At 39.5% G+C, this 71624-nt stretch overlaps 5 protein-coding genes across 5 annotated transcripts; 2 read left to right on the forward strand and 3 right to left on the reverse strand.

Annotated features, from left to right (window-relative positions):
- Nucleotides 1–976: 976 nt before the first annotated feature.
- LOC140269519 (gastrotropin-like) lies at nt 977–2321 on the reverse strand. Its single transcript, XM_072364654.1, is given in 5 exon segments — nt 977–1061; nt 1648–1737; nt 1842–2017; nt 2122–2275; nt 2277–2321. Coding segments are annotated over 5 exon segments (516 nt in total). The 3' UTR covers nt 977–1010.
- Nucleotides 2322–20629: 18308 nt separating this feature from the next.
- elovl8a (ELOVL fatty acid elongase 8a) lies at nt 20630–34694 on the reverse strand. The gene is made up of 9 exons (XM_072362981.1): nt 34336–34694; nt 33015–33031; nt 25859–25925; nt 25523–25710; nt 24764–24844; nt 24373–24429; nt 23092–23206; nt 22871–22998; nt 20630–20797 (listed from the first exon to the last, which is right to left on the reverse strand). The coding sequence occupies exons 1-9, from the start codon at nt 34361–34363 to the stop codon at nt 20630–20632; spliced, it is 849 nt and encodes a 282-aa protein (XP_072219082.1). The 5' UTR covers nt 34364–34694.
- Nucleotides 34695–38740: 4046 nt separating this feature from the next.
- Nucleotides 38741–42086, reverse strand: LOC140269517 (THAP domain-containing protein 1). Its single transcript, XM_072364652.1, has 4 exons — nt 41736–42086; nt 41349–41508; nt 40733–40908; nt 38741–40500 (listed from the first exon to the last, which is right to left on the reverse strand). Exons 1-4 carry the CDS (start codon nt 41883–41885, stop codon nt 40117–40119), a joined length of 870 nt encoding a protein of 289 aa, XP_072220753.1. The 5' UTR covers nt 41886–42086; the 3' UTR covers nt 38741–40116.
- Nucleotides 42087–42129: 43 nt separating this feature from the next.
- toe1 (target of EGR1, exonuclease) lies at nt 42130–46581 on the forward strand. The gene is made up of 8 exons (XM_072364650.1): nt 42130–42727; nt 42823–42863; nt 42950–43046; nt 43207–43365; nt 43566–43679; nt 43948–44100; nt 44264–44422; nt 45209–46581. The coding sequence occupies exons 1-8, from the start codon at nt 42614–42616 to the stop codon at nt 45926–45928; spliced, it is 1557 nt and encodes a 518-aa protein (XP_072220751.1). The 5' UTR covers nt 42130–42613; the 3' UTR covers nt 45929–46581.
- A 462-nt stretch (nt 46582–47043) lies between these two features.
- tmem53 (transmembrane protein 53) lies at nt 47044–49128 on the forward strand. Its single transcript, XM_072364653.1, has 3 exons — nt 47044–47292; nt 47459–47562; nt 47712–49128. The coding sequence occupies exons 1-3, from the start codon at nt 47238–47240 to the stop codon at nt 48411–48413; spliced, it is 861 nt and encodes a 286-aa protein (XP_072220754.1). The 5' UTR covers nt 47044–47237; the 3' UTR covers nt 48414–49128.
- The last annotated feature ends 22496 nt before the right edge of the window (nt 49129–71624 follow it).

Below are 71624 nucleotides of genomic sequence, written 5' to 3' on the forward strand. Positions count from 1 at the left end.
CAGGATAAAAGCCGGATAAAAGATTGGATGAATGACCTTCTTCCGTAGGCCCTGTTTCAAAGTGTTTGCTTGATCGAATAATTTGGACGAAGACTACTATTTCCACATGATCTATTTTGGTGATAAGAATCAAATGACTCTTCTTCACTGAAAACTCTGACCTAATTTTGGTGCTGAATGAAAGTCGGGCTATCATTTAATTCATTTTGGTGAATCATCAGGAAACAATGAATGTAAGTATGAATGGCCATGACAATAACTGCTGAAAAATTTCATTGTGGACCACAGTGGTGAATGGAATGACCGATCATCTGTCCATCATAAAGTTGCCCCTGGTCTCATGTCTGGAAGATATTTAGTAATGAGTGATTGCTGCAATAAAGCTTCTATTCTACACCGGTCGAAAATGAATTTTCTCCAGCTGAGCAGCCCTCCAAGAGGCAATATTTCCATTTTTCTTGGCCTAAATTTGGGTCATGCTTTTGGCTTTTCATGATACAAACTCCTGTTTGCTTACAGCTGAAAAGGAAAAAAATAACTCACGTATTTTAAACAATACTGCCATGATGTGTTTTTGTCCAAAAAGACACATTATACAGAAGGTAATATCTGCATTTTTGGTATATCTTTATCAAAAAAGAAAAGAGGCCAGATATAATGCAACATACTAAACCCCTTTCCAAATTTTCTCCTACCATCTATTTTTGGATAATGTGTGTCGCCATTTAAACTCCCTTTGCTGTGCAAAGATTCATCAAGCCTAATGATATTAAATTCCTGCTTTACACCACAGTAAAGGGACTTTCCGTCACCTTTTAAGTCAACTCTTATGTTTCAAAAGAAGTTCAAGCTTAAACTTGTTTATTTTGAGAAATCATACATTATCCACACACACACACTGAAAATGACCGACCAAAGCACAGGTTCATGTTGGCATGAGTTTTAGTTTATTAAGTGTGACCCTGATTTCTTGTTTGTAACTGTGGAAGACGAGAAAGGTCAGTCAGCCATTAGATCTTCTTGCTGGTTCTTTTCATCACAAGAGAGCCGGCTTTGGAGGTCTACAGGGAAGACAGAAGAAGGTATGGATCATTAAAATGGGAAATATGTCTTCCATTTTCTGTGTATATTTAACAAATCCCTCCAAAAAATCCCACTGTTTTGGGTGAATAGCATAAGAAATTACAAATGATGATTGCCCCTTATTTGTAATAAGTTGATGCATGTCACCTCATGTCTGTCAACTAAATGAAATACAACTGTTTTGGCTCACTGAAATACACATTTATTCAGCTCATAATATGCATTTAATAAGTTAATCAAGTCACCAGGCAGTCATCATTTTCCAATTTGTGTTTTACTGTGTAAATATTTTCCATTTCTTTTTCCAAAGATTTCAAAGTTACTTCTTGAAAGCTTCTGAAAAAGCAGAAAACATTGTGGAAACAGAAATGAAGAGAAGTATCAAAACACAGGCGAAGTTTAACTGCGATGTTGCATTCAGTGGCGCTCAGTTTTCTCTTTAGTTGTAGATGTTCCCCAGCAGCAGGCATATAACTGTGATGACTCTAACGATCCCTGCTGGGTGTTGAGTGTAATAACCGCTTTCAATGCATGACTTCACAGCAGTGAAGTGAGAGCATTTACCTCAACGAGCTTGCCTCCGCAGATCTCATTGACTTGTTCGTAGTTGGGGAAGTTCACTTTCAGTTTACCTCCATCCAGGTGTACTGTGGCCTGTCAGAATCACATTGATAGTATTATCTGTCAGATAATCAGCTTTCTTATATGTCTCCTTTAATCTTCTCTGCACAGTTAAGAACTTATTCGTCCCTTCCTACCTTAAAATTCTTTCCTCCAACAGTCTGCATTTCGCACTCTTGGCCAACAGTGAACTTGTTGGCGACCTTGTGGTTGTTGGGGTAGAACTGGGTCCAGGTAAAATCATTCCCATTCTGGGTGATCTCTGTGACAATCTTCAAGTCACGGCCCTTCGCGATAGTGTCGTCAGGTACACCTAGAGTGGGGCAACAGGACAAGTGTGAGGTTACAAAAGCTCTAATATTTCCAGAGTGTGTGATGTTTCTAGAGAAAGGTTTTAGATTCAGTTTCTTTTCCCACCAAGAAGCTTGCAGAAGTCATCGTATCCCTCCTGGGTTTCTGTTTCCCATTTTCCAGCGAAGGCCATTTTGGTGGTGTTGGTTGCTTGAGAGGTGAGAGCAGAGATGCCGAGGCAAGATGAGGGAAGAGCAAGGTGCCGGGACCAGGACTGTTCCCCTTTTTATATACTGTACACCTCTCACTGCCGCCTTCATTTGCATATGATGACACAAGAGAGCAATAACAACTGAAGATGATGAGTACAACAGGCTTCGAGGGAGAGGTCAGTAAATCGCATAAACGGGCATTTATGGAGTTCACAGGCAGTGAGTAAAATGCTGACTGCAAATCAGGGTGAGTGACTAGTTCACCTCAAGGCCATTGAACTCTCCTGCAATGGCTTTATGGTCATAACCTCCATTTTTATTGCTGTGTTAATTCAAAAATCATATAAAGGGCTTTGTTTTAAAATATATCCATCTGTTTGAAGGAGTTGGTTATCTCCCGCTTGGAAATGGTGTGTAATAACCTACTCATATACTGGCATAGTCTGGCGTAGAAAAAGCATTTTATTTTAAAATGAGTCATTTTATTGGGCTTACATTTGTGTAAGGGGGGACCATAATTATCTTGTTGGTGTGAAAGGTGAGGGAAAGCACTTACAACCCAGCTTGATAATGAAGTGGGCTATTTCTTCTTGTCTCTTTCAACTTATTTATAAATCTATTTATTAGTTTTTTTATATTATCGCAGTGGATCAGTTATAATGTGATGCATTTTCAACGAAATATTGTGATTAAATTGTATTTATTCAAAAAGATTGCATTTAAAGGATGAGGCTGGATGTGTTTTTTATAACCTTATGCCCTATAAGCAGATTTAAAAAAAAAAAAAAAACTTTGTTTCTATGGCCATTTAAGCATCCTGTATTTTTTTCAAAAACATTTCTATAATAGCTGTGGCATTTATCCCCATGACCATGATTGCCTGCAGAAGATGTAAGAGTTTGGCACAATAGTCACTCAGACATGAGGCTGAATATGGGGAAGTTTTGGGCACCAAAGTGAAGCTGACTAGGGTACAATAGGGTAATTTGCTTGGTGGTCTGTCCAAAACCTGTCTTTGCAGCCAAAATCTGTTTCACACAGTCACTCAAATAAATGTATTATTTTTCATTGGTATGATTCTAGTAGTAGATTCACAGTAGATAAAGGAACATTTCACTGTGCACAATTCAGCACCTGCAAAATGTGGAGGCAAACCAGCCACCTTTGTTACATCATATTTAAAAGTGATGCTCCCCTACAAAACAACAAAAATAAAAGAAGTAGTACATTAAGAAGTGCAAGGTCAAGATTTTGCCATCACCGTCTAAGATTCATGACCAAATCCTTGGAAAGAAAATTCCCAGAAGCCGTTTACATAAGAAATATTGAAAATGACCCTGAAAAAGAATGTTTGCTTGAAGCCCTTTTCCTTTATTGTTGTTTGCTAAAAAGAAAACAACAAAAAGTTTTGCTCTGTTATATTCTCAGTGTGTTTGGCATGGGTCTGCTTCATTATTCATCCCCTCCACAACCTGCCCAAGCCTTTGTGTCCCTGTATGTGGTATAATGGATCTTTTCATTGTTGGTTTTGGTCTTTTTTCGTGGGACCAAGTGACACTTCCATAAAAGAGCCCCCCCATTTACCGTAAATTGTTGTTACATTTGGACAATATATCCTAGTTAAGTCCACCATAGACGAAAGATGAGAGGATATTAGAGTGGTAGCATCAGACTTAGGCTGAGATGACTGGTATGAACGATTTATTGAAATGTTCACTCCAAGGAGGCAAAGTTGTTTATTTCCACACATAAGATGTGTTTATATGGAGATGCACTACCGCTGGATTTATCTCATTAAACATGTATTTGAAATGCATGTTGATTTGCAGATTTGCCTATAAAATGTGCATGTGCTCTTATGTAATTACGGCAGACATATTTGTTTATTCGAGTAATATCATTCCATAAAGATAAGTGAAAGGCTTCATAGACAAATACAGCAAACTAGAGACAAACACAACAACTCTGTTTGCACAATTACAATAAAATGGTGTGTGCAGACATGGTGGCTGAAAATTGTCCATTAATAAGGTGACTGTACGACTGAAGTACCTCAGGCTTTCACTTCTGACAAACTGTAAATGGGTAAAAGCTTGTGATGCCGCACTTAACTTTGATATCACACAATGCTGCCATTTTGAAGTGCTGATAGCGTTTCCAAACCATGGAAAGTCAACATGGCCTTGGAGCTCTTTATGGATACATAAAACATCAGATTGGCCAACATCTCGTAAAAAACACCCACTATCTCTTTCTCTGCTTTTACTACGCCAATCCATCCATCCTCAAGCTGCACATATTCATTCAATGATCTGTATGTTTTAGTGCACATATGGAGTTCAATAAAGAGAAAAAAAATGCAGATTCTTTATCATTCTTATGCCATCACATGACATCGTGCCTTACATCTAACCTTCCAGAATATACCTGATGATGCAGTGTTGGACAGACAACCAGAGCACGTTGTTCAAGCTATGATGTGACTTCGTTGTCACTTTCCACATTACTCCATAAATCTTTTTTTTTTCTCTTCTTTTATTCTGTCATGTTCCGCAGTAAAAATCAGTTTAATCAATTTCTACATGAACACACTTGAGCTCTTGCTTCGATTTGTGTCTCAACTGTTACTGAACTGTTTAACTTGTAGCTTCTATGTTGTATTCATTTACAGTTTTCAGTTGCTTGTATTGTACTGAATCATATCGATTTTCCCAATACACTTTGGAGTTAAAATATTATGCCTGTTCCTTTTGACTCAGCCATTTGACAACCTCACAAACCTTGTACTCAGACTTGCTAGAATTGATAGATGATTATATCTTATTTTGGAAGAAGCCATCAAGTAGCTTTCACTGTATTATAATTAGCAACAGTTTGACACAATACATCAGTTATCATGGAATGGGTCATTCTGCACATGGCTCCTATGTTTCCATGCTAATATTGAATGTTATTATACTCTAAATTTCTGAAAGCATTACCCAAACTATCTCTGTGACCTCATAAAATATGTTATATGTATATATATATATATATATATATATAAAGGTTTTCACAGTGGTGCAGCAAACTATGATGAGAACACTGGCTCTGTGGGCTTCGGCTTTCCTGATGCCTGTGCCTCTGAATGAAGCAAAACATAGATGAAATAAAAATAAACTAGATATGCCAACGATGACAATATTCAACACAAATTACCATGAAAAAACAAGTAAGTCATTTCATGTCTAAACTATCAAAGGTTATCTTAAAAATGTTTTTCTGAACCTTATTCAACACCAAGTCTCAGGAGAAAAAGGGAGGACTGTGACCATGTTTTTCATTTGATCTGACACATTTTCTTTGTAGCATCTCAAAAGTAACAACTTTGTAATGTAGCTTTGTTAATGTCATGGACAGAACTTTGTGTTTTTGTGGCCACCTAGAAATGCACCAAGTACCTTTGATCGAATTCCTTCAAAAAGTTCACTCAGTACACAAAGTGACATTAGAACAAAATAAATACTCTCTGTGTTAATCTGACTAAAACTGGATTTATAAAATATACATAAATATCTCTGTAACAGAAATAGTACTGAATCAAGTGTTTCAAAGTTGCATTATGACACACCATGATAAGGCAGTTGGAAGGCCCTGAAAGTAACAGAAGAAGCCAGTACAAAGAAGAAGAAGGGGAAAATAATGTGTATAGCTTCTACGAAATGAAGATATCTGTCAATCAATTCTCTGCTCAACTCAACATGGCACCAATTTGCCACCAGCTCAACTGCCCAATACTAACAAGCAGGTAGAGTAATGTGGTACTAATGTGGTAGAGTCAGAAAAATCTTGATTCCCCTGCCATGCCTGTATTCTGGGACAAGGACAGAAATTTTGTAGAATGGCCTCGCTGAGCCATAACTGCATGGAAACATACTGACTATGTATGGGATGTGAGCCTGGACAGGCATAAGTGCAAACTGCAGCTGAATTGCTTGGCAGAAGAATACAACCCTGAGATAGTAATTCTGCATGCTATTGAAAGCAATGGTGATGAACCTAACCTCAAACCTTAGCCTTTTTCTCACAATCATAGTGGAGTGTCAATTCACACCAGCTCAGTTCATGCAGCTTCCACTAAAGACAGAGCACTTTGTGGCACACAAAGTGAATAAATGCAATATATGGATGTAGCACTAGATTTAGATCACACTTTATGTTACTGCGATGAGTCATCTCAACCCAGACCAGATAATCTACATAAAAGTAAGTAAGAACTGTAATCTTGTAAGAAAATGCATTTGTTATTAACGTGTTCATCCTACCAGCAGAACCTGATTTTATGTAGTTCATTCCCAATCCAACACCATTTAATCAGCTAAATTTTTTCCATGTAAAACGTAATCTCAGTTCTCTGTTGAGAGTGAGCAAAGTGCAGCTTTTCGTTGGGTTTATTATCAGTGTCTTGACCTTCTGGTTACACTTTAATTGTTGGGTGTAGTTTAAACCTTTCCTTAAGCCATTTCCCCAGATCTCATGAGAGTGAGTCCAGCTGGACAATAAGTAACCAGAATCACTGGCCATTACAGCACATCCAATCACATGTTGATGAGGTCATGCTTTACTTTTGATTCTCCTGTTGTTTTATGTCTTTCAATGTACACAAGAAAAAAAATAGAGAGCACTATGAGCTGATGATGAATACAAAAGGCAAAACAAAATGAAAAAAGGAATCTGAACAAATGAATAAGTGGATAAAGAAGAACAAGAGGAGCGAAGTGGGGGAAAGATTCTACAGAACGATACATATAGATAGATTCCTTTTATCTACAGATATAAAGAGGGGATTTGCGATGAATGAATTAAAAGAAGTAAGGCCTTGATATGCAAATGAAGCTGCTGCTAATCAAAGCAATAAGATTAGCCTTCCAAATTGAGATGAAGAAAGGCTCCATTATCTGGGCCGAGTGTCATGTTTAATAACGCGGAACGGCATGGTAATTCACTTTCGGTGCAACTGTAGCCTCTGTAAGAGAGTGCGTGCGCGTGTGCTATGTGAGAAAAATATGTGTCTGCGCAGTTATGTCTGAAAGGACAAAAAAAAAAAGACAAAAGTTATATAGGGAGAACGAAATATGTGAAAGACAAATTGTGACCTTGTCTGTGTGTCACCCGGCGTGAGTGTGTGTCAGAGAAAAAAGAAGAATGGATGGAGGAAGGGAAGGAGCTAAAGGCTGGTTCCCATGAGAAAAGTGTGTGCGTATGTGTGTGTGCATTAATATGCTTTTGATGCTTAAGTTTTGCACCATGCTGCTCAGAGAGATGCACTACAGACACTCCAATGGATTTTTACACATTAGGAAAGCATATTGCCTCACCTGCTTTGATTAGATACATAATTACTGAGAGAACAACTGTAAAACATTTTAACGAGCACACAATCCAACACGTGATTGACTCTGTCCTGGTCTTGTTAGAAACTTCCAGAGTTACATGCACAGTTGAGTTACAGTCATAGTTCGACAAGGTCATTTAACGCTGTCTTTGTTTGTCTGATGATGCCTCTGTTATAAAAATCAGGGTTTTATGAGACATTGGGTCGACACACAGTCTTCATGGGTTAATGTTCAATCACATTTCAATCTTTTGTTGTCTTTGTCTCCTTCCTCCAGGAGTTTGGGTACTAACATCTACTAGAAAGTGCCTTGATACAGATTTGACCTCCAACCCCATTATCTGGGTGTGTTGGTTGAGTTAGTTAGTTAGAATCTGTGCTGCCATTATGAATCATTGTTTTGATAATTAGTGACAACTTTCGCATTAATCGTGGCAAAATGACGAATAGAAATCATGTCACTCACGGTGGTAAGCCTGTAGAGTATTTTCCCTCAGTTCTGTAGTCCCCCTTAGCTTTAAGAAACATTTTAGTATCACTGAGCTCATTCTGATATTTGAACAGTAAAGCACACGGCTCAATTTATTCATGGTTTGATTTCAAAGATATAATCTGCTTTCAGTCGCAGCCAGAAGAGTTTTCTGGGTGAAAATAATCCAGTGAACCTGTTGTGAGCTTCACTACCCAACATAAAAACAAGCTAAAAGTTGATGAATATAGTGGAGTGTGAAGTAATTAAACATCAAGTCATGTCTCTCTACCCTGATGAACTGCATGTTTTGTTACACAGCACCATTGAGGAAGTCCTTTACAGAACCAGCTTGAGGAAAGGCAGGCTCTTTCAAAGGAATGTTCTTCAGGTTATTGGATGAGGTAAATGTCTATCGCCAGCAATCACAAGTGAACTTCAAATAATCCAGACTATTAGCTGATACGAGCGCGGTGGCTGTACTTCAGGCAGTAGAGTGGTTGTCAGTCTGTAAGAGGATTGCTGGTTCAATCCCCAACTTTTCAGTCTGCATGTCAAAGAATCCTTGGTCAAGATTCTGACGCCTTCCAACGTGTTCTTCGCGAAAAGTGACGTCAGTGTAAGTTGATTTAAATAAAACTGCTAAATAAACATAATGTAATTTGAAAAAAAAATATCAGGGTTTGCAAACATATCATGCAGGCAGCTTCTTTAAGCCTGTCAAGATGGATTCTCTGTGATCCCGACTATCTCCCATATCCAGCTGCCTCACATGGTAAAATTCTCTCTGGATCATAAAAGGCCTAAAAAGGAGCCAATTTGTTATCAACACTGCTCATTTCATAAAACTGTTCAAATGTTCTGCTGGGACAACCTGCATCCTGGCTTTTACATGGAAGCTACTCTGACTCTCGCCACCTAACTCCCCTTGAAACACAAGACTCCTGTAACAGTTCAGTTCAGTCTTTATCGAGAACCCATATGGACAATTTGGTTGCAGCACAACAGCCATGCAAGAGATGGCGTACATAAGGAAGGAAATGGGGTGAGGTCAATAAAAAAATTATGGACTTAATCGAAAACATTTCTGATGGTGCTGCGAAGGATATTTTCAGATTGTAGAGTAACATTTTGTGGAATTTGTGAAACCCTGCCATCAAGGTCTGAACTACATTAAATGATAATACTTTTCAAGAAAGTATCACTGGCATTGCCTTCATATTTCTTTTGGCACAACAATACTGGATGATGTAAACACAAATCTACAGATTTATAATACATAATTACTGAGAGAACAACTGTAAAACATTTTAACGAGCACACAATCCAACACGTGATTGACTCTGTCCCGGTCTTGTTAGAAACTTCCAGAGTTACAGGCACAGTTGAGTTACAGTCACAGTTCAACGAGGTCATTTAACTGGACTACTATCCTCGTCTCAGTATACGTTTACGGGAGTGGAATTTAGCTATTAATGAAAGTATGTCAGACACTGCAATGCTCTGGACTGTGTGAGAAAACATTCAAGACACTGTGGTGCTTCTAACTTTCTCTGAGAGGTCAATGTACCTGTAAAAACAGATTAACTCTCTTTACAAACGCCGTCTTCAAATTTGTCCGATGATGCCTCTGTTATAAAATATCTGGATTTTATGAGACATTGGGTTGACACACAGTCTTCATTGGTTAATTTTCAATCATATTATCTTTTGTTGTCTTTGTCTCCTTCATCCAGTAGTCTTGCGTTAGTTAGTTAGTCGGTTTTGTACAGTTTCATAAACATTTTAAAAGTTCGGTTGTGGTCAGACAAGCATAATATTATTTTTTTGTATTATATAATCATGCTTAGAGTTCCTTTGCAAGTGGCAGCAGAAGCTGTGCTGCTCTTATGAATCATTGTTTTGATAATTAGTGACAACTTTCGCATTAATCGTGGCAAAATGACGAATAGAAATCATGTCACTCATGGTGGTAAGCCTGTAGAGTATTTTCCCTCAGTTCTGTAGTCCCCCTTAGCTTTAAGAAACATTTTAGTATCACTGAGCTCATTATGATATTTGAACAGTAAAGCACACGGCTCAATTTATTCATGGTTTGATTTCAAAGATATAATCTGCTTTCAGTTTTCACCAGCAATCACAAGTGAACTTCAAATAATCCAGACTATTAGCTGTTACGAGCGCGGTGGCTGTACTTCAGGCTGTAGAGTGGTTGTCAGTCTGTAAGAGGATTGCTGGTTCAATCCCCAACTTTTCAGTCTACATGTCAAAGAATCCTTGGTCAAGATTCTGACGCCTTCCAACGTGTTCCTCACGAAAAGTGACGTCAGTGTAAGTTGATTTAAATAAAAGCACTGCTAAATAAACATAATGTAATTTGAAAAAAAAATCAGGGTTTGCAAACATATCATGCAGGCAGCTTCTTTAAGCCTGTCAAGATGGATTCTCTGTGATCCCGACTATCTCCCATATCCAGCTGCCTCACACGGTAAAATTCTCTCTGGATCATAAAAGGCCTAAAAAGGAGCCAATTTGTTATCAACACTGCTCATTTCGTAAAACTGTTCAAATGTTCTGCTGGGACAACCTGCATCCTGGCTTTTACATGGAAGCTACTCTGACTCTCGCCACCGACCTCACCTTGAAACACAAGACTCCTGTAACAGTTCAGTTCAGTCTTTATCGAGACAATTTGTTGCAGTACAACAGCCATGCAAGAGATGGCGTACATAAGGAAGGAAATGGGGTGAGGTCAATAAAAAAATTATGGACTTAATCGAAAACATTTCTGATGGTGCTGCGAAGGATATTTTCAGATTGTAGAGTAACATTTTGTGGAATTTGTGAACCACTACCATCAAGGTCTGAACTACATACTTTCCAAGAAATTAGAACTGGCATTGCCTTCATATTTTTTTTGGCACAACAATACTTGATGATGTAAACACAAATCTACAGATTTGGATGAATGGAATGCAAAAGGCTTTTTCATCTTCAAGAAAGAACACAGGCAGTGAATTAGTATCACCCTTTTTAACTCAAAGGGGACTGTGGCAAATATGTGACTGCAGTACTGCTGGTGCACAAGAGAGACCGCCAATTGTTTATGGTGATTATACCAGCCTATCACTACTAATTTAAGCATGACCAATGACGGCTGAAAATGCAGCACGTAGCACCTTAAACTCTGCACATGGAGAGCTGCTTCAGTAACTCAGGCAATGAGCCAATGTAGCCATTAAACACCAAGACAGAAATAGGCCACAGAAGCCGCCAACAGAAAGCATTCTGTTGTTGTTATCTTTACTGTTTCTCAATCCTTCCTGACAGCCTTACCATCCTTTGGGGAAGGAAACTGCAGTCACTGGTGATTAGAAAGAGCCCACCACCCCCTCCAACCCTCACCCAGGGAGAGAAATTATGCCTGCATTAATATTTCATATTACACAGGAGAAAGCACATGTGTACTCAGCCCTTTGTCTTTATGTCAAATGAAATGTGCTCAGCAATCATCAGAGAGTGAGCCGCTCTGGTGGGAGGAGGTTTGAGAGGAGGGGGCGAAAGGAAGGCGTGGAGAGAGATAAGAGGAAAGGAATGGTGGGAAGGAGAAGAGGAGGATAAGAAGTGAGGTCAGGTCAAAGGGAGAGACGAGGAGAGTGTAAGGACACATGAAAGTGGTGGAGAGTATCGAAATAAATGACAGGAAAGTAGAGGGAGAAGGAGAAGAAGGGGGGTTGGAGAAATACTTTGGTGCTTAAATAATGTAAGGAGGCAAAAATCTACACTGGGCTGAGCAAAGGACAAAGAGCTTTGTAAACAGACAGTCTTGTTCTCATTTCCATGAGGGAAAAAAAGTCACTGTAACAACAGAAACATGTTTCAAGTTTATTTTATTTTTTTTATTCTTGCCTGAAAAATTATGTTGGTGAGACCTGAACAGTTCCATGCAATACCTTCATACGGAATTTAGGACAGCTATCAAGAAATGTAATCTGTCAAATATTGATTTGAAACACAAATGTCTCTTTTTTCCATGCACATGGACACAAAGATTCATAAAATCAGATTTACAGATTTTATTGGTTGTGGACATCAAACCCAGTGCTTTCGAAAGTTTGGCAACTGTAGTTGACAGCTTTAGTTTTGTCTTCAGTTTATGTTTGGTTTGGTTGAAAAAAAGTAATAGGTTTGGGATAGACTTTAACAACTACTTGGTTAGGGTTAGGAAAGAGCATAGGAATGAGTTTAACATTGGGGGGGGACACGTATCGGAAATCTGACAGATATGTTAGAAATTAATGCGCACAAATGCGCCTGTCTCCAATAATGGGGAGGACATGTCCCCCCCAGTTCCTACGCCTATGGGGTTAGGGAAACATAATGGAATGCATTAAAGCTACCATTAATAATTTAAGGCTAAAAAATCACCTTTGTCAGGGTTACAAGGTAGCAAGTACTCACCAATCTGCATTGTAATGTTTGGCCACACAACTTATATTGCGTGAGCTATATATTAGCTCACTCTTTTCCCCTCTCTGGATATCTGCTGCAGACATCAAGGATTTTGTCAACGTGACCAAACAAGTCTCTGAAGGCTCAGATCGAAGGTCGGAAAACAACACTGATGGATCAACGACATATCAAAAAAGGGTCATTCAGCTGCCACTCTAACCTTAAATTAGCCTTAAGAAGTTCCACACAAGCTAACAGCAACAAATCAATATTGTGTTGAAGATGTAGAAAATGGCTGGGTTAATGTAGACCTGAAGAGCTGTTTTGAGATGAAAATGCTGTTGCAATAATTTATTTACATTTTCTATGTGCCATGAAATGTTGAGTTTGTAGTGGAAAATATAGTGATTACCAACCATTATTACCAGTAGCTAGTATTGGTTTCAAATTAGGAGTAACTGTGTGTGCTACTGCAATAAAATCATGTATCTGCCAGAAAGGTGTTTTTCTCTATGTGGTGTCAGATGTCAGGATATCTATCTGTGAGTTTATTGACAGGTTTTGTCAATCAGGCAAGATCATGAAACTTTACAGGTGTATACGACATATTGACGGCCAAGTTCTTGGTCCTCGTTGGCCAACTATGTCACAACCGGTGGGAGGGGGTTGTGCGTGACGTGGAGGAGAGATGCAGATTTAAAAGGAAGGCTTTTTGTTCTTATTTACAAAAGAACAAAAAGCGCAGCAGAGCCAGATAACACGAAATCTAAACTGTGGAGCAAAACAACAAGAATATGGCTGTGGAAAAATGAGAGACAAAAACCTGATCTGACAAACCTGAAGAACATGGAACTCATGACAAGATGTGAGGAAAGGTAAGGTGGTGTAAGATGAGGATTTTTGCAAAGAACTGAGGAGAACCTGGAAACTAAATACTGTGGTGAAGTGATTGGAGATGTGGTGCTGCTGTGAAACAAAGACAGGTGACTTCAATGAACCTAATGGTGTGAAAGGGAAAAAACATGGCAAGAAATAAACCTAAAACCTGAAAACAAGACGTGACACAAAACAAAACTCAATACGTGACATGACAAACTACGCAACTAGCTGTGGTCTGCAACACAGACAACAGCAACCCACAATTTTCCAGACAGTTGAGAGTCTGCCCAGAATATTTAGACTTTGTAGTGACAAAGTTTATGGATGATAGCTAACAACTTTGTGTGCTGTGTCACAATGAGTTCTTCTAGGTTTCTATGGAGTTCAGTTGCTCAGGTTAAGTTTTATTTAGCCTATGCTCTGTGGCTGTGGTTATGTTTGTCAAGTTTGCTAGCATGCCTCAGAGAGAAAGTTTAAATTTCAATAAACCAAGAAGACTACATTGTAATATTGCTGTGCCTTTTTTCACTGCAAAAATACGATTCACAGAAACTCAAATTGATGAACGGACCTTGCTGTTCATAGGGGACAACTTTCTGTAACAATGCAACTCTGAGGCTTTTGGCTTGTCTTCATTGAACTGTAACATTTAACCCTAAAAGTAATATTTCCTGTCACTGAATCTTTGTTTGAAACTCAGATTGGTAAGGATTGTAGGATGATAATGACACTTGTGAACATAGACCGTGGTGTTATTGTGCTAGCAGCAGCTAACATGGTAACGGATGTAGAACATACAAATAAAAGTCCTTATTCACTGGCCTATAACATGATTCCTGAACCACTTAAATAACATAATCAGTTTTGGTGAGAAAATTGCCATCACCATCTATATACATTGGATAACACCCATTTTGGCTGACCCATAATGTGGAAGAGAACATACAAATAGGTCTATTGGACTGTTCTCTTTTAAAAAGCTGAAGCTGAAGTTCAAGGCAGACATATGAATTTATAAGTAGCATGTTTTTAATGGGAAACAGAGCTAATATTTTTGCTACATTTCAATGTAGGAAAGAAAATGATTTAGCAATAAAAAATGACAGATTTTGGTTTATTGAAGTATAAATCAATTCACATAATACCCAATGGGCCGATGTCCCTGGAAAACAAATATTTTCGTGTTTGAGGCTGTCTGTGTCATGGTCTATGGTTTTATTGTGTTTGACTTGGTGTTTTGGTTTACTTTTTACACTTTAATTTCCTTACTTCTTGTTTTATTTTGTAGAGCTTGCTCCCATGTGTATTCTGTTACATTTACTTCCTGTGTCACATCTGGTCTTCAGTTACTGATTGCCACATATGATCCTTGCTTGTTATCACCTCCCTCAGTATATATCCTTCAGGTTTTCCATAGTTCAATGCCAGATCATCATCATATGTTGATGACTTCTTCTGGTGATAACTGTTGATTTCTTTAGTCCATTTGTTCTTTCATCCATCAACCAGCCAGTCAGTCCTCTTTGTTCTGTTAGTTAGTTATTTTATTTCTGTCCTTGGTTTTCTTTCCTTCCTCAGCAGTACCTTTTGTTAGTTTTGATAAACCATTGCTACTTTTTCATTACCTGTCCTCGTGCCTTTCATTGATAGTCCTGTGTTTGGGTCATCTTCCACTTTCAGCTCTACCATGAATCATGACAGTCTGACTAAAAACAAACAATAAGGCACAAGCAATAAATCAAGCTGTCTGCCTGTCGAAATAAATGACATAACCCCCATAAGCCACTGATATCACAGATACAGGTGGCGTTGGGTTCATCCCTTTGTCCATAGAAAGGGATGGTGTCACCAACAGATGGGGTGTCTCTTGTTTAGCACAAAGACACAATTTACAACAAAGTGACGTAGTTTCTTTCTAAAATACAGGATTATTCTTGATGTTTCAAATAATAAGACCTCACAGAGTGTACTTGTCAGAGCTTTATGCTTGTTAATTACACACTCCTATGACGAAGCTACAATCTGGCTGGAAGGCTGATTAACGGTAGCTTTCCAGTGGTGGAGTGTGTTCCCATCATGCTGGAATTGCTGCAGCCTCTTGTTAACCCTCATTGTTTAAAACAACCCAGTGGCTCACCTTCAAGCACACTTATAAGCCTCTTTGCCCAAAACCTCTCTCACTATCAACAATTATGTCTGCGTGTGTGCGCGCGCATGTATATGAGTTTGTATCTCTCTTCCTCGCACAAGCTTGAAAGTAAGCAGCAGCCATTCTAAGAGTGTTTCAATATCCTCTCACTCTAACCTGATTATTAATTACAGTCTGCCTCTAACTGACCGCAGCCCAAACACTGTCTGGCACAGTTTCCAAGGAGACCGACACAAAGTCATTCACAAACAAGATTCAGACAATTTTGATCTAAGTACCTTCACAGCACAGCACTTGCTCAGTTTGCCAACATATTCCTGACTTTATCAACCATGACACCCAAAGAATTCTAATTAACATGCATGCCAATCAAAAGTTATTTGTCATGTTACGTGTTTGAAGAAACTATTTAAGTCTAGTTAATCCCTCTTTCTAGTTTGGTAAAAATCTCAAAAGCATCATAACTGGCTAGACACACCAGACGAAGCCCATCATCTGGTTGCAAAAGTAGAAGTTGGTCAAAATGACTGCAAGCCAGAAAGTAAGTCATGCCTGAGCAGAGCAGCACTCAGCAGTAATGAACCTGGAGCTGTGCCTGCGGCAAGGCTGAGGGACATCAAGCTTCAGATGGGCTTCTGGCAATCAGCTGTGTGTGTGTGTGTGTGTGTGTGTGTGTGTACTTGTAGCACACTTGTTGAGATGGGGATTAGATTAAGTACTTGCCAGCAGCAAAATATGGTTTTTAATGCTACACAAGAGTTTTATTTCAAAACTCATATGGTGCTGTTGACTCTCACACACAGGCATAAACTACTAAACGCTTACACATTTGATGCACAGGTGAAAATAGTATCTTTACAGTTAGGTTTTCAAATGCTTTGAGCTCCTTTTTATTCTTATTTGACATAAGAAAATCTAACTTTTTGAATATTCTAAAACTTATACAGTTCACAAACAGATTTTAATGTTGCTCACTGGCTTATCTGGACTACTTCATATATGTGTATGTATATGTATATATATGTATATATATATATATATATATATATATATATATATATATACATATGGGCAACTATGTCCAATATTGAATTGTCGTTGTTGTTTTTGTATTGTAACCCTGAGGGAACATGTTCCACTAGATCTGTATTTCCAAAAAGAGTTACACCACACATGCACGTATCATTTGCACATTAGGGAGTGGCTATGGTTCAACAGGTAGATGAAAACCAGTGGATCTTTACAGGGCCAGAGTTGATCTACACATCATACTTCAGCAAGGCTTTGACAGGCTGATGGAAAATATGAAGACATTTTAAAGCTTTTATACACCAAGCCAATAGAGGCGATGGAAACATTAGTGAACATCTGTCTCTCTTGACTGTTCTGTGTGTAATGCACTGTTGGATCTGTTGGACCCCATTAATGTTTTTCACTTTTTCAGCCAACTCAACTTATGGAAGCTATTTTATGAAAAATATGAACTCATCTAGAATTTGATGGCAACAACACATCTCAGCATATTTGGGCTGGACTTACAAAAGAATGGAAGTTAGTGGCTATAAAGAGAAAGGACAAGGAACATTTTTCAACGATGATTGGCAGTGGTTCAGTAATACGATTTGGTATAAAAAGAGCACCCTTGAGAAGGAGAGTCTCTCAGAATTTGGGTGGATGTCCAGCAGTCTGCAAAAACCTAAATATGCAAATTGTGGAGCAATTTCAGAATAATGTTCCTCAATATAAAACTGCAAAGTCCATGAATGTTCCATCATCTACAGTACTTAGATATCATCAGAAGATCCAGTAAATCTGGATACATCTCTGTGCCTGAGAGACAAGCTGGAAATCTATATTAAATGCATGTGATCTTTAGGGACTCAGGTGACACTAGATTAAAACAGGTATAGTTGTCATGAAAATCACTGCATGGGATCAGGAACACTTCATTGTCTGTCTATGAACATAGATCAGCATCCCATTCACTGATGCAATTTGTTAACATATGTCAACAGGATCCACAAATGCTGCTGTCCTTTCTGGGGCAAACCTCATATAAAATGGACTGAGGCTCGATGGAAAACTGTTCTGTGGTCAGATTAATCAAAATTTGGAAATTAATTTCATGGACACCCCGCTTCCTCTGAACTAAAGAGAAGAGGGACCCTGTTGTAATCACTCTTCAATTCAAAAGTCTACATCTCTGATGATATAAGGATGCATTAGTCTCCATGGAACTGGCAACTTGCACGTCTGGAAAAGCATTATCAGTGCTGAAAGGTATATTTGGGTTTAAAAAAGCAACATATGCTCCAGGTGAGATAACATCTTTTTCAGGGACCTTGCATACTATATTTCAGCAAGACAACGCTAAACCATATACTGTATGTACTACAACAGCATGGCTCTGTAGTAGAGACATCCGGGGGCTGGACTGGCTGGCCGAGGTCAAGACTTTTAACCAGTTGAAAACATTTGGCACATCTGTAAAAACAGAGCGAATAATAAACTTTTTGTCAGCGTTGCTTCATCACATTTTCTTTTGTGTTTTTCTAAAATTCCCTACTGAATAACGTATACACTACACCTCCTCACGGGTGCAGATCATTTGTATGATATGACTCTCCACTGTGTTGAAGTAAGCTGTGCCTATGAGTAACAAGCAATGCTGTAGAACCGGAACACGTGTTGACCTGCTATAACAGGTTATATGTTGCTTTGAAAACTCACATTAACGAAAAGAGATTATCTGACCTTATATGAACTTAGTTGGATATTACAGTGGCTTATATGAGATGTTACCTTTGATATAATCACTTCAGAGAAATTTTTCATGTTCTTTGTCAGCCCCTGTTGAGTTTGGAATACAAGACAGTCAAACCCAATATGCTGCTTAACATCAGAGTTGGAATATTTGATGATGGTGGCAAAATACAACATAAAGAAGGTTAATTTGGTTAATACAATTTCTGTCCCAAGGGGGTGTGAATGGGAGTGTGTGAATGGGGCTGTAACTCACTTGTCCAATTGTGCTTCTACATCATGACAGATGGTTTAGGTGACAGGAAGGGGGACTGTGGGGTGATTGAGTTCATCCCCCTGGTAAGAGGGATTAAATACTAGAAACTGAGAAAAATAACAGAGATCTATAAAGTGAGAAGAATAAATGGAGAATGTGGGATATAGACTTAATGGCGGTATACTTGATGGATGAAAGACTGAAATTTGAAATAGCCCTGTATAAACTTCTGCAATGTAGGTCAAAATCCCTCTCTGCTAAAAATCTAATTCAACCTTTTTAAAGTGTCCATAAAATGTTTTTATGTGTTACATTCAGTTATCATGAGTAAAAGAAGGCAACAGTCGGAGCCTTAGGAAGGAGAGGTCAGACAACCTGTATTTTCAACCTAGACTATTTGGAGTAAGCACCAACCAATCCTGACTACTTGTGGGTTGGGGCTGTACTACTAATTTGCATGCAACGCGAGTAACAGAAGAAAGAAGCAAACAAGCCAAGAAGAAGTCAATACAGGTGAGGTGGAGAACACAGCAGAAGCAAGGCAAGTGAGGAGCTTTAGAACTCAGCGAACCATGGAAGGCAGTGAGAGGCTTCCTTGCTTGCTCCCACATGAGCATGAGCTAAGTGCGGAAGCCACTAGCTCTGGGAGCTCCAGGCTAGACAAGGCAAGGAAATGGGCCAACTGGAAGCTCATTAACGGTGGAAGCCAATAGCTCTGGGAATGCCAAGCTAGACAGGCGTGTGAATAGGACTCTCTCCTGGAGATAGCAGTTTCCATGGCAAGCAAGCTTCCATTTCAGCTTGCAAAGTGACATGACTTCTTGCTTGGCCTTGCTTCTCCAGTGTGCTGCTAATTCCGAGAACCGCACTACCTCAGAGAGCACTGAACTCACTAGCAGCTCAGAGCTAGTCTAGCCCCTAAAGCTAACAATTCCTTGTTTATTGAAAGCATAGAAAAAGAATACCTTATCATTGTGATACTTCCTTGTGCAAACGACCCTGTATAATTCTTTCCACTTTCTTAAGAATTGCTCTACAGCTCAAAGTCATAGGCCTCAATTTCTTTTTGTATTATCTGAGCTTTATTGAACATACAGTCATAACACATTGGATTTTTAAATGTATGGCTGAATTACACCACTATTAGAATTGGCCTTTATTCATCACCTGCTGGTAGGTGGAGATGTAGGCCGGACCAGAGTAGCATAATCATGGTTCCCAATGGTCTGGTGACATTCTAAGCCACATTGATTCTCAGCTAAACTCTACAATGGGGCTCATCACTGGCACCTTGAAATCAACTCCATTACTGTGGCTTCCAGTCCTTTCCAACATTGCTCCTCCCCACCTCAGACGTAAAGAAGCTGTAGATAAACTTGTCGCTAAAATTAACGTGACTTCGATCAACCACAGTAAGAATGGTTAGGATCACAGCGATCCGTGTAAATGTGGGGAAATCCAAACTATGTTTCACATCATCGATTGATGTCCTGTGTCAAAACTGGAATTCAGTCTTGCATGTCTACATTCAGCTGATGATGAAGCTATCACTTGGTTGACATCACTTGGTGTTTAATGCAAACAACAACAACAACATGGTTTCTGATTCAACGAATGAGGAAAAAGGTATAGAGTAGAGTATCCCAGGCAATTTTAAAAATATGAGTTTTATTTTCTTGAAAAAAACATTGAAAAATACAGTTTGGAGGTACACAGATGAGCTTCTAGAGGATTTCTAACTACTGCATCAAGTCTCTGCATGTGTACATGGGTGGCAAATATGGACGTGGATGCAAAATACACATAAAAACTCTTGATTCATCAAAATAATAAAGCAACACATTTGGTTCATTCTCCTTGTTTTCAGATTTCATAAGTTATGTTTTCATATTGACATTAATAATATAGAAGAAATATGTAGTTAGTTATCATCGCATCATATCTATGAAGAAATTAACACTGAAAACAAACAGAAATAGTTTTTCAAATGTAATTAAATGTTCTCTTGGCTTCATAATCTTTTATTTTATCTCTTTTCTTTCTCTCATCATCCCCCTTTCTTCTTCCCCTTTCCTTCTCTCTATTTTTTCTTGGTCTTCCTGGCGAGGTAACTGTGGTAGTAGAAGTTACTGAATAGAGCAATGAGGCTGAGAGAGTAGGCCAACACAACCACGTTCATGGAGTCTGGGAAGTCACAGTCAGCAAACAGGTTATAGATGGTGTGGATGGTAACTATGAAAAACTGCAGCTGATGAAAGACAGAGAGAAGATTAAATTAAATGACTCACAGTCCAGCTACCCTGACTGGCCAGAAACTAAGGAAGACAAAAACAGAAATGCAATATAAATAACCATAATCACTGTAAATGTAGAAGGGTTAGCAGAAAACGCTTCTGTCGACCTTACAGAAGTAAATGCAGACAAGGCCATGATGTGTGGCAGACAAACACATACGTCTCTTTGATTAGAATGCGAAAGTTTGGACCCCCTAATCAAAATGTTCTATTACTCTGAAATATAACAACTACCAAGTACAACATCAATTTTAAAAGAAATTCTGATCTTTTTTTAAAAATGTGAATAAAAACAGAGTCAGGGATTTGCTTTTTTGGAGCAATTTCAGAATAATTTTCTTCAGTGTAAAACCACAAAATCCTTAAATATTTTATCACGTATAATACCTAAATTTTCATGGACAAAGAGATTTTTAATTTCAATGGGACCTTTTTCCTGGTTAAATAAAAATGTATTAATAATGATAATAATGAATAGCATTAAAAGAATTAGAGAAACATATCTGTGCCGAAGAAACACAGATGGGAATCAGAATTGGATGGCTGTGACCTTTGGACCTTCAACAAGGCATTGCAATAAAAACAAGTGTAATTCTGTCATGGAAATAACATGTAACATGTCATTGAACTAGTTCACCGGGGCATCCACAAAGGCAGGTTAAAGCTCTTTCATGCAATCAGACAAATGTGAACATGATCCAGAAACATCTTCTCTGAGTCAAAGATCATTTAAAAACGGACTGAGGCAAAATTGTAAACTGACCTGTGGTCAAACAAATCTAAATCTAAAATACTTTTTAGAAATAATGGGCACTGCGTCCTCCAAAATGAAGAGCATGGGGACCATCTGCCTTGTTATCAGTGCTTATTTGAAAAGCCCTTCACCACCCAAACGTTTGCATGATTTTCCTTCTTTCTACCATTGCCAAAAAAACAACATTAATCTTCAACTTCATGTGAATTGGTAATAGCTTCATCTTCTACTCTGACCAGTTGCATTGAGGTGATATGTCGTTCCCATCATAGCTATTTAGTTATCATAGCATAAAGTTTTGCATGCCCCCGGCAACCAAAGTGTTTACTTCTATGAATAAAATAGATAAAGTAAGAAGCAACATGAGCAAACACACAGAAATATAATCTTTTAGATCAACTTGGCTAAGTTGTTAACTAAACTGTGAAGCCAACTTTTAATGAAGGCCTGGGGGCCAGCGGTAAGGTCGGGTGAAAATATTGTTAGAAAATGCCAGTCAAGTACCATAATGAACTGTATGTGCTGGAGCCATACAGACAAAAGAAAACCCCACAACAGAATGTATTGTTTCACCATCAATGCTATAAGTAGAGAACAGATGGTCTGGTTAACAGAGGGGCATCAGTGCTGCTAATCTGACCAATTAAACTAACAGCCAGTCAGAACAATGACAAAGCAACCAGGAGGCTTCCATGTTAATCTCATCAAAAGGGAATACTCCGAATTTTTTTGAACATATACCCAAACGAAGAAAAGACTGAACAACTGACAACATTCTCAGCTTTTTTTTTTTCTAAAACAGAGGCAGACATGTGGTTTCACACCGTATTAAATGTTTAACTCTAAATATGCTGATGCTGCTGAAATTATTCACCAAGTCAACATTTGATATTATCAGATACTTGCATTTTTTTGTAATCATTTGATTATAATAAAAAAAATAGTTAAAATATGTAAAACTGTAAATTTGTTTAAATCCTACTTTTTACTATTTCACCATAAAGTGGCATCTAAAGCATTTGTTTGATAAAAACATTTTTTTTCGTCTCTATTTTTTATTTTCGGCCTTTCTTCTGTATACAAGAGCATCAGCAAAGTTTGCCAAGTTCAGGCTATTTAATAGCTACAGTTCATGGGGTGTCACAAAAGTAATCTTAATGGTGCAAAGGGTAAAGTAGCCCAATAACCCTCATTCCACCCACCCCACTCCCATTTACAGCAGCCTCTCCCAGAAAACAGTCTCAGCATCCCTGACACATAGGCACATACTGACCAGCTGCAGGCAGGTGAGGTATCGTTTCCACCACAGGTATTTGCTCATGCTCGGTCCAAAAGCTGCTAGCCCATAGTACAAATACATAACAACGTGGACGAAGGAGTTGATCAGACCAATCAGGAAAGCTACGGACAGATACACAGGACAGATGTCACATGTTATCTTCTTAACCACACTGTATGTGTCAGTGTGTGCAGATGTGTGTAGATTGTACTCACACTGGCCCCCAGCCACATATTTAACTCCAGCCCACCAATTGAAGATCATAGTGGCATGGTGGTATACATGAAGGAAGGTCAGTTGACTGTTCTTTTTCCTCAGGATGAAAAATATCTGCACCATGTAAACACACAAATACATTTGACGTGTTGTGGAAGCATTGCAGGAAAACACGAGGATATGCAGTGGTGACTTGTAGACTTGAGTAAGTTCGAGAAAAGTGTCTCCTGAAATGCTCCCGAACATTTGAAAAAAATCAAATAGCGGTTTCTGGTTAAATTTGAACAAACAAACTGGTAAAATGCAGTCATAGAATGTAGCTGAGGTATTTCCATTCATGCACACCTTAATCTTTTAAATATTCTCTTTTAAAAACTAGTTGTGCATTTAAATACAGATCATTTTCTATAATTGATTATATTTTATTAATCATATGCGGAAAATGTACAGTTTTAGAAAATATTCATTCAGAATTCATTTAGAAAATATTTGTGATGATTCGCCTGTTGTTAAAACTGAATTGAATTAGACTGAATAGGTTTGAATGAATTGACTTGGACTGAATTAATTTTTCTCTGACATGAACTGAATTTAACTGCAATTGTTGGGACATAGCAAGCAAGGTGAAGGGGCTAGTTGAGCTTAGAAATGATAAAATTTAATTTACAAGACTCATCATTTAACAGAGGAAATAACCAGTAGATTTAAATATTCATGAGTTGTGTCTGAAATATAATCATTAGGTTCCACCTCCAGCGGTTGCCATGTTCATCTTCGCTACAGGCCCCGATCGAGTGGAAATGTTACGTGCATCTTTTGTACAACCCATTTGGCAGGACAATATGACACCAAGTGTACATTTTCACAAAAGTGCAGTTATGTGCAGTGTTACGTAACTTTTTAAAAAAAAATGTATTTACTGTAAATGTGTAAAACCCACTTTTGGCTTCAGCTAGCAACAAATAACCATTTATCAGGGGGGAAGCAGGCATGGTGAAGCTCTGAAACTTGCATGCTTTCACCTGAGGGATTCCTGCAGGAGGTGTCTCAAGTGAAATGTGTCACATAGTGGCAGAGACATCAAGCTGCTTGGGCTGAGGAATGTACGTAATATATGCAATTGTGGACCCACAGAATGTCCTGACAGTGTGCTGGCAGTGTACAAACTACATGTGGATGTTTGAAAAATCTGTTCGGAGTTACTGTTCAGAATATAGTTCCTCTACATCCAAATAAAACAAAAATCTGAGCAGCTCTTTCTCAACTTTTGTTTTACTTACAGTGTCACTGAGTTCAATCACTTTGGAGAAGTAGAACCACCAGCACACTCTTGCCATCTGTCCAACACACAAAATATACATACATAAATATCAGCCTTCTCTTGTGCTGCTTTTTTTCATGAACATATGCATTTCAACATTTGAATAGTATATTAACTTTGGCCTCTATAGCTCAATTTCCGTTGTTGCATGGAACAATAATTCCAGTGTGTAAACTCTGTCTGTAATCCAAGCACACACAAACCGTCAAACTCAATGCCGCACATGGCACATATTACTGTATGTTGTCAAGGACTAGAAATATCTTTGCATGGTGTTACAATTCAAGTTTCAGAGTAGAACATTATTAAGAAAGTGCTGCACAAGCAACCATGTAGTAAAAACGATTTACCCTCATGGCCAGTGGACTGTTGCTGTAGTCGACTGGCTGGCACAACAAACTGTATCCGGCCAACCAAGAAGATGCTGTAAACTGTAAATACAAAAAGCTTCTTTCATGTCCGCTTAGATTATCCAATTTTATCCACACATATCAAATTCAGTTTGATTCAATTCAATTCAATTCAATTCAATTCAATTCAATTCAATTCAATTCAATTCAATTCAATTCAATTCAATTCAATAATACTTTATTATGGGAAATCATATTGCTGCATTATTAGTATTTATTAAAGACATATAAATCAGCTCACAAACATGTAGAAAGTTGTAGTGTAGCAAAGAGGAAGCTGTGGTAGATATCATCAGACCATAATGAGACCTTACTGGTTATGGATGCGAGAACTCACTTCCTATTGGGGGACTTCTTAGATGGAATAAAGCGTATAACCTGTGGAATCACCTGAAATGTACATCTGTACCTGTCAAAGATTTTGGTGGCATTTGCGGCCATGAACTTGACTGAGTAAGAAGCTTCCTCTTGAAACTTCCAGCATAAATTGAGGTTATTTTAATTTGATAATTAGCTGAAATCAGGTTTCTGTAAGTTTTTGGATTTTGGGCTGATTTGTGTTCATTATGATTTGATTTTAAAGGTTAACAACCTTCTGTGGTTGCTTGAAATGCATTTATTTGAGACCCCTGCAAATTTCAAGATAAATTTCCTACCTATCCAATTCCCTCAAAATCCCTCCTGCTGTGCAGTACGTACCTCGTAAAACATGTAGGCAGAGAGACAGACCATGGCAAAGTTGTAAACTATCAGGACAGGTTTGAGGTTGACAGGCTCCCTCTTCACCATCAGCTTTGGCCCCACCCATATAATGATTAAATAGCACAAGAATATACAGATAATTGGCACAGGAGAGTAGACCAGCAGCCAGCTGTCTGTTCTTTTGTCTAGACAGAGAAACAATACAGAAAACAGAATTTATAGCACAGATTGCCCTGTTGTTTGTAAAAAAAAATATATATGTATATATAAATATATTATACAGTTGATATGGTATAAGCATACGATTGAGATAAAAATGAAATTACAACTTGCCTCCATTTTCCAGAATACCCAGGCAGAATAATTGGACTTTCTGCCACAGGGTGACAGCCTTGTTACCCTGAGATGGAAACATATGAGCAGAGGAAACTGTCATTAAACTCAAAATTAGGCCAAACACATTGATTTGAAGGTGCTATAACTCTATAAATGGCTTGTGTCATAAGTCTGTCAAGGACAAATATTAAACCAAATGCAATTTTAGAGGACAAGAGGGTAACAGATGCCATTACAGTATAACTAGTGTTAATTCACTGACATGACAGGCAGAGAACATTACATGTAAAAAATAATTGGACATGTACTCATTTTTTTTACTTTTTCATGCATTAATGAATTATTACTACTTTATTAACAGTCATCATTGAGAAAGCAGTCAAACAGGCAACAAAACTAGGAAAAAGGCATACAAACAGTCTGTTGGGTAAAAAAAAAACACATACAAAGATCACAGGAAGCACACAAATATATATATATGATTATACAAATCTTAGCTGGTGCATGGGTAGCTGGTGCTGAAATGCATCCAAAAACATGCATTTCATGTTAATTGGTGACTAAATTGACCCGAGGAGTGAGTGTGCAAACTTGTCTATGTTGACCCATGATGACGTCCAAGATGTAACTATACCTACCTTAAAACCAGCAGCTCCAGTTTCTGATTTTGCAACTAAAGCAGCTTTCTGAGCTAAAGGACAATGAGCACCTATATTAACCACTGGCATATAGACTATAAGCTGAGAATGAGCACATTCTAGATTTATTACATACCTCTTGGCATCAGCCTTCAAAGTACCCTTTAGCTTCTAGTTTTGATGGATAAATCCAACCAGAATTGTTGCTCAAAGCAAACCCATTTTGCTGCCCAAACCTAACTAGAAAGTGATAGAGAAAAATCCCTGCTCCCCAGAGGACGTCAAACATGTCCAGCAGTTGATGAGGTTTCAGACAGATGTCAGTTTGTTCACCACTCTTGACCTGAGCAAGGGTTACTGGTACCTGACCCTTGAACTGGAGACAGTGAAGCTGACAGCCTTTGGTAAACAATTCACTTCAAAATCCCTGGTTCTCAGAGAGTTCTACAGCACAGAAGAGCAAAGGACATAACAGTAACTAATAGGGAATATTTTGATGTTATACCTGGATGATCAAATTAGCTGCTCTCACCTCTAATCCTCATAAGTGTATGCGCAGGGATAGGTGGAGTATTGGCCGTTTATATGGGCAAGACTAGTCAGCCTGAACAGTTCATATTTGGTGTCCACAACCAAAAGGAAAGTGTGTTATTGGTGCGGTGGTTCTAAAAGGACTGAAATTGTGACTTTCCAAAGCCTCTGCACCGAAAAAGGCTGAGTGAACTGTGATGGGATCTACAATAACCTTAAGGCAGTGTTGGGAAATTACTCCAGTCATCATAGTCTTGCCCACACCCAGCCATTCACACTGCAGGAAGATGCCTCTGGAATGACAAAAGGGACAGTGCTGCTACAGGAAGTGAATAGGGAGAGAAGGCCAGTAGTATTATAAAGCTGCAGGTTCAAGACTGATAGACAAGGTACTCTACAGAAAATAGGCTGGTGCTGCAATTAAATGAACTGTGGCGTCTCTTTTGGGTCGACGCTATGCCCTATATATGTCATGTGTGCAGAGTAGGATGAAATGTCCTCTTGCAACTTTAGTAGAAGTCCTCATGACTGTCTCCCCTATGTATAAAGATTGCTGTACTGTTGTAGAGTTAGTAGGGATAAAAAGTTATGGAGAAGAAGGTTTGTGATACTTTCAATGTTCTATCAGCCGAGATTAATAATCATAACCTCTATAATCATTTTCATTCACACAGCATTAGTCTGCTGTTTTACATAATTCCTATTTTTTTATAGTCTATGTCCTAATATGTCTTAATGTCATTATTCTGAAAGACTCTAGACAAAGAATTCTGAAGGTCCATGAAAGTTATATTATATCACCATACAAGAGCATGTCTTAGGTCCTGCAGCCTTAATTGGAACCAGCTAGCATGTGCAATGAGTGCCTTGAGAAAGAAATTATATGTATACAAAACATATGGTATAAGCAGAACAAAGTAGAGACTTAAAACAGCATATGTCAATAAAGTGCACCCTTCTTTAAGGTTTTAGGTGGGGTGTTTAAAGAACACCCCGCTGAAAACTTGATTAAGCCACCCTGTGATGATCTGCATTATATTTCAAGGATTATGTTCACTAATCCTAACGTATCTCTTGATAATGGATAATAACTAATAATCCTCATGATGAATGGCTGCCTGATGGGGAGGACAGGGTTATGACTTCTAAAGATGATCAACATGTTATAATGCTGCCATCTAGTGTCTGAGGATGAACTCTAAATGCATACAGTGACTAACAGTCTTTCCTTCATATGTGCTTGTATGTCAGAGAAAACTGAGTTGACTGAGGTATAGATGTTTTTTGTTAGAGCTTGAGCTCTGCCATGTGGTGTTGTCTCAGTGTTGTCTCATTATTTTGAGTCAAAGCAGTTTTCACACAGTTACTCAGTTAATCTGAACTTTAGCTGGATGCTCACCCTCAACCTCCCATCAATTTATAAAACCAATCAAATTGTATTCTTTTTCTGTTTTTGGACTTTACTTTTGGGGAAAAATAAATACACACACTGTCGATAGCTGCCATTGAGATTCTGAAAGACGTAACAAACACAAAAAAACAAGGTAAACCTCTGGTGTTTCCAACCATGTCACATAATACTTGATTCAAAGACTGAACAATGCATTTTGTCTGACTGATTTTCAGTGCACAAAGACACATTTTAATCGTGATTTTTAAACCTAATGAGTAAAAATAAGGATGCCTTCCTCTTAAATTCTTCCTCTTTTATTATTTGCTTTAATCATGCATAATTCAGCAGTCCTTGATAATAGCCTTTCTTCAAGCTAGAGCATGTTTCACCTTGTTGCCCTAAAGAAGGACACAGTAATCAGGAGATCAGTTCCACTCATTCTGCTGATCTCCACTGATGCCTGCTTTAACACCACAGATTCAGTGTAGCCTCAGTTCCCAGTGATTAGAATCAAATATACAGTACCCCCCCCCCCCACACACACACACACCCCACCCCCACAGCTGAAGGTAAGCTAAAGCACCATTTACTGTTACGCCTGTAGCAACATGCTATGGGGACAAAGCTAAGTAGTTAATCCTCACCTGTAGCCTCACAAGGATTTACTGAATAAATCCCTAACAGGTCCAGACTCCTGCAACCTGCTGAATTTCAACTTGTGTAGAAATACTGGATGATAATTTATATGAAAATGTTTTCAAGGCCTGAAACGTACTGGCAGAATACTTTGTAATCGTTAAAGCTCAAAACTCTGTGATGGACTGTCTACCTGTTTACAGTATACCCTGCCTATCACTCAGTGTCAACTGGGATAGACTCCAGCCCCCTCACAACCCAGCACATGATTAAGCAGCTACATATAACTAATGGAAGGATTTCTAAATTAGTGCAAATTAAAATTACAGCTATAGAACAACAGCCATTTGCAATCTGCAGTACATAAGAAGAAATAAATGTATAAAAAGTCGATCAGTTGCAATGCATTATGAACTTCTAATTGTGTCAGCAATAACAAATGCTACTTTACCGTCATTCTGATGGTGTTTGGTTGTAATTTTTCCCTTCAGCTCTGTGCTCAGTCAGAGCGTGCTGCATCTCAGCCAAGTCTTAAGCAGCTCTGAGGTAATTGACCTGTTTCCCCTGTGTGCTTGGGCTGACATATGGCTTACCGGGTAAATCCCACCTAAAAGTGATATTTATAGTGCACAAAATTGTGCTGATAGGAAATGGATATGATGTCGAAATTTCAATTAATTTTTGACAAAATGTGTCAAAGTTAGAATAATGAGTGACCTGATTAAGTGAAAAGTGAATCCCTCAGGTATGACTAATATACAGCTGACCATTAGTGGTGGAGGCTATGTGCAATTTACATTCAATTTGAAAAATAGTGTTGCTTGGTTTTTCTAATGTTTAAAGAAATACTGATATTGAGAAGAAGATAAATAATCTCTCAAATAGATTAACTTCACAGGCTTCAGACGTTAGAGTAACTTTGTTTTATTTTTTGAATGTACATCATCTTAAAACAGAAATTACAATCTTGAAGCTCATTCTTCATGAGGGAAAAAAATCCTACAGTACAGACTTTATCTGTACTCAATGAATGAAAATTATACCAACAGAAGTACAACACAATCAATGTATGCTTCTTCAAAGCACGCAGTATCTAATTCATTCAATAGATTAGTGTATTAACAATTAAGTCTTTTCTCAATTCCTTAAACATCTCAGTGGGTGGCTTTCATTAAGACCACAGCAAGGAAAACATAATAATAAAAGTACAAAGTGAGCTGTGATGAGAAACGTATCAATCTTAAACAATAACCTGGCTGAGTTCACTTGAGCAGCATTGGACACCGTCCTCTGTCTCTATCTGAGTGACAGTAACACTCAGCCCCCTCCCTCCTCTCCCCATGCATCCATCTACAGCCTCCTGCGAGCAGGTTTTACACTGTGGACTTCATTAATGGTAGAAGATGAGAAGACCTGGCTACTTTATCCAAACAGGAGAGGGGTGTGCAAATGCCAACAGAGAAATCACAACCAGGTTGCTGCGTAAGGCAGATGCAGCTGCTGGTGAGATGCTGTTTACCTGCATATGTAAATCCATAACAAAGATGTTTAATCATTTCATCTAAATAGGAGTCTCAGCAGTTATATTCTAAAAAGCTTAAGACAGGAGAAGACAAAGCAAAACACAAGCAAATGAACTGATGCTGGATTATCTATTCTATGATTGCTGTTGTCAGCTTGATGGTATTAATTATGGTGGTGATGATGCTGAGGATGGGGGTGTTGGTGATTGTGAAGTTGAGGAGTTTGAGTTCTATTTTGATTTTTGTCATTCTGATACTGAGTCTGACTCTGATGATGGTGGTCTTGGTGAGAGTGATGATGATGATGATGAGTACCACTGGAAGGTGAGTCTTCCTCCTCCAGAGCATCAGTAGCTGTTTGGTTGACGTTTGACTGAGTTGTTCCATTCTTTATGACGAGGTTCCCGCCTTTTGATAAAGTGGAGTTAGACTGGAAAAGATAAACTCAATCAGTTGCGTACTCAGAAAAAATTTTTACACCTTTAATCTCACTGGGGTGTCACACAAATTGATGTCTTAATATAGTTTTTTCCTGTGACACTAAGCTAAGCTTAGACTAGCTATAGTATTAACTATATGCTGGGTGTATAGGTAATTCACATTGACACCGTATTTCCTCTTGCCAGTTCTACAATATTTAGGAGCTCTGAAGGTGAGTCTCCTCAGTTCTTTAGTTCCTTGGTAAGTTTTGTGTCTGCTTGTGCGTTTTGTATTTTCTTTTCTGCAGAAAATCATTCGGTGCTGTGGGTTTGGAGGTGAGTTGAAGTTGGGGTTGTGTTGGGTGGAAAGGTTGGGTACTTCTTTTGTTTGTTGCTTCTTTTTATTGTTTCCCCTGTATTTTGCTCTTACACTTGGTGCTACATTCAGTTTGTATGAAAAGGACTGACTGACCAACTTGAGCTGCATGTAGAAACTCCGGAGGGGTGGTGGCCAGCACTGGCCTATCCTTGGCTCTGCGGCTGTGTCAGAACATGATATGATCGTTGCACTTTTCGTTGAGAGACTGAGAGACTGACTGTCTATCATTGATGAAAAAAAACCACGTCTGTGCCGTGTTTTTTGTTGGTTGGAGCAGTGCATTTCACAATGCTGCTTGTCCTTACACATAGCCTGTTTCGCCTCCGTTGCTATGTCCTTTCCTGGCTAAAAAGCGTATCAGCAGCAGATCAGCTTTGGACCCTAATAGGACACTTTTTTCTTACCACTTTGGTTCCACAGCTCAAAATTAAAAAAGAATACTGACAAGTTTATCAAATTAAGTCACACTTATAGTTAAAATACCTGTTTAGAGGAAAACATTCAGAGGAAAGTTGTGTTTGTGATCAGTAATCAAATGCCTTTGTTTTGGTCTATAAAAATGTCTATTTTGCTTTTGGAAAGGCTCTATTATTCACAACAAGCTAATAGCCAAATATTTCTGAAGATTAAAGTTTAAGATGCAGTTTATGTGCGTACAATCGATGCTACACAGACACACTATAAGCTAAAAGAGGCTACAAAGTCCAATTGATTGAGATGAAGGTTGTTTATAATTCAAATCATATTATGCTTTTTGTCTGGCGTTTGTGTGCCAAAATTTACATCACATTCTGGTTGTATTACTTGGTTAGGATTTCAAATCCAAACTCACCGGTTAGGGTAAAAAAAGAATCACATATTTATGACGCTGTTAATGTTTACAGCCATGTATGGGTGTGGGTATGTGAAACCATTTGCATGCATGTGTTAATGCGACTACTCACAGAGCAGTTGCAGATGCTACCGTTGTAAGTAGCTCTAATAGCAGCTTCTACATAAGGGTATTGCAGGAAACTGTAAGGCAGCACAATATGGAAGGTGAGGAGACCACACCTAAAGGAAATGGAAAAAAGAAAGAATTAAACTGACAATCACTGCAGTAATAGGTGTCTTTTTTTCATTATTATTTTTGTTGTCTTCAGCTCTTAAAGCCAGATGTTGGCGGTTGAAAAAAATTATCAATGTGGAGCAAAGTTAAAAAGAAAGATAAAATGATGCATGGCATCCTTAAAACAGTGAAGTCAAGAGAGCTGAGACTCCCATAAATAGTTTCTCTACGTTTTATGTCTGCACAAATGAAGGAATTGAAAATCTGCAGGATTTGTTTTCTATAAAACCTGCAGGTGTTTGGACATTTAAATTTAAATGCGTAGCGGTGTGGTGGTTAATTCTGTGGCCTCATAGCGAGTAGGTTCTTCGTTTCAAACCAGCGCCTCTGTTTCCCCCAACCTTGTTTGGGTTTTGTCAGAGTGCTCCACTTAATTCCCACGGCCGAGAGAGCAGGCTGGTCTTACCTATCGTAGATTAAAAAGTCATCTTTGTCACCATGCAGCGCCTCCCACACATCATCTTGAAAGGGGGTCTGCTGATATACAGGGACTCCCCTGGGAGCTGCTTGACTCAGCAACTTGTACATGGCTCTGGAATGAGGCTCTCGCTGGTTCACAATCATGAAGGACACCTCTGTCAGGTTGCTGCGGTTCAGTTTGTCACGCAGGCCTCCAATTCTATGGATGGTTAGATGGATGAAGAGAGTAAGTCAAGAATTGTTCTCACTGTTGATGCAGACAAGTTGAGGATAACAGAAGGATGACAGGGTAATAATCAAACTTAAACTCTACACAAAAAGCAGTGCTTAATGGTAAACTCCTCCAATGAATTTGATCAGTTTGGCAATGCTGTTCACTTTTTATTCATTTTTACATGGTCAGCAGTTATCGCAGCAGAGGGTGCTGTTGTGTTTTTTGGTCGGAGGTTGCAAGTGCACTCACACCTCAGAGATGTTTCATTTCACATATTTCACTTTATTTGTGGATTAGATAAAAATGTGTCATTAAAAAAAGTGTGATTATTTAAACTGATTGTGCAGCAAAGTGTTGCAACAATCTCAGCTGAGAGAAAAACTGATTAAAAAGCAACAAACCGCAAAATTGCCACAAGCTGATGTCTTGCTGAAGTACTACAAATGACTGTAACACAGATGCTGATGCAGAACAGTGTTTAGAGCCATATAAGAGGGCAACTGGGTGTATTGCACAATATATGGAACTGCTTTTTCACTCATTTTCAGTCCAGTTGTTGTACCTGATTATCAGAGGAATGCGTGTTTTTTTATTGTTTGCTTGTTTAGCCACTTAACACTGACCTATGAATCGCTCAAGGATAAAAAAGGCATCTAACTCGTGGGTTGAATCAGTGTTGTGTCGACACATAACAGACCATTTCACAAACAACTAGCTTTAAATTGTATATTTAGACACTTTGTTATTAGCAGCCTGTCACAATGACGCATACTTTGTTCCCGTTTCTTTAGTTGCATTTTTTTTTTAAATGCCAAAGATAACACAGTTTGACCGATATAAAATAGTATTTTTCACCAACAAGCTGAAAACTTTGCCTATCTCAGCACGGTGTGCTGTTTGTCCTTAAAAGAACTGAGGAAACTCGACAAGTGGAGGACAAATGAAAAAGTAGCAGACCTAAAAAAATATCTGCAGCTGACAAACAGTATCTTAAAGGGATGTCTTTAAGAAATGGGACCTGACACAGAGCCTGAGAGAAGTTGATCCATCAGTTGATCCATCTACTGGAAGGGGAACAGGGAGCAAAGGCTGAGCTATGCCAAATGACACAAGAAGTGGACTGAAAATCAGTGGCAACAGGTCTTATGGAGGGATGAATCCTCCCCAGAGCCCGGACCTCAACATTATCGAAGCAGTGTGGGATCATCTTGACAGAGAACGGAACAAAAGGCAGCTAACATCCAAAGAAGAGCTTTGGGATGTCCTTTAAGAAGCCTAAGAACTATTCCTGAAAACTATTTAAAGAAATGATGGAAAGCTTGTCAAAGAGAGTTCAGACCATGTTGAAGAATAAAGGTGCTCAGACCACATATTGATTTTCAAGCATGTTAGAATTATATAAGCTGTGTTTTTTTACTTATATACCATATTTATGTTTATGTTTGCACATGTTTCTGTAAATTGCTGCACTTACTTCCCATTCTATTGACTACATATAAAGAAATCATTGGTGGCTCAAGACTTTTGCACAGTAATGTAAGTACTGTACTGTATTTAACTGAGGCACACCCTTCTTACCTGGATGCCTGAATGAGGCAGAATCGTCAGCTCCCCTTCAGAAGAACCACCACGACCACATTTCCCAGCAGGTCTTGCATTGGTGCATGTCCCTTTATGGCCCAGTGTGGGGCGGGTTTGCAGATTCTGGAGGCATTGGCGTCCCCCTCCACTGAAAGCGTGGATTGTGAGGCCCACAGCAGATCCAGGGTCGCACAGAGCAACAGCAGAGAGCGCATTGTGACTCCCTGTCTGCTTGGACTCAGTAAAGCTGCCATAAAAGAAAGATATGTGCAACAATATGTTTTATTTTGACTACGGGGCACTTTGTGTGTGACACACAGGAGCATGTAGTATTTTTACATCAACAGACCTTAATCAAATTTTGAGCCAACGTTATCATCAGAATTTTATATTTGTCTTGGTTTTGAGGCATAAGACTTCCCATTTTAAATGCTCTGCTTGTTCATCTGAAATCTTCTGAACTTTAACTCTTTAAGAGAGCTGTTGAATCTTAATTCAACAAAACCTGGATATTTTTTTTAGACATTTTATTGACATTTTATTGCTTCTTATCTCTTCACTGTGATACTTGCAAAGAAAAGTATTTTTCAGTTTATCTATGCACTTTGGTATCTCTCCAAATCAAATATATTTTAAAATAATAACAATAATGCTTTTAAAATAACTGAATTAATCATAATTTCTCTAAACAACCTAACTTCTATTATCATTGTAAACCCATCTACTAAATAACTAACTCTGGTGCTCTTAAAATACAGGCCAATGATCACTCAGAATCTGTTGATATTATTGAGCAGTTATTAGTAACATGAGCAGGCCAACCACCGTCTTTGTCATGTTCTTTGGATGTGATAAACAACATTTAACAACACCCATGTGTGTGTGTGAGTGTTGTTTTAGGTGTGTATCTAATGTACCAGACCTATCTGACCCGTTATTTAGTCCAGTTATGCTATCTTAAAGTCTTGGACCAGTTAAGGTCATCTGTTGTGCAGTATGAGCAGAGCGCACAAGTACAAAATAGGAACATAGATTGTTTAGTGAAATACAGAATATGAATACATAATGTCGAAGAACAAAGCCAATTATGACAGTTTTTATTTGAGTCTCCAGTGACATCAATTCAGCCTGCGGACAATAAAGCAAGGCAGCATGTGCAGACCAGACAGTCTGGGATTCAATTTTTTTTTTTCTGAAAACAAATGACCCGTCAGTCTGATCCCAAAATAATTAAACAAGCAAACCCTCATTGTCTTTCTCATCACATGGGAAGATAATCTGCAAAAATGAGTTCATTATGGGGTACACTGCCAAAAAAAGAGGAATGTCGGGGGGCAAGTGGACAGACAGGCTGGCAGACACACACGGAGCTGGAGAGACAAAGAGAAGCTGGAACCACACACTCTGCACCAGCAAGGTCTGGGTTACTTTTTGTCAGATGATTGCAGGCTTTTGGGTGGTCCGTTTAACATTAGTTTCTATTTCCCTTTCAAATTGCAAACCCGTCCACGATCAGGACACCAGTGCCTGACAGACATTTTTAACGTACACATACGAAGGGGATCTGTACAGAACTGTACACGTGTAATGTACCTTAAATGTTTAAACAGTGTCGTAACTAAATCTAAACTGGACAAAGTCAAGCACATGTGAAGTGAAAATGTATTCATTTGAAGGCCCAGAGGTATGCATTCAATTGTTTGCTAATCACTCTTCAGAATAAAGAAAATACATCTATTCATTTCATACACCTTTAGAGCCAAAGAGAAACTCTTACCTCCTTCCCCCTCTGTCCCACAGTGACACACACCAAACCCCTGTTGTTTTTAAAGCCTTTGAGATTGGCTGAGCACTTCCCCCAAATTAAACAGACAGAGAGAGATTGATGTCAAAGGACTTCAGTTTGAAAGTGTGTAAATCACCAGTGCAAATAGGGTTACGAGGCGAGGGTGACCTACATTACGACAAAATTAGAACTCTTTTGTTCCTCAGGTTTTTTCTTCTGGTTCCTGAGTATGATGAGCTGGCAGTATTTGTGATAGTTTTGAGAGGAGCTGTGTGGGTTGTTCTAGTAAAAGCTACTGAAAGGAGGTGCGGTGCTTCATTTTCACTCTCCTTTCGCTGGGGCTACAGTGACCCATGCTTAATGAAAGAAAATGGGGCGATCCATCCCACAATTCCTTGCTGCAACACCATTCCCACCATCACACCTTTCATCTACTGCTGTTATTAAGCACAAATTTTACAATTGTTTTCATATCGTCACTTTCTTTCTTTCTTTCTTTCTTTCTTTCTTTCTTTCTTTCTTTCTTTCTTTCTTTCTTTCTTTCTTTCTTTCTTTCTTTCTTTCTTTCTTTCTTTCTTTCTTTCTTTCTTTCTTTCTTTCTTTCTTTCTTTCTTTCTTTCTTTCTTTCTTTCTTTCTTTCTTTCTTTCTTTCTTTCTTTCTTTCTTTCTTTCTTTCTTTCTTTCTTTCTTTCTTTCTTTCTTTCTTTTTCTCTTTTTCTCAGTTGAATAACCAGCCTTAGGAACGAAGAAACATTTTCACTGGGTCGTTCACATTGATAAAGCATGCATTTAATTACTGTAAGAGAGTAAGAAAGCACAGGGTAAATTTGTATTGAAGACCATCTGTAGAGCAGCTGCTTTTGATTTACTGCTTAAGAATTCTGTGATTCATCTTTCCTTGACCTCACAATGCCATTCATCTGAGGACAATGCTCATTTAATGAGTAAAGTTCCTAAAAATTTCTTGTATGGCATTAGACGTAACTTGTTTTAGAAGTGTGCCTTCAGGATGAATCGTCAGTTTTTTTTTAATGTTTTGTGTTGTAACATCATCAGGTCCAGATTGTCTTTGAGTCCAGTGTTAGATTCGTGACTAATATCTTCAAAACCATCTGCCTCAGCTGTACTATGTGTAAGTGTGGAATGTTAGGATGCTGAGACACAGCAAAAAAGCAGGTTAACGTTGTGCTGTATACATGTCAGCTCAATGATGCTCACATCTCTGCGCCCACAGATCTCTGGTATGTCTTGTTGATCTAACTATGTGATTTAGCCAGTTTTTGGACTGTGTAAAGGTGAAACCCACCCTGACAAACACAAGAAATAGAACAAATAAATGTTTCCACTTTTGAAAGCAGTCAGAGAAAAAACAAAAATCAATGACACCGCATGAAGGTCAATATGGTAAATGTACCACAAACAGTCTTTTTCATCAAGGGACCTGGAACAGAAAGGCAAATTGTCCTGTGCCTGAATCTTGGATGTGGCATCAACAGGCCATGGGCAACTTCGTCAGCTCAGAGGCTACATTTGCTGTGATCAGCCTCTTTGATCTTCACATCAAGGCTTCTTACCTTTGCCCTAGTTCTAACTTGAAAGCCGGAGGTGAACAGACGTCCATGGTTGTCGCTCCCAAACTGTGGAAGAGCATTCCCCATTTCATCACATCTGCCGTTTGTTACAATCGACTACCAGGAACTCACTTCTAAAACTTAGTCCTTTCGTGAATATTCTCTCCTGGCTCTTATTTTCTGTCTGTCACCCGCTCTGAACTGATTTGATATCAGGTTCTGCTTTGCTTCAGCTTGAAGTCTCTGTGTCTTGACGTTGATAACGTCCCACTTGTGAAGCACTTTGTAAATGTGCTCTGAACAATTGTTTTTTCAAATCAACCTTGATGCTGTTTTTGCATAACAGTGCAACAAGTCACCTGCAGAACAAATATCTAATCTGGCGCGGGTTTGATTTGCTCAAAGTCCGTCCCGGGCAGCAGCAAACACATCACCTGATACTGTTCAGTTACTGCAGAGATGTTTGAATAGAGATGTGTGAAGGTTTTTCTGTCACTATTAGAAAAGTGCATCCTCACTACAGTGCAGCGCTTTTCCATTTTGTTTTCTTTGTTTTATCTGCTGCTTTAGACTTCTGTTTGAAATAAAAAAGACTGACATGAATTATGCTTTTAAATGTATACAGTATGTCTGCATGCACATTCACAATCCCAAAGACAAGAACTACAGGCCAATACAGATCATTTTTCCATTTTTATTTTGTAACAGTGCGAGTGTTTTACACATTAGTACTCAAATAACTTACTGTGACTGGCCTTGAGCCTTTGTTTCCCCCGTACCCTTAGCTACAGTTACACTGCAAATTAAAACACTCAAGGGATCAAAGCGTCAAATTCTAAAATGTAAAGTCTTGTACAGAATAAAAGCGGTTATCTAGTAGTAGATGATTTCCTTTTGTTTTCCTTACCCGTAAAATATTTCTGACTCTCTGTTTGTGCAAAGCTGACCCGAAAGGATCACCCGAACCAAATTTAGTTGAAAAGCCTTCCACAGATTTAGAATCTGAGCGGCGTCCTTAAACAATATGATTTGTGAACAAAACCTACATATTACACACAATCGTCTATATTTGCTGGGGAAAAAAAGCAGTTTACAGTGCAACACGTCTGCATGACAGCGTAGACTTTGTAATAGGACAATATATCTGTTCCAAGATGCACATGGTTATGTTTCCAGCCTCTAATACTCTACATTCTACCTTTTATTGTAAATGCAAACAGAGCCAGTGAAAAGCGCAGCTTTCGGACACTTCACCTGAACAAGAAAAACTCCTGAGTCGCTCTGCAAATGATTGACTCACACGATTCACGCTTAGAACTTGTATTAGAAGGAAAAGCTACACGGTGCACATGCTCTCCACACCTTTACGCTCATACAGTGGGTCAGCATCCTCAGCGGCGGAGTCACCACAGCGTAAACCTAGACTAACTGCGATCCGGACCATCATGCACTGCAAGGCCAAAGAAAGAAAAAGCCGCACACTCACACGCAATTTTTTTGTTGGACCACATTTAGCTTTGATTATAGCTATATCTATATTCCAGTGACATGATTTGGATAAGTTCATGCAATGTTACAACCTCCAGAGGTGCACTGATTTTTTTGTCCATGATCTTGCGTTTAGGGAGAGTTGGACCACCGCGTGAAGTCTTCTCCAGCACGACCCAAAGATTCTCAGTGGGGTTATGGTCTGGATTCGAAGCATTGTCCTCTCAGACGCCCACGTCATCCAAGATACAGAGAAAACAATCTACTGATGGAAAAGAATTGGATTACTCAGTACATTTGGGTAGTCAACTGTCTTTTGAGGAGATTCCATTGCTGAGCCAAGACCCGACTATCTGAAGTGACTGCAGATCATTTTCTTGGTTAAATCCAAGTGGTTTTGTGGCCAAGCAGTGCACGTCTGCTAAGAAAAGGCATCTAATGGTGTAGATTACAACCATAACAAGGTGACATTTCAGATCAGTCAGACATCTTGCAGTTGCTTAACACAGCAAGCTGTCCCCTCAGTCTTGCCTTAGCAAGAGTCAACAACTCATGCATACAAGCAGGATCAGGACAAAACGCCTATTAGTTCCTCCTCATCATTGTCTCCAACAGCTTCTGTCGGACTGTCACATGTGGTCATAAGCCCCAGACCCAGCTCAGCCAGTTCCTCACAGCTCATGTCAGTTGTCACCATGATCTTAGTCTCCAAACGATTACACAGAGTCCTGTAGGAGGGCAACGGGTAACCAATCTCTCTCAGGTACTCGTAGCCTTTGGTTCCGACAGCACAGCGGATCTTTCGGGCCTTCAGGATCGTCTCTGGAGACCAGACAGCACGACGTGAGCGCTTGGTGAGTGACAGAGCTCTGATTTGGTCCTCGAACAGAAAGTTCTGGAGACCCTTCTCAATCCGATTGAGACGATAAAGTCGCTTCTTCATCTCTTCTGCCTGACAAAAAAAACAAAAACGGACAAGAGTCATTTACTGTACATTAGCACTTTTGATTCCATAGCTGATTTTTGTTTTCAATGACTGTACATCAAAATAACAACTTCATTTGAGCAAATATTAAAAATAACTGAAGGATATAAGCAAACACAAGGGCTCAAAGGGGGAAACAAAAAGAAAGCCAATGACCCAGGCGGTGTCTTGTGGCAATAAACAGCAGAAACCATCCTACCTCCCTCTGTAGTCTTGCAGTGTGCTGCATCTCCTGCTCCAGTTGTTTCTTCAGGAGGTAACAATGTGTGCAGGGCTGCTGGTCGTCAGCTGTCCTGTCCCCATCCTCTTCCTCCATGCCAGGCAGCGGGGTGCGTCTGGCATAGCCGTGATCCCCAAAGTTTAGCTCCTTTTCCACTAGAAACACAATAACATTTCTAACCGGCATCGCAGCACTTAAATCTAACACATTCAAAAGGGGCCCAACCTCACAGAGTAGTAACAATATCTTATTAAGCTATTGCAATTCCACAACACTGTCACGATCACTTCCAAGAAAGACATCGCAACTGTTTGCAGCAAAGTTTAAGCCTTGAAAACGATTGCATTTCATTTTTATATGAATGTTTCTGTTTATTTTAGTGCTTTATCCTTAAAAACACAGTTGGATTCCAGCCAGCAGAGATCAGAAAAGCTTTGTTATTCAATGGTTGTCTTGTTTAGACATGCAGCAGACACAGAGAGAAGACTCCTGAGACAAATCTCTCTGTTATGAAGAATAGAGAGAAATTCGGTGTTTGCTTTTATCTGAATAAAGGCTGGATGCAAAGCAGAAATAAGGTTTTGCATTTAACTACCTGTTTCATGTTTGAGTGGCAGCAGGATGTATGGGGTGGTGACAGCAGGATAAGGAGGGTCGCCCACACTGAATAGAGTGGGAACGGCATTGGGCTTCAGTTTCTTCCCACCAGCTGGAGACCTGGCTATTTCCTCAAACTGACTCAGCTCAAAGTGATCCTTGGGGGAGACAGGACACGTACAGGGAACACATGCATTTTATCCAGCTAATAATGTGCTACAAACAAAAATATAGCAGCAGGTAGAAGAAATAAAAACAAAATTTAAAAAAAAAGACGGGGTCTTAACTCTAAAAATAGACAGCTGATAAGCTTGGAGTCTTCTAGGATTTAACTAATGCATCGTCTCTCCATGGGTACCATAAGACAGTGTTGCTATAAACTCACTTGACACAGTCTGGAGTGAGGAGTTGGTTCAAAGTCACGTCGACAGTTCACCACCCATTTCTTTTTACGCACGGGGTCTTTGGGAAACCTGAACAGCTGTTTGCCTATGCTGGTTGAATTGGAGCAGTTTGGAGCCGAGCAGCCACCCATAGCACACGGTTCAGAGCTAAATTTAACAAACGGTGAGTTAGCTCAGCTGGGATTTGTGCTCATTACTTTTAGCTAACAACACGCGGCGTAAAAACAACACAAATGCAACATTGACATTAAACGTTGACTCGTGCAAACGTGTACGCTGTGCGGAAAGTTTTTTTTTCACAAAATTTGATAAAAATTATTTTAGAATACTTTATCAGGGATGAAATATATCTGACTTTGTTTGAGCCAAAATGGCGCTCGTCTCCTTGGAGGCTAGAAATAGTGACGTAGTGTGCGTGTGTGTCTATGGTAAGTGCCTTATTGAAAAACGGTTCTAAAAAATCAAAAAGTTCATAGAGAGGGAAATAAAAACGAAAATACACCGTTTTCGTAAAGAAAAATAATCATGCAAATTATTTTTGATGTGCCAATGCAAGGTTTATGTTGAACCCTCCTTATTTGGACTCATGGAATAGTTCAAGCTCCGATAATTATTTTGTCACAAGACCCTAAGAAGCACGTTGAAATGTTTACGGTCGAAACTATGCTAGCTGTGAACTATTATATGGTTTAAAATGCTTTGACTGACTTTTTACAGACGATAGAACAACTAGCCAATCAAGAAAGAATTCGCGTACAGCAACTGAAAATAAAAACCTTTACGACATAGTTTCACAAGCTTCCATGTAGCTGTGAGCAACTTTGCGGAAAAACGTTTCGGCCGCGAAATAGAGTCCAACATGGCATCTTCACAGATAGTCCCTGTCATTGATGTGCATAGTGACAATTTTAAGGAGCTTTGGCCTGCTTTAGTCGTTGCCATTAAAACGTCGTCCTTCATTGCGCTGGACACGGTAGGTGCATGTATTTGTGTGCTTGAATTAATTTGTAATTTGCGAGAACTGCCTGAATCATGGTGCAGTAAAATCACAGCCGTGTGTTGTTACAGGAGCTGAGTGGTCTGGGGAACAGGAAGTCATTGCTGGCCGAGTGAGTGAAAACATTTCTCGCTGATCGGTTGCACAAGCTTTTCGGCTGGTTACATTCTTCTCACAATACCCCCGGTTATGTTTCAGATCTATAGAGGACAGATACAAGGCCATATGCCATGCTGCTCGCTCTCGCTCCATCCTCTCCTTGGGAATAGCCTGTTACAAGAAACTGGACCACAAGGTATTACAAGGAAATCAGCCATTTTTAACACTATACCGTTGAGCAACGTATACATACCCAATATGAAAATGTGTTTCTATTGACTTCTTATGTGGTTCATCCTGTATTCTGTCTGTGATGTTTATCCTTTGCCTACCTCACGCTTTCTTCCCTTCCCCAGGCTCCAGACACATACCTGGTCCAGGTGTATAACCTCACCCTTCTGTGTTCAGAGGAGTACATCATCGAGCCCCAGTCAGTCCAGTTCCTAGTGCAACACGGGTTTGACTTCAACAAGCAGTACAGCCACGGAATCCCATACTGCAAGGGCAACAACAAGGTGACGATACCAGCATGCTGCTCTGGGGTTTCCCTCTGTGTTCTGAGTCCTGATTTATGTCCCCTACTACCAGTTTCTGTCCCTTGATATGCCCCTGTGAATTTTTCTCCAACTTGATTCTGTCTCTGACCTTTGCAGTAACTGACCTCAGATGTTTTTTGATTTTTAAGCGTACTTTTCCTCTCGTTCTCGTCCGTAAGGCAGGAACAGATGACCGCGGCGTCCACATTCGAGCGTTGTTCACTGAACTGCTGCGTGCCAGGAAACCGTTGGTGCTACACAATGGCCTCATCGACATGGCCTTCCTTTACCAGGTACAACGAATACAGTTCGATTCCTCATATGTTACATCTGTTTGTCCATTTTCTCACCAGTTATTTCTTCCACATTGGCAAAATGTTACCCGAGTTCAACGTTGCATAGTTTAGTACATTAGATTCTTGATTGAAAATGTGATTATCTTATTGTGATTGAGCACTTTTTTAGGCTTTTAAAGATTAGTCCTTTCGGCCAGCTATTTTAATGACTGTTTTTTATTTTTATTTTATATATATAATGCAAAAGATTGTCTTTTTGTGCCAGAGTTTTTATGCTCATCTCCCCGAGCGCTTGGCCACCTTCACAGCCGACCTGTCTGAGATGTTTCCTGCTGGCATTTATGACACTAAATACGTCACCGAATTTGAACTCCGACTAACTGCGTCCTATCTGGAGTACGCCTATAAGAAATGGCAAGTACTGCGTCAGTTTGAGGCGCTCATTGGTCCCAGGTTTGCCATGACAACACAAATAAAGTGACTGAATTACATGAAACTGTACTGTAAACATCCCAGCTGCGTTGCTGTTTCTGGGTTTTTGTCAGGATGCTTCTAACATCATCTCCCTCTCCTTCAGTAAGCTGGATAACAGTCGCAGCGTTACCTCCGAGGCGACGGGACCTCACGCTCACATAGAATTCTGTCAGTATGCCGGTCACATGTCCACCTATGTGGACTTCCGAGAGTGTCCGGCTGTAGCCTCCTCTGAGGGGCCATCTGACATCTGCCAGCGCTTCTCTGTAAGTTTCAAGTTGAAAATATTTTTGTACTTTTTCACCAAGAGGAATCTTTCAGTTTAAAGTATTTAAAGTAGTACATTTAAAAAGTACCTTGTTTCTGGAGCAGAAACCAGGGGCCAAATACAGTTCTCCAAGGGAGAGATTTTAACCCTAAAAAGTGTCCTGGTTTGAAAGTCGTACTTTTGAGATCACCCTGAACCTTTGGGGTTCAGAGCATTAGAATGCTAATATTTCCACAGTGGCCAACAACAGGGCATTTCAATGTACCCTACCAGTCATATTTCCACTCATTCTTAACACGAACGTTACGTAAATATTGAGCCTTTGTTGATTTTAACCCATCTGGCCTGGGAAAGAAAGCCTTGGGATCCTTCAGGAGTAGCTGGAAAGTGTTGCTGGGGAGAAGGATGTCTGGGTTTTCGCTTTTGGACCCGTTGCCTCCGCGACCCGACCTTTGATAAGCGGAAGATGACGGACGGACGGACGGACGGATGGAGGGATATGAACAGAACTTTGGTGTACAAGTTGGGTGCTCATGGTTCAGCATGTAGAATGGTCAAACTTTTTTCATGCCCCCAAAATGCTAATCGTGACAGAAAGCTATGCGTAGATATGATAAGAAGTGCAGTATGACTGTGCATGAATGTGAAATGCCTTGTTAAACCTGGACAAGGTTTAAAAAAGGGTGCAAGGATACGTTACCCAGCCACTGTGCAGGCAGTGACAGATAATTATGTGGAAATGTGACACTGTAAATATCACTATGTATGTTTGTTTGTCTCACAGGCTTTCGGCTGGTGTCCAAATGGTACGAAGTGTTCATTATCCCATGACACAGACCTTATCATCCTCCAGGATGAGAAATGCAAGGAGGACAAAAGGAAAAAGAGGAAGAGACAAAGAGAGAAAAAGAAAGATGGAAGAGAGGCGACAGAGGGCTCCGCTGTCTTTGACGGCGCTCCACAAAACAAAATACCAAACATGGAAGTGGATCCAGAAGAAACACCAGTTGTCCAACAGGAGGCAGCTTCTGAATCACGCCCAGACACGGTGCCACAAATTAGTGGCGAGGGAAACGGCAAAGTGGATGAAGGGCAAAGCATGAAAACTGACAGGGAGGAAAACGGAACATGTGAAGACAAAACGGAGCTCAGAAACTCTGCAACCACAGGCACAGCTGATAACAGCAGAACAGGGGGGGGTGTTGGGGAAAGGACGAGGGACTCCTCTGCTGCGACTGAGGCTCAGAGGAAGAAGGGAGACACAGGAACGCACCGGGCAGGGTTCGATGCCTACATGACAGGATACATCTTCGCCCATTCGTTTGCCCTCGCTAAGAAGGACGTTGGAGAAGCAAAAGATGAGAAAAAGTGGATTCCTTCTTGTCTTAATAAGATCTATCTCAGCGGCAAGGCAGCTCCTCTAAACGTGGTGAAAAGCACCTTCGCCAAGTCGTCCAAGGCCCACGTGCAGAAGATGGAGGTGGTGTGGGGTGGAAAAATGTAGCGTGCACGGCTGCTGCCGGCAGAGTTGAGAAGTCATCCAGATATCACACCAGTCTGCTTTAGTTTAGGTTATTTTAAAGCATTTAGCATGCAAAATGCTGCTTACCACTATTTGATCAATCTGTTCAAAGAAATGAATCAACAGCCATATTATTCAACTCTTAAAGTGCCCAACATTTGATGGCCCTGTGTTCTTTACTGTGAACAGTTGTTACTTTTCTAACACCTTAGTAAACACAGCTGATGATGTCAGTTTGAGCCGACACAGAATTTGATTGGAAGTTGTTGTTTTTGTGTTTATTTCGCTTCTTGGAACCAAACCTTCGTACTGATTAGCTGCGAAAAATGTTGGCAGACATCTGTAACTGGAATCATTTCGCCCTGCGCACTTACTGTTGAAAATTCAGAGACATGTGTTTTTCATAAATGGTTCGTTTTTAATTGCCATGTTTTTATTTTTGCTATAGTTTTTTTTTTACTTTAAAACAATTAAATTGTAAAAATGAACCAAATATGTAGAATAAAAGTGCTGACGCACCTTTCAATTAACTGTCATCGCACTGGAAATGACGTGATATTTGGTATCTGTACCACCTTCCAGATTTCCTTTTATTTTCCTGTTTCTGGTGGAAAATAAAAGCTCTTCCACAGTGATTTTGCAGTCTGTTCTTAATCAGGAATTGTCTGAATCAATGTTTGGATCAAAGACGACTGGTTTTATTCATGGCACGCAATGTTGTATCAAACTGCACACATGCAAGTAACCGCTCTCAAAATAGCTGATAATCCCACAAAAAAGAACAACAACAACAAAAAAGACTATTAATTTGGAAAGAGCACCAACATCTAAAAGTTTGGGGAAAAAACAGTGATCGAATGTTCTTGTATATCATTGGGAACCATTGTTTTTATTAAGTTAGAAAATATATATTTGTTAACACGTTTCCCCATAGCTGATATTCAATAAATCTTAATCTAATAATTGAATCCAATTGTTCATTTTTACTCAAAATACAATTCCCAAAAACAGATGAAGAGCAGTAGCAGAATTCAATAGAAACGATGGCGGCAATCAGACACAAGAGGGCGGTAGAGCAGCGTTAGCTTGATGCTGTTTGATGACAAAGAAGAAGAGATTCTCCGGTCAACAGGAAGGATCGTGTTGTACCATTGACAGTAAATGGACCAGTTTGCTGTGTGTCATTTATTACAAATAGGCGTTCCTTTATCCAGCGCTCGGTAGTTTTTTTTTTCTCATTGTTTACACCGGACAGATGAGAGAAATACAGTTAATGTTCTAGCATTTAGACATGGCAGCCGATGAAATTGATTACAATATTGTGTTTCCAGATGCGGGAACATCGGGTGAGCACCATTTCATTGTACAAGATACAAACCCCTCACTTTGCGTTACATTTGTTTGAACTCCATCCAACAAAGACGCCGTGAAAATGTTCGACATGTTAGCTTTGCTCGTTTAGCTTAGCGTAAACTGCTAACGCACTGTTGTATCGTGTGAAATTGTTTTCAGAGAGACACTGGCAGGGGACAAAGGAGCCAGTTGTGATACTGTTGGGCTGGGCTGGGTGCAAAGACAAACATCTCTCCAAATACAGCTCCATCTACAACGAACAGGTCGAAACTACATAACCAATTTCACAAGCTGCATTGCTTTGTGTATTGTCCCTTTGACAGCACTGTGGCACTCAAGATGCCAATGCCAAGCAGACGTGTTACCAATCAACCCCATTCACTCTTGTTTGTGTCCTTTCTTCAACTTTTAGGGATGTGTCACCATCCGCTACACCGCTCCTCTAAAGACCGTCTTCATTTCAGAGTCATTTGGCTACAAGGAGCTGAGCAGCACAGCCCTGAAGCTGCTGGAGATCCTCTACGACTATGAGGTGGAGAACAGTCCAGTTTTCTTTCACATATTCAGTAATGGTGGCTTCATGCTTTACCGTTACATTGTGGAACTGTTGCACAGTGACAAACAGTTCAGTTCACTGTATGTTATTGGAGCCGTGGTAGACAGTGCCCCAGGTAGTGGGAATATCCGCGGGGCCCTGAGGGCACTGACAGCCACTTTGGGGCCAAAAATAAGCCCTTTTATAAGGTACATCCTCCTGGCACTGTTTGCGGTGAGTGTTTTCCTCTTGCGAATCGTGTTATACCCCTTGACCAAGTTCATTCACAAGGACCACTACGACGCCGTCCAGGACAGACCACCTGCCTGGCCTCATTTTCACTTCTACTCCAGAGCTGACCAGGTAATCAGGCACAAGGACATCGAGCACTTCATGGAGAACGTGAAGAAGAAAGGCGTCCATGTGGACAGTTTTGATTTTGTCTCCAGTTCCCATGTCAGTCATTTCCGGGATTTTCCTGAGCAATATACTCTGAAGTGTCGCAGTTTCCTAGTTGCATGCATGAAGGACTTGGACGGGACTGAAATAAAAAAGAGGCAACATGTTCACAGTCCGTGAATCAGGGGAAGAAGTTCACAAGATTATGTTACGCAGTCTCCAGAGTGAAGAAAATGGGACTGCAGAGCCCCGGGGAATGAAATTTCTACTCCGAACTACTGCAAAGTTTTAAGTCTCTGTGCAATTAAAATGAAAGTTCCACTTGTGGGGTGCGGTTGAACTGCACTGAATCCGTACATTTCCAAAACCTTAAATAATGAAACGCTGTAACTGCCGAGGTAAAGGCTGAACTCTGCCCCCTCAAATGTCTTTGCAGCAGTCATGTGCCCCACAATACAAGCAGTTCCTCGACACTGGAAAAAGGTTTTCTACTGATTTAAATTGTGCTGTGAAGTGTGATGCATAGTAGGTTAGTTGTAGTAGTTCTAAAACTTATGCAGCTGTATATTCCGTATTGTTAATTGATAAAATGTAATTTATGAATTGTTACTAAAATATGATCACAAGGGTGCTCATAAGAAGGTAATTGTCTCATATTAAGGTGATTAATGTTTTTCTTCACAAAGAGAGGTCTCAGAATTGCTGCCTTACAGAGTGAATTCCTTTTCAATGTTTGTTCTATTCAAAACATGTAGATTCTACAGCTCTAATATGAGATACAACATGAGTTTAGTCCAAGGACAAAGTGGATTGACAATGAATGTATATGTCAAGCACAGCTGATGTATTCTTTTCAACTGATGTGCCTTCAATAAACCTGAATGCTCATAGTGAAGGCTGTCTGGCTTATTGTTTTGTAAAATGTTCAACTTTTGCTTTATGAATTTCAGAAGCAGAAGAAACATTCCACAGACATCCCGATGTCTGGTGTATAGTTTTGGCATCTGCGGGAGTGCAACATTGGCTGTGGCTGAGGAGAACTTTGGTTTAGCTGCTTTAAAACAAGATGAAAACGGTCTTAAAAAGCGCCATTTCTCAACTCCTGTGTGTCAGATTAATAAGTCAGCTGACATTCAGTTGAATGATAATGTATTTGTTCAAATGTGAGAGAAACATAGCCTCCAGACAAGGTGAAATGGAGTTCAAATGGCAGTTGTGCACTTTTTATGTTTCTTGATTTCTTTTGCTGTGGCTCCCCCTGGTGGACATGTGCTCTTATTATTACCATTTACAAATCCCCACAAATACAATACGTGGCCCAGTGATGGACTCAGTCTACCTTTGTAACCTAACTAGTCATAACAGAAGCCATCTTTAAATCATCAAAATAGATTTTTTTTTGGAAACCCTGAGCTGTAACTGTGTTATGTCAGTTGCAGCTGCCTACTTTGCTCACTTGTTGACAACTTCCATGCATTTCATCACTAGAGGGCTAACTGACGGGAGGACAGCAGATAACATCCAGCCGCTCTACCTGCTCTCTTGTCATGAGATGTGGGGGGGGGATTATTTGAGGAGCGCGGCTCTGAAATGGCCCAGCAGGGATGGTTGCTGAATGTCTACGAAATGTCAGATTTGACATTTAGAAGAGTGAGCAGTTGGCATTTGTCTCTGCACCAGGCCTGGCCCCGGTGCTTCATGGACCAGGAGGAAAAGGAGAAAGAGGACAGTTTGCATATCCGCACAGACAGATGAACATCGCTTAGTGGAGTGCACATGAGACGGGCTGCTTGATACGGTCCTGCAGCGATGCACGGGATCGTCAGCGGTTGCCCTGTTTGCTCTGAATAGTGACTGCTACACAAATGGTTTTGGGTAGTCATTGAATTTGTTTCTTAGTTTTATAGAGCCACATTAAACCATCGTCATGGTTGGCATTTATGATCTCAGAAACCTCAGAAAGATGGGCGATTTCGTGTTCTGTGATTGAGAAAGCGGTTGTGAAGGCAACTTTGAGTTTTCAAAATTCAGATAAAGGTAGAATAAAATACACAAAAGTACCTAATTATGCATCTGTAGCAAAGTACTTGCTATTCAGATTTTTTTTGGCTGGATTTCTATATGATCTGGGTCATTACTGAATCTTACCTGTTAAACAAAGAATCCGGCCGGCCTGTACACTCATGTTCAACTAAGCAATGGCTCAACCCAACATAAAAACAAAAAGTGATGTTGCAAGGGATGTAGATGGGAAAATGGATTATATGATTTCTATAAGATTACATGGGTTAAGCTCTTCTTCTTCTGCTCTATCTTTGATTAAACTAAGCATGGGCTCATAAGATGGAGTCTTGTGCAATTGAACCTGTTTCTAATGTCTCAAACTCCATCCTGGCAGCTGTGTGCAACACAACTACAAGAAGAGTAAATTCACTTTTGACGTATTTGGTGTTTTGAATCTGTGTGTTTGCACATATATAACTGGATTGTATTGGTTCTGGTTACAAATCTGTGCTTAGCTTCAGTCTGTAATATTACAAACCGCAAATCTAACCAGAGCTGGTAGAGTTATAACAGATTCACACCTGAATATTCACAGCTTTATTGAGTCAGTGACAAAGTCAGCCTACTGTCGTCTGGAGAATATATCAATAGTTAAAGAACTAATGTGTCAGATGGATTTAGAGAAAGCTGGTCCACAAATTCATCCTCAGTAGACTTGATTACTGTAACAGTGTATTTTCCAGTCTGCCTAAAAAGATCAGACATCTGCAGCTGATTCAGTCGTTGTCGTTCAAGTCCTAATCAACACCAGAAAAGTGGGTCATGTCACACCATTTCTGATGTCTCTCCACTGGTTTTCTGTCCATCACAGAGCTTTTAAAATACTGCCATTGGTTTAAAAAGCTTGAAATGTTTTAGAGACAGAACGCCGCAGTGTTAGAACTACACACGGGTTTTATGCACCACAAATTCACTTCGGAACATCAGGACAAACTAAGAGAGAACTACGAGTCTGCATCAGCTCATGCTTCTTTTAAAGTCAATCTTATCACTTCCTTGTTTGCAGTCAGCTGACTGAATTAAATTGAAGGACTTTGATTGATAACTTTCACTGTGCTGCACTGTGCCCTTTACTGGTTGTCTTATTTTTTTCTTTAAATTTATTTTTATTGTTGTTGATATGTTTGATTTGAATATTTCATGTTTTCTGTAAATCCTTTCAATCGGTTTGTTGAATTGTGCTGGATAGAAAAATGGCCTGTACCTAAATTATACTGTACTGATGCTACAAATGATTGCTATAGTACTAAATCTCATTGAAGTGAATGATGCTGCATTAATCCCACTGGGGAATATGTATTTCTGCCGTATATATTAATGACCTAGAAAGAAAGAAAAAATGGAACAAATGCAGAGAGCTATAATATAAGGCTATAGTGATGGGCGGGAATGACCGTCTGTACTTGTCCTTATTTGCTGCAGATCTGAAGAAGCCTCTGAGTTGAGGGAACTTTACTAATTAATCACTCTTTGCAGAGGGTATTCATGTTGTCTATTATGCTGAGCAGCTTGTGCAGTCTTCTTCTTAATCATTTCCAGGGGCTCCAGAGCAGTCCCCAGCACACAGCCAGCCTTCTTTCTCAATTTGTCCGGTTGCCTCGAATTACTAGCTCCGATGCTGATGCCCCAACAGATAACCGTTGTCCTCAACCATCTCCACCTCTTCTACCAGGAATTCTACAGTCACCGACTGTGTCTTGTTGACATTAACATTATTCTCACACCATGCCACAAACGGGTCTATCTCTTCCATATACTCCGCCTCCTGCCCATCACTGCCACACCCAGCACCTGCAGATTGAAGGTTAAGTACAATTTGTGTGTTGTATGAAAATCCTTGACTAAAGTAAATAAAGAACATAAATGACAATTTAGCATCACGACATCAATAGCCCAAATACAAATACTGACTTGACACTAATATTCCTGAAGAGGGCAGCATTGACTCACACTTTCCGCTGTGAAACCTCTGACTGAGGCCTCAACTGAGCATCAAGCCGATTTCGAACATGTTCAGCAGCAGATATTTCATTTTGGGTTCTCCAGGGATAAAGGCTGTGAGCTGCTTGAATCACAAACTAATTCTCTACATGCTGGGACTTTTTGCATTGCATGGAAGTCGCTGGGCTCTATTTGGGCACCAAGGAAAGATTTCCTTTTTTTCCCCCTTAAACCCCATTTCCCCTGTCTCATATACATTTTTCTGTCATTGGTGATGATGCTGTAGCAGCACAGTATGTCTCCATTTCAAAAGAAAACGTTTTAAGTTAAAGATTGTGGTAAAGAGGAATAAGAGAATAGCTTGAAATGACTGGATGAGAAAATGTCATATTACCTCCCCTCCTCTCAGAAACCCACTGGAAGAAGAAATTACCCCATAGAAGTTAATGAAGTCTCACAAGTTGATGAGGGGAAAATTGCGGCGAAGAGGGGTCACCGCTTTCTCTTTAGCCTTTCTTCTTCTGTGGAAAATAGCTGCGGTCAAGATCCATACTTTTAGAGGACGCTGAGCACTCCAACGCAGAGATGGAGTGAGAGGGATGAGGGGGAGAGCACCAAGATTAATGGTATTAAGTGGTAGCACTTGGCAATGCGGTAACATATCGTCTATGTTCTCTATTCCGGGCTGATAGTTTCATAGACCTTGGCTTTGCACAGTGACTTTTAGCTGTGATTTACAGGATTCAAATAATCCTTTGGCTTTTCATCATCACAAGACTCGCGAGCATCCTCAGTGTGGAGTCACATCAGTGCCAGATTTATCGGAAAATACAATCAACAACTTAAAACAGGTTAATGTTTCTTCCTGCTCTTTGGATCGCTGGTTATCATGCAAAGCCAAAAACTTGAACTTTGTCTCTGGAATCCTTTTATTCTCGGCAACAATTTTCCTTCGGTTTAATGTCACTGCAAATTGCAGAGAAATGTTTGTATTTATGTTCATGTTGACATTTCGGATCCTACCCCTTGAACCCCCTTTCGAGATCATTGGAAGGTGATGTGCATTTTATCTGACAGGAACATGCACACAGGTAGACATACAGTCAGAGATAGGATCTAATGGATAATCTCCGTGTCTGCCTCTCTGGTGATTTGCACTGATTTTGTATAATGTTTGACATTTTGATTTTACGTATGACATACTGTGATTTTTGCAGCCAGTGATGAAAGAGATGAGTATTTTTCTCTTTTTTTATTTGAAAATGTTCCCTTTTTATGCACCTATTTTACAGTAACACAAGTGAAGCATTTGGAATAATATAAGCTTAAGTTTCTCCTCGCAAATTTTTCATGTTAGGCTTTGTTTTAATTCGATTGTAACTGTAACTCTTCTTATTCTCACAATCCCGTGTCCTCAGGTGTGTCATGCTGTCTTTTCCATGTGACACACACAGCGCTGAAACCTCGCTTTTCTCTCCCGCTCCACAGGAGTAGCCTTGTGATCAAGTTGAGCAGGGAGCCAACGAGAAGTCACTCAAGTCACACTCTCGTCCCTCTAATGAGCAAAGTGTCCGGTGGAAGCCACATCCAAGACAGCATGGGAGCTCCCCAACACACACACAGATAAGTAAATGCGTCATGAGTGCACACATACACCTTCAATGGGATGAAATCCAGAGGATTGGAACCAAAGTCCGATCTGCCTTTGAGTAACTTTAAAAGGTCTCATGGTGTTAGGATTGAAGAATTGAAGAGAAAATTGAAGTGTGTCCGTGTGTGAGTGTGTACAGTTTGAGAGGAGAATCGGCTTGTTGGACTAGACAGGGAGCCGTCATCAAAATCTCCCCTGGTCTATCTCACTCCCTCAGCCCTCTACTTAAGACCAAAAGCAGCAAAAAAAAGCGATGGAATGTTAGATAAAGAGGGTGAAAAAAAGAAGACAGAGAGCGGTAGATGGAGAGTGAGAGGAACAGCAGTGTGGAAACCCCTCAGCGTGTGTGCTGCCTCTGTCCCATCGTGCAGTGCAGCAGGCTGCCCCTCTCAGCCTATTCAAAAGCGAGTGTGTGGTAGCGCGGGAGTGTGTGTGCGTTTCTTCACAGATGTCCTTGAACAGAACCCCCTCGGCTCTGCGGATCCCTGCTGCCACTGGAGAACATTTGACAAGCAGCAGGCTCTTGTTAGAGCGCTGTCAAATTAAAGGTGTGTGTGTGTAGGTCTGAGAATGTGTGAGTGTGTGTGTGTGTGTGTGTTTCAGAGGCTCTATTCAGAGCGCTGTCAAATTAAAACTACCAAACAAACTGTGCGTGTCACACAGACAGGCCAAGTCCTGTGTGTGATGGCAGCGGTTGGCTTACTGCTGCTTTGTCTGTGTGCATGTGTGTAGGTGAAAGAAAAAGACTTTGCAGCAGGCATCTTTTTTTATATGCATCTTTCACTTGTTTTGCAGAAAACAAATACGTGCATTGTTGTGGGGGAGGTATCAGGTGGGACGTATCTCAAATTGAAACATACATTCAACCTCAGCACAGAGAAGACCCCGATTGGGAATTTTTGGCTGTTTACACAGCAGTTAAACTGAGGCTTTTAAAATATAAGCGATCTGTTACTTTGCACAACTGAAGACAAATACATTCCAATCAGTGGATATCTCTTCAGTTCAATTAAAAAATTCATGAAACACTAAGGTGAATACAACGTATATCAAATGATAAATGATGATTAAAACCCAAGGGAGAGCGGTAGGTCTCCTGCAGATCGGGGGCCGACACAGATATATATGCAGGCAGTCTTTATGTATGGACTCTGCATCATTTATAGGATATCCAACTGTGTGTATGGTGTTGGGGGGTTGCATGCTGTTTCAGCATCTGCAGTGACTAAATGATATGCAGTACTGACGCTTGAGCCACCCCTCATTTCTTTATATCTTATTTCCAGAGTAGCCAGGGTTTTTTGAACAATAGTTCTTCAGGCTTTCTGAAGGCCTTTCAAAGTTTTTCTTTGGACATTGGCTGCTTTTTCACTCATATTCAGTCTAGTACTTGTACCTGACCATTTTCAGAGGCAAATGTTTTTTTTTGTTTTGAAGCCACTGAACACTGACCTAATTATCATTCAAGCATACTACTATTACTCAAGGGATTAATCAGTTTTTTGTCTGTACAATAGACCATTTTACAATGAACTAGTTCTAAATAGTCTCTTTAGGCATTTTGTTACAAGGAGCCTGTCGCAAAGATACATCATTTGTTCCCATGTCTTTAGTTGCATTTACAAAAAGAATGCCAAGGATAACACAGCTTGACAGACATAAAATGTTTTTGTTTTTTTTACCAACAAGGCGATTCCCAAAGAGTTATTAAGTGAAAACTTGGCATATCTCAGCATGGTGTGCAGTGTGTTCCCAAAAAATTGAGGAAACTCGACAAGCGGAGGACAAAAGAAGTGTCAGGCCTGAAAAAACACTGTCGACAGCAGATGAACGGTATCTTAAAGTGAGGTCCTTAAGAACTGGGAAAAGATCCAATAAAGACCTGACACACACCCTAAAAGATGCATCTGGACCCTCAGTTGATCCAGCTACTGTTCACTGAAGCCTCATCAGAAATGGTCTCCATGGAAGGGTGGCTGTCAAGAAGCCATTCTTAAGGAAGGGGAATGGGGAAAAAGCTGAGGTATGCCAAATGATACAGGAAGTGGACTGAATATCTGTGGCAACAGGTCTTATGGAGGGATGAATCATCCCCAGAGCCCGGACCTCAACACTATTGAAGCAATGTGGGATCATCTTTACAGAGAACGGAACAAAAGGCAGCCAACATCCGAAGAAGAGCTTTGGGATGTCCTTCAAGAAGCCTGGAGAACTATTCCTGAAGACTACTTAAAGAAATGACAAAAAGCTTGTTTAAGAGGATTCAGGCTGCACTGAAGAATCAAGGTGCTCATACCAAATACTGACTTTCAAGAATTACACAACCTCTGATTTTGCCTTAAATACGGTACTTTCACATGTGTTTGCTAAATAAATCACTGCATTTATTTTGTCTGTTTCCCTGGCAACATATAAAAAATGAGGGATGGCTCAAGACTTTTGCATAGTACTGTATTACGGAGGACTAATTACTGAAAAAAGATTTTCCAAACTGATTTGCTGGCTGTCATATAGCGTTTAATGGCTCCCAAACAGTTGAGACCTCGCAGTGACAACCACAAGGAGCCTACTTGGCTGTACAAATATAAGATGTGAGGCTCCTGCTCATGCGAGTGTGTGCACAGAAATCACAGTAACATGTTTAGGTTGAGTTGTATCGCATGTGTAATCTCAGTACAATACATTTTTACCAAGTTGAAAAAAATTATCCCTAATTTCATAAAAAACAACATTTCAGCTCTGACTTTGCTCTTACAAGCTTTATTAAAACAATCAGCTTAAATCTATTTGCTTTACATCATCAGGTAAGTCACTTTGAAATGCTGAACGACAGACGGTTGCTTTTTTATTTCAGGTGTGTAACTTTGATGATGTTTTTGATGATACATGGCATGTAGTTATATTTGTCTCCGATAGGCAACACGCTTAGAATAGCTTCAGCCGTGCTTGGTGTCACTGTTTACAGAATGTTACTCAGCTGTTCTTGGAACTGTTAAGGTGCGGACAGCTCGTAACTCAAACAAGACGGACACACTCAGTCTGACTCACTATAATCCATTCAGCGAAAATGTCTGTTCACCTTCTTTGAGGAAAAACTCAGCTATAGAATTCCTGTATTTTCACTTCAATGCAACGTCCTCTTTATTTCAGAGAAGGTTCAGCCCACGTCTGTCCTGTGACACAGGTGTGTGCAAACATTTGAATACGTTTCAGCTTTGAAAAGCTTCACTCTTCATGATACAGCTGCAGATCATAAGCGCAGTCTCGCAGTTGGCGAAGATTCCCTCAGCTCATTTGAGCAAATAGAAAGGTCTGAAGCTGTAGTTTCTCCCTTTGAAATAAGTATCCTGGACTTGCAACTAAAAGCTTTTAGAATAAACAGGCACACAGGCATAGGCGATTGCCATATGTCAGAATTTCTCCCAGATAATGCTATTTTACTCATTTTCAGACAAGAGATAGGCTGTATTAATGGCTTCATCAACCTGTTGAAGCAATGACATGACAAGTCATTGGTCGCTTTTCTCTTAACATTTGTCACACTTCATTCAAGCATGCCTTTGAACATTTTTTGTTCAAGACACATTTGTTCAAGGCTGGAAAGTAGGCTACATAAAGTCAGTAAATGTAATCATTTTTATGGAGTCTGAAATTTTACATGTCATATTATGTAAGTATTAAGTATATCACTTTTTCACACACTGAAGCTTGTTTAAAGGTTAGTGTTACACTTCTGAGGCTTTTTTATTGTAATCATTATCAGCTCAAGAAAAATGCAACGTCTTACCTCACCTGAAGCCACCATCTTCAAACTGTCCCTGCTGTTTGTCAGATAAAGGCCACTGCACTGTACAAAATGTAAATCCTTCAAGAGTTGGACTTACATCTCCTAATATTACATTGTTTTACCATAAAAATATATATTAAGGTAACAAACAAGCAGAATTGTGTGTCACTTGCTGGTGGATTCATCTCGTTCATTTGGCACCAATGGTGTGAAAAAATGATCCAGTGCTACTGCTCATTTTCGTAGGTAAAACCAGGGAGGAGAAAAGTTTAGGCACACAGTTATTTATTAATTTCATTACATGATCTGATTCCTCTTAGAAGCGTATTATAGCCTGTGACAGTTAACCCATTGCTGCTGTGCATTTCTGAGCGTTAATGTGACTGTCGTAGTTTATTTTTGTGCCATGTTGAAAGTGTTAGTTACGAGGTCCAGCCTAGTTAGATTACTATTACAAAATGTTGGAAAGGCACCGAGACTTGTTGTTGCTTCAAGTTTAATAAAGCACTGTATATGTGAAAAGGGCTTTTGTGGAACTTTAAAATGTTTAACAGGTACACATTAAAAACCTCATAGATATACTAGGCTAGGCTAGGAGTAGATTTGTCCTGTTAGAAAGTATTCATCTTTTAGTCAAAAGACTTGTACTGTAAGTTAAGGATTAAATAGTATTGTATCATTCTAACATGGTTAAATAATACAATAAAAACTTCACAAGAGCAGACAGGTGGCAGGCAGATGCAGACAAGTCAATCAAAGAAAGGGAAACTTTATACAGCTCATAAACATAAACGTGGTTAGCTTATTTGAGCTGAAAGCACACGCTGACAACAGACAAGCTTCAGCCTAAAAGTTTTAAGAAAACATAATTCCTCAGAAAATTACATTTCATTACAGCCTCTTGAGCTTTAGAAGTGCTGCTGTACAGAGGTTTTAGTAAAGCTAACCTTTTTTCCTCCATTGCAGTCTTTATGCTAAGATAAGCTAAACTACTTTAGAAACTAAATTGGAAATGATCTTGAGTGTTTAAATGTAATAATCAATTTCAGAGGTTACAAAACAAAATCCCAGTTTAGGCTTCTCTAGAATGTAGCCAACTTGAAGCTTGGGTCAATGTCAACCAACAGATAGGTAGATCTTAATAGGGTTTTAGCCGATATTACCAGTATACTGCTCAGTAAATGTGTGTGTATTTTGTATTATAATGTTCTTACGATACAGGCTGTTTTAGAGATTTAAATTTGCCACCACTAGCAAAATGTTATGATTTATGCAGTCGCAAGCAGACTAATTTCTTTAGAAGTTTTTTTTCCCTTTATCTTGTAGCTGGGAGGCCGATTCATCTTAAAGAGTGATGAGGGGAGGTTGCTCTCTATGCAAAACGCATTAAAGCTAAATGAGGAGTCTATTACTCAAATCTGGCTGATAATCCGTTAGCTAAAGATCCCTGGCCGCTAACTAAGTAGATTAAGATATGTCATTGCCACTGCGACCAGGATCACAATAGTACATCTACTTAAGTTCTCAGAGGCAAACACACCCACCCAATTAAAATGCAGTGTAATACATAACTAGCTATAATTTGTATCTGTTTTCAGCCACAGTTCACACACAGACTTGCATGTGGTAATAGTGTTGGCCACTTAGTCCTGTACTTTTTCTGCACTGAAACACATAGAAGTACACACACACACACACACACACAGTTCACAAGTTCACACCCTCAGCACTTATCTACATACAGTCTTGCTGCCAGCTCACTTCATAGAATTAATTTTGTCCTCTCCGCCCACTTTGTTGTGCATGTGTGTTAGGAATGCACTGGGGACTCATGAGGAGGCCGTGTTTGTATGAACAAGGACAATTCATCATGGCTTGATTAACATAGAAGATTTTATCTTCCCCTCTCCCTCTCACTTTCTGCGTGATGGCCCTGCGGTGATAATTACAAATAATTTATTCTTACTGGTTAATTAACCGATATCCCAAGCAAAGAGTCTTGAAAACACAGGAAGAATTTTGTGTATCTCTGGGTAAAGCCATATTTGTTGTTCAAAACATTTGCTCTTGGTTTTATTTTTGTGGAAGTTGGTTCACAATGAAATCACTGTAAGATGATAAAATACAAAAGCAAATTTTTGGATTCCATCCAAAGATTCCATCCAAAGATTTCAAGTGAAAACCTGACATCCATAGATTAAGTTCGAAAACAGATCGACTGAATTTTGAGAGGTCTTGGGGACAGTAAGTCTGACAGGTCAGAGGTTAATTTCAATAAATATGTTCAATCCATGCAGACCAAAATCAAATAAAGACACTCCAGCAAAGGGTTAACATATCATCAACTAATGAGCAGCTGTTATCAAAAGGAATAACCTCTTAACAACTATTTCCATGATTTCTACTTTCATTTTATGTCTGGTTTATTGTTTTTTTTATCTCTGTCTATAAATCAGAATCCCTTTTCAAGTCAGATAAAACATTTTCCTTTGGCACTGTCTGTAAAATCTCTACAAGTAGTTGGGAGCAAATGCTGTGGACATTTGTGATCTAACGTACCATCCCTCTAGGATGTTTTTGGACATTTTTTTGAAGACTACAATGCAGTGTAAGCAGGAAAAGTCAAGTTGTTTTTTTCAAATAATTTTGCCCTCTCACCTATTTGGCATGTTCTATGTATATAATGTTAGATAGATGTAATGCAGCCTAATATTTACTTTACTATTTCCAGTTTCATGACATATGAGGCGCCCTTATGCTCTTTGTCTTTTTAAGCCACAAGCGATTACTTTCCCTGGCTACCTAAATAAGTTATTCATGGCAAGATGTGCCCTGTTTTGTGACCAATGTGAATCAGTCAAGAGTTGGTGTGAGGCCCAGCTGCAGACAGTTGATGGCCCAGGGCAGACATCAATGTCCACATCATTCCAGACCTCGGAGCTGGTTGACCTGTGCTGGGCCTGTCTTGTTTCCAACGGCCGTTTGTTACTAATTAATGGACTGGAGCCCATTCTCTCGCGCTGAGTGCAACACAAACCACATGCATTAAACATGACCATGCCTTCGTCTGCTGCCACCACAAGGAAGACAAAAAGGTGGAGACAGAGTGCGACAGAGCAGATAACTGAGGGCAACATGGACCTGAGACATTTCATTTGACTACAAGAGATAAGAAAAGATTGGGTTCTTTGATGAAACCTAAAATGCAAGTGTGTACATACCAAGGGTATATTGTGCATTTTGGTAAGAAGCACCAAATCACAGCTTCGGTTGCATGTTGTGCTAATGCAGAGCAGACACTAATGATGTAGCTCTGTAGAAAAGAGATTTTGTTTCACCTCGTGACCTGTATTCAGAAAATATGGTGCAGCATCGAAATGATGCTGTGGTTGAAGTTAACTTTAAGAGTCCTCTGTTGTTTTCTCTAAAATAACTCTGAATATATTTCAGTGCAAAAAGCAGAAGGAAGTAGTTAGCAGTAAAGTCATTCTCATTTATATCACAATCATTATATTTAGTTTATCTGGCATAAAAACATTTAGGGTGTCTAAGAAGAGCTTTTCAAACGATTAGACACGTCCTTTAAGACTGAAAGCGTCCTTGGTGGCCATCACGAGACACACGAATACAAGCACAGCCGCACACACTGTAATGCACGTTAATGCATAAATTGCTATTATCTGAGCTGCTACCGGTGGCAGAAGCGCCCCCACCAAGATCACCTCGGCTGACAAAAGTTAATTTGCACTAATGATGTTTTACTCTTCTCATTACCTTAAATCATCTCCCTCCATTCTCTGCCCTTCCTTCGCTACAGAGCAGGAGAGAGATGCAAATAGAGAGGTGCAGAAAGAGACGTGTCCAAAGCCAGCCGTGGAGAGAAAAAGTCAAAGCAGAATAAGTGAGACACAGTGAGATACTCAGTTGCAGAGAGAGCATTCAGCAGTTTGTAATTGTTATTGTCCTGGATGAAGCTCGTCCGAGATCTTCTAAACAGCTCTCCCACCTCTCGCTGTTAAATATTTTACACCCTCATATAATTATCAGAGCTACTCGAGTTAGTTTTTGATGGAAGCCATGAGCGCGTTCGAGTGTCTTAACTGTACAGCCCGCTGAAGTTGTATTTATGTTGTAGGCTTAAGTGGTGGACTTTGTAATGATAACAGAGTCTAAGCTTAACAAGTGTGGAGTGTTTAATGTGTAAATGAGCTTTTTATAATCCAACTTTGAGTATTATGGTTTTATGAGTGGATTAACGTAATGAGTGTTTTGCTGTGTTTTGCCAAACTTCTTCCAGCTCACAGCTGCCATTCATGCTCCAGCCCATTGCAGAGATGTTGTTACAGTAATAGTGTGAGTGCTTGGTGTTATTACTAAGTTTGCTAATCTCTTATTCAGACTGCGGCACTGTGTACCGACTGATTAAATAGCATCTTTCTCACTCCCATCTCTGCTTAGGTGTTCTTGCTGTACCATGGGTAGTAACACCTTGAATTTTGCCACAAATTCTTCTCACTTTGTTCAGCTGCATAGTTTTGGGCTGCTGACCCCTAAAAACACTGCCTGATCCAAAGGGGAGACGAATCCTAAAGGCAGGTTCCCACTAGACATGGTGCAATGGTACAAATGTGTAGTTTCTTAAAGTAGCACAACAATACATTTCTTTGCATTTCTGCCTGTATTAACTTATTGCCATCTGAAGTGATCAAATACTCCTCCAACCCCATGTAGTGTTTGTTCATGGAGGCCCGAAACAACCGATAATTACCTCTGAAGAACCTGTGATCTGTAGTGGGCGTGAAAGCAACGACATGTGAAGTGTAAAAATGGTGTCCATTACGGTGATGGTCGTTTTGGAGATTAAATGTTTTTTAGCCCTAAACATAATAATTTTCTAACCATTACTGCATCGTTTTTGTTAATAACCCTAACCAAGTGATTTTACTGCCTAAACCCAACCAGGAAATGACAAAAGTGTTCTAATGTTATACCTAAATGATCCTAAGGAGTGAAAAACCAGTTCTGGTAAGACAGAAACAGAGTAGCTTGTGTCTTGCCTTCAGTGTGCAGTGGTCAGAGCTCTCTCAGTTTGGAGAATTAGGAAAGGTTTATGACGAGCAAGGAAAGATGCAACTCAGAGCGCAGGCACTGGAAGAGTGAATTGTTTGTCATCTGAAACAACTGAAACCTCAAAGGTTTCATGGCGGTTCGAGTTAGCACTAATGAATTGATTATTCATACCGTGTCACTTTTGCATAAGACGATTACATGGACTGGCTCCACGTGACGTGGTGCATGTTGCAACGTAAGCCTTCTTCTGTTGAGAAATTAGTGACAGCTTGCAGCTTACATCACCGTAACCACAATGAAATCTTTGAGGTTCTACTTCTTTTAGATGGCAAAAAGATTGCTCCTCCAGTGGCCGTGTTCTGATTAGCGATTAGCCTGGCTTGCGGGTCAGGAATCCTTCCAGAGAGAGCAGCTAAGGCGCTAGCGACACACGTGCGTCAAACAACCTCAAAGTGAATAAATAAAAACAAAAAATGGAACACACCTTTAAGAACAAAATCCAATTGAATTGAACTGATTGTTTTTCAGGTTATTTTCAACTTCTTGAGAAAATCTCACCCTGTTTCAAACCTAAATGAAAAATTACTCTCCCAGAACTTCTCTGCAGACAGAAATAATCCATAAAATGCATCATACGTAACAGAAATTAAACATCACAAAAGATTGCTAATAGAGAGAAGTTTACAATGACTCTTAATGTGTATTTGTGGAAAATTAATTTCATCATCATTATTAAAAATCTGTGAATCTGACAAAGGGAGCAAAAGGAAATGCTTTAGAGAAAACTGATTGCATGATCTGTTGCTTATGATCGATTGTTACATTATGTAGGAAAGTCCTGTGTTTCTTTTTCTTTTAATGAAACATTAGAAAGGGTAATACAGGGAAAAGAGAGATGATTCATAACACTATTACATGTCATTCTTTTCGCGTGACGGCTTGTTTCCACTTCATAAAAATCCCAAATGAAATTGCTTGCGCTTTGTTCTTGGATGGTAAATTAGTAAGTATTGACTAAAGAGTCCAGGATCAGGAGAATCACATATGTGAACTGTGTGGGTATCACTTTTAGAGTAAAGCATCACTCCCCAGAGTTTGCAGACAATGTGCTTCAGAGAAAGTTATGTGCCACCGACCCTTCCCTCACATCCACTCTGAAACCTTGCAGTCATTAGCAGCCGATTGATGAGGGAAATGGTATTAGTCTGAAAACATTTGCAGCTCATCCTGAGAAGGAGCCATTTTTACAATTGGTTTAGGGGGTTATGAATGTGCGCATGTTCTTTTTGAAATAGGCAATGTTCATTTTTTATCTGTAATTGTTTCTGGAGGAGGCTTTTAGTGAGAGATGAGTTAAGATTCTATTAGAATCTTTCCTTCTTTTTCTTTTGTGAAGAAACACGGCTCTTTTGTCTTTTGTAGCCATGCCACTGGTATGAAGGACAAAGGAGATGTTGGTAACAACTATTATATTTGAAACATAAATAATATTACATATCAAATATTAGGTTTTAAAAGATAGTGTGGTGAAGCACTGCTGCTCTGTATAAAATAAAATAAGAAAAACTATTTTACAACAGTGATTAAATTTGTAATTGAACAGAAGGGTAATGATTTCTCACATAACACCTCTCGTCTTTGGTGATGCTCACCACCATCTGCCTTCTCCAATGATACTTGTGCATAAAAGGCCTCGAAGAGGTTTCCTCTTTGTTGTCTGCACATATCAGTTTCATCTTCATCATCATTCTGTCAGTAGCCAGGAGCACGATGGATGTCAACCTGAACACAGCACTCTTTCTTTCCATCACTGACACAAACATGTATCCAACACACACACATATATAAACATGACCAGTGTAAGGTAGGGAGCGTGTCATGTGAGTGATGATCAGTAGGTATGATGGGGGTGAGGGATCAGGAGCTGGCTTTCATGATGGATCAAAGGGTTACATGACAACCGGGCGAGGACTTCCTGCTTGACTGGAACATTGCTCAAATGGACAGCGCGACATATCACAGATGATGTGTGTGTGTGTATGTGTGTATAAAACAGAAAGAGATCTTCCCCCAAAATAGACATAGTCCGGTATCCAGGATGATGTGTTTTCTTCATCTCATGTTATGCTGTCTGTCAGTGTCTTTATCTTTGTCACTTCACACTCTGTGTCGCAAAGTACAAAAGTGGATTTCATGTCGATCCAAGCAAATCTGGAAATGTGGGTTTCCCTTTTACAAGCTTTGAAGGATCTTGTGCTTTGTTGGTCAACTGTGCATGTATCAGCCAGTCAGTAGGCGAGAATGGAGTAAGATGAGAAAGTGGATAAGTTAACCCAACCATACATCGTGGCACTATGCACTTATATAGTCAGGTGGCGGTTCAATTTGAAACCATCCAGATTTTTTGTCCGACAGTAAAGAGGAGTAGCACATTTAGAAGAGTGATTAGCACCAGTTTTCCATCAAATCAAATCAGCACATCAAATGGAATGGCTGCTACTTTAAAGCCAGTTTATCCAGGTCTAAAACTGTTTAATCGTGTTGGTCATTTGCTAATGTATAAAACCATGCAAAACATTTATCTATTTATTTAGTATTTGCCTGATATTGTCTATTGTCATTTTTATCTTAATCTGACTAAAATGGTTTTTAGTTTCAGTTACATTTGTTAATTAATTCTGTTTCAAGTCTGATTTAATTTCATTCAACAAACTCTCTCTTTAGTCTGTTTTTGAGAAGATTACAACTTCAGTGATCAACAAATTGTTTCAGAAATACGAACAATTACAGAGACTGAAAATTAACTTTCATTAATTACATTTTTTTGTCTTTAAGAAACATGGATCATTTTGATTAGTTTTTAAGTTATGGGTAAATTATCTATAAAATTATATCTATAAAATTCCACATGGGTTTGATTCAGTTAGATGGTCCATTTACCCCCAGACAGTGCAGATTTCTGACTGACTCTGATCAACTTACCTCAAAGCTCTCAGAAGTCAAATTTCTAGAACCCACAGACTGTTCTGGTCATTTGAATTGATAGGAAACATTATGAAATGTTCTTAGATGCTTAGAACCAAGATGTGCCTAGATCTATGTAGTTTGTTTGTATCCTGAGGACCACATAAGTAAAAAATGGTAATATGTAATATGCTGTTAGTTTTCTCTCCTGGACTTGCTGTGAAGCCTGTCTCCATGTATCACCACACCCAGATCCCCGCAGCCTGTGGGAGGCTAGAGAATAACACGGACCAAACATAATAAAGGTAATTTACTGCCTAGGCAAATTCCATAGCTCAGGGCCTCCATCCCATGTTAAACAGCCTGCTGACCTTTAGCGTCTGATTTCATAAAGAGGGACGCAATCCGATTAGGCTTGGACAGTAAAGGTCAAATGCACTGGCAGTTGTGGCGAATATGTAGCCGCTAGCTGGCTGGAGACTCAGAGAAAGACCACCACCAATAAAGCTGTAGCCCTGTGAGTACCTCAGTGTGTGTGTGTGTGAGTGTGCTTGGAGGTGGCAGAAGTGGGGGCAGCTATTGTAGTTAGCCTCTGTGGCCTCTTGGGCTCTTAGCAAAAAGGGCAACATATCTGACATGGGTTGCATGCTCCCTTTTTATGTCCCAGTGACCACACTCACACAAACACGGACACGCAAGCATATAGACCTACACACCTGGTGGCATTGCACCAGCTTTAACTGATAGCATCTTCAGCTCAACTGAACCTTGAAGTGTTGCGCAAAAACTGTGGCACAGCACTGATATGATTCTTTACTTCAACTCATACATGAAGGATGACAAAAGGGAGGCCCTATGCTGGGTATCCTCATGTTGTCAGCATGTGGGGAAACAAAATTACACTTTATCATGGCGCAAAGATGACCTCTAATTACTAGTGAAGACTTACAATCGACGCTTGTGCAAGAAGACGTAGATTGTCAGTGCAGAAAGGATTGGCAGTACGTATGTTATGCAGTTATAGGAACTGGAAGAGTCTATAGATTTAAGGGGGAAAAAGGTAAACAAAGCTGCATCCACTTTTTGTGTTTAGCTAATGTCATACAGATCTAGATTCTCTTGAGTCATGATTCAGTTTCCTCTCTCCACATGGCCACGTTGTTGCACAAGTGTTGCTTGGTTTGAAGAAATTAAGAAAACAAATGAGAGGATGTGATGTGCGACATAGTCGTTAGCTCTCTGTCGTCTCTTCCGCTTTCCTTAGCGTGCATTCGTTTGTGACGGTGAACAGCCAATCAGAGTGAGTTCTCTCAGGGATCTCTCAGGGACAGGGATTCTACATGTTGAATCGACTGAGAAAAGACATCGACAACATCCGAAATGGAGACGTGTGCACACACAAATAATACAAAAGAGACAGCTATTTATCGATGTCCCAGACGTGCCCAACGACCAATTTTTGGCTTGATGTATAATGGTTCAAGCACTATTTATATGTCTGAGTCTGTGTATATTGTGTGTGTGTTTTTGAGCTTTTGTGTGTGTCAGCACAGGTAGTCTTTCTCCCCTGTGGATATTCTTGGTAGCAGAGCTGTCATCTGTTTTACGGGGGCCCCATTAAGGAGCTCACATGGATAATGCTGATTGCATGCGGTGCTGCCTGTATGAGCGTTCGTGTGTCCGTCAGAGAGAGAAATGTGGACATGATCTTCCACATATCACTGTACTTTTGTATATGTGTGAATATCTACATGAAATTTAATTGAAAGACACCTGAAGAAATTTGTTTGTGTATGCGTTTGTGTGTGTCATTTAAAAGTATTTTTGCACAGACATAGTGTATCTTGTGTGTGTGTGTGTGTGTGTGTGTGTGTGTGTGTATCCGGGTGTGTGTCATGGTTAATGTTGATTATGTCGGGGCACAGCGAGTGGCTGACAGTGCCGTGTCTGCTGAATGACGGAGATGATGTTAACAAGCACAGGGAGGCGGTCACCACCCTTCTGTTTACAATATGGGGGTGCTAAAGCTGTCGAGACCATAACTATTGCACACTGCTTTGTGTGTGTGTGTAGGTGTGTGCGAACACTAAAACCTCCTTGTCCTCCACCTCTTTGTTGTCACACTCCTCATCTAGGTTGCTGCAGAGCGACTTTCCTGGTACTCCAGCCGAGAGAGACAGAGGAATAGAGAGAGTAAAGGAACCTGTAAGCCTACACAATGGAGCAACATAATGAGACACAGGCAAGATAATGTAAACAGTAACCATTTTTATAACAGGCTTAGTGGCTTTGTATATATTGTAAGTGTCTTAGAAACCATCAGATGTCTCAAATATATATATATTTTTTTTTAATATAGCTGCAAAGATAAATTCATTAAATATCTGGAACCAAAAAGGGAAGCTTTTAATTTCTCACTTTGTCTGATGAAGTATTTTAATGCACTTCGTTTGATCAGAATGGTCAGTTTAGTACCAGCAAAAAATTGTCTTCCTACTTTTTTTTAAAGGACAAATCCACAAGAAATTGTGCAGGTAAAAAAGGGAAGGTATTTGAGGGAGGGGTTCTTCTTTTTTTGTGGGTGGTTAAATTATTGAAAAGATTTCATCTGTTCAAGTGACTCATCAGTTATTGAATGAATCATTTCAGCACCATTTGGTTGCGTATTAAAGTACAGCTCACATTGCTTTTAAGACAAAACAACAACCTAACTGTGTCTGATATAGTTTAATTACCTTTTAAAGAAATCACAAAATCACATCTAATTATTCCTTTTTTGAAAGTCAGTCAATATGCAAATCTTTCTCAATTCACTCAAAGGAAACGATTCTCTGTAAATGTGCACTGGCTGTTTAAACTTTCCTCTTTTAAGAGCGTACCGGACTGACTTCCAGACTAGCTGTGATATTGCAAGCTATGCTTGGATGTGCATGCTTCACGCAGATATGTAAAAGCAACTTCTTCCCTCCCTTCGGTAGTGGATATAAACACTGTGTGAGTTAACAGGCCAATCAAAGGAATAAAATATAGGCACTTTATGTTTTGCTTTATGAACTGAGTATGCCATTAATTAAATAATTTTTGGACATGAGTGACTAACTACTAGAAGATATTAAGATTCTTCAGTTTGGTAAAGAGATTATATTCAGTGATTCAGGCATTCACCATATCAGAAAGAATCCTTGTAAGTTGATAAATATATTTGTACAATTTGAACTCTAAAGTCAAAAGACTTTTCCTACAACAACATGTTGAACTGCGTCAACGATTCACATTAGAGTTTAAAGCATGTCGTGGGTGTGTAACTCAACAACTACAATTTTAGATATAGCTTTAAACTTTATGAACATTTTATGTTGTGAAAACTCTGATTTGATTCACACACAAATTTCCAGACACGCTGACAGTAATGAACGTAGTTATCAACCAGGCATTAACTTCATGTTTGACTTCACTCTGGGACAGAGTTTCATCATTGTCCTGCTGTCCCTTGTATATGAATGGAGGGGAAGCTGGAACGTGACTCAAAATGTAGTAGTTAACATTCATTGTTTTTTTTCCCCATTTGTTTGGCTCAAGCACAGTGAGGAACACGTTCATTACACCAACTAAGTAAAATGACTGAGTAGAATAATTTGGACAGCCCTGTTATTCATTTGATTTTGTAGTCTGTTAGATTTGTCTGAAAAGCAGCTAATTTTAATTGAATGATGTGCTGGCACCATGGAAACGGTGCCAATAAAAGGTAAATTATCACCTCTGTTGTGGTGTTTAAACATGTTCTTTCTGTTCATGCTGGACACGCAGATTCCCCCACTCAGTTGAGGACTTGTGAGGACCAACATTGTTCACTTTTGTGAGAAATTTTTATTTTAGATTGAGACATGTACCGGTAGATCTGTTTTCAGTCACATATTTGCTTGGTTTGGCTTAGGCACCAAAATACTCAATTAGACTTCAGAAAACAAACAATTTGAGCTGCCAGAGTTTACCTGGACAACAACAGGAGTCTGCTCCATTCTGAAGAAATTACTCATTACCACCCTGTGGAGCTGAAGGATGCTAAAGTCAGTGGAGGAGGAGCTTTTCTCTTTCTGTGCACCTCATATAAACACATGATGTGTCCTCAACCTGTAATCCTGTTTTGTGATATCAGGCTGAATGAAGGTGTGCTGCAATAGATGTGGCGGATCAGATCAGCCTAGCTTGGTAATCAACATTATGGTTTTGCTGGTCAGGTGTTGTTAACAGCACATTACTGTTAAGCTTCTGTCAAAAGATAAATGATATACTCTACATCTTAATCCTAGTTTATATAGTAGCAGTCAAACATTTCGACATGCCTGCTCATTAAAAATGATTGTGTCCAAACTTTGACTGGTGCTATAATTTTCCCATTTAATGAATAGCCACAGCTTGTGGACACACAACACTGTTTTGAAGATATGAAACTGATTTGAAACAGATTCTGTGAGCATACTTGTTAGCATTCTGGCCATTTCTGGACAGAGATGAGCAATTGTTCATGAAAGTCTAAGTAATTCAACTTCCCCCATTTGTCAAAATATCAGCATAATGATGCGCTATTTCTATCCCGTCTTGCAGCTTTTGTGGAATTCAATAGTTGTTACTTGAAGTACAACAGCAAGATCCAAGGTCCTTAATGGGTCCAAGTTAAAAGCTTGGCTCTTGTAGAGTACCAAAAGTTAAAAGCTTACACAGAGTTATCATAATAGGCCACGCTCAACGTCAGCCAAGTCGTCTTTTTGAAGCAGGCCTAATTTCCCATGATGATGATGATCAGCCGGACAACATGCTCAGAAACAATTAACGCTGGTCGCTGAAGTGGACACTTTACCCCAGTCAGGCATCGAGGGCCAGGACATAAATAAGTCCCCTTGTCAGCCATTGCCAAGCGACAGCTAATGACTCTCATTAATATGCAAAATAGCAACCATTTTTCTCTCATGTGTGTGCATGCATGTGTCGTTCCTCATTTTGTGTGCTCAGTCTGGCCAGTGCAAAGTGACCAGCTCAAGAAAATTTCTAATTGCGAGTCAATTATGTCATTGAGCCCGTTTAGATGTTCATTTGTATGCAAATTTGAAGAGAGGAGAGGGAAGCTGGCATCATACAACATGGAGGGCAGAAATACTGAATGCTGACCCACGCACAGAGTTGCCAGAGCCTGCCTGACGTGATTCGTCACAATCCAGAATGTGAAGCCGTTTGGTAATATGTTTGGAGTATAAGTTGCTGAAGGTATCAAAAGTTTCAAAACAACAATGCAAAGTAGACATTGATGCAAAAAGTTTAAAGAACATACAATAAACCTGCCGTCTTATTTTTGTAATTCGTAATACTTTGTGTAAAGTGATGTGTATGAACATAACATTACTGGGTCTTTAAAATGTTTGTGATTATTGTTATTAGGAGTAACTAGTACCTTTTATATAAACTTGACAGTGTTTGAGGTTTTTTGACCACATGATATTACCCAGAACAATATAACAACATAGCAGGCTTAAAGTTCAAAGATAACAAAACTATTCGGCTTGATTTTGACATTGGCTGTCATGAGATAATTATGTGTAAGTGTAATGATTATTTTCCTCTACCTCAACCTAAGTCCATACCTATATATTATGATTGCTCATATATGATTTAGATATTAAATACATATACGTTATAAAAGTGACCAACCAGCGCCTTTTGTGGTTTCTCCTTTAATACCCAATCCTCATACCCTCACCTGTTACCAATCTGTACAATCTTACAGGAAGCTGTTATTTGTAAATTCTTTATACTTTCAGTCCCCCCCCCCAAACTTTTTGTGTTGCTGGCCCCAAATTCAAGATGGATTCAGATTTCCTAAATACAGTGACATTAGTACAGATTTGAGTTTTTGTTGCAT

Source organism: Leuresthes tenuis, unplaced genomic scaffold, assembly GCF_036924035.1.
Source record: "Leuresthes tenuis unplaced genomic scaffold, fLeuTen1.0.hap1 SCAF_14, whole genome shotgun sequence".
NCBI lineage: Eukaryota > Metazoa > Chordata > Actinopteri > Atheriniformes > Atherinopsidae > Leuresthes > Leuresthes tenuis.

Excerpts from the sequence above, each read along its gene's own strand:
- LOC140269517 (XM_072364652.1), bottom strand. The coding sequence starts at position 41,885 with ATGGGTGGCTGCTCGGCTCCAAACTGCTCCAATTCAACCAGCATAGGC. Across the intron at positions 41,509-41,735 it reads CTCACTCCAGACTGTGTCAA|GATCACTTTGAGCTGAGTCA; the intron begins GTGAGTTTATAG and ends GTCTCCCCCAAG. Across the intron at positions 40,501-40,732 it reads CTGCAAGACTACAGAGGGAG|GCAGAAGAGATGAAGAAGCG; the intron begins GTAGGATGGTTT and ends TTTTTTTGTCAG.
- elovl8a (XM_072362981.1), bottom strand. The coding sequence starts at position 34,363 with ATGTTAGCTGCCTTTTGTTCCGTTCTCT. Across the intron at positions 25,711-25,858 it reads GGGTATTCTGGAAAATGGAG|ACAAAAGAACAGACAGCTGG; the intron begins GCAAGTTGTAAT and ends TTCTCTGTCTAG. Across the intron at positions 24,845-25,522 it reads CTGCCTACATGTTTTACGAG|TTTACAGCATCTTCTTGGTT; the intron begins GTACGTACTGCA and ends TTGTATTTACAG.
- tmem53 (XM_072364653.1), top strand. The coding sequence starts at position 47,238 with ATGGCAGCCGATGAAATTGATTACAATATTGTGTTTCCAGATGCGGGA. Across the intron at positions 47,293-47,458 it reads TCCAGATGCGGGAACATCGG|AGAGACACTGGCAGGGGACA; the intron begins GTGAGCACCATT and ends AATTGTTTTCAG. Across the intron at positions 47,563-47,711 it reads GCTCCATCTACAACGAACAG|GGATGTGTCACCATCCGCTA; the intron begins GTCGAAACTACA and ends TTCAACTTTTAG.
- toe1 (XM_072364650.1), top strand. The coding sequence starts at position 42,614 with ATGGCATCTTCACAGATAGTCCCTGTCATTGATGTGCATAGTGACAAT. Across the intron at positions 42,864-42,949 it reads AGGAAGTCATTGCTGGCCGA|ATCTATAGAGGACAGATACA; the intron begins GTGAGTGAAAAC and ends GTTATGTTTCAG. Across the intron at positions 43,680-43,947 it reads ACATGGCCTTCCTTTACCAG|AGTTTTTATGCTCATCTCCC; the intron begins GTACAACGAATA and ends TTTTTGTGCCAG.